This window comes from Azolla caroliniana, unplaced genomic scaffold (genome assembly GCF_043228905.1).
Source record: "Azolla caroliniana isolate FFs.n. ecotype wild unplaced genomic scaffold, voAzoCaro1.0.p SCAF_17, whole genome shotgun sequence".
In the NCBI taxonomy this organism is placed as follows: Eukaryota; Viridiplantae; Streptophyta; class Polypodiopsida; order Salviniales; family Salviniaceae; genus Azolla; species Azolla caroliniana.
In genome coordinates this window covers 4,455,926-4,528,014 of record NW_028230452.1, presented here as the reverse complement: position 1 = coordinate 4,528,014, position 72,089 = coordinate 4,455,926, and positions in this window count along the sequence as shown.

Sequence of the window (72,089 nt, the reverse complement as noted above, 5' to 3'; positions counted from 1 at the left end):
GGTCTCCGTTGGCCAAATTGTAGAGCAAAGAATGCAAGTACGATTTAATCAAAGGCGGTTGCTTCATCGAAAAAGAGGGCCGACTCATCGCTCGCGGACGAAGAGAGGGCCGGATGTTCATTCTCGACTCACACAAGATGAAATCGGCCATGTTTGCAAAGGGCATGAAAGCCGATTCCGACATAGAGTTGTGGCACAAGCGGATTGGCCATATCAACCTCCAAAAGCTCAAGGCAATGCAATCGAAAGGAGTCGTCATCGGGCTCCCGACATTCACAGAGAAAGAGATTGAAGGTGTGTGTGCCGCTTGGCAATTCGGCAAGCAATATCGGCACCCATTTCCGAAGGAGGGGAACATGAGCAAAGGCGTACTCGACCTAATTCATTCCGATGTATGGGGTCCGACTCAGACGGCTACATTCGGAGGATGCCGATACTACATGGCCTTCATCGACGACTTCTCCATGCACACTTGGATCTACCCCATGCGACAAAAGAGCGAAGTGTTCAGACGCTTCCAAAAATTTAAGAATGAAGTCGAGAAAGCCACAGGCTGACATGTACGATATCTTCGGTCGGATGGAGGCAAGGAGTACTTCTCCGACGAATTTTCGGTGTTTCCGAACGCAAGAATCGGCACATCCTCGAAGTGGCATGGGCTATGCTTAAGGAAAAGCACATGCCGAAATCGTATTGGGCGGAAGTAGCTAACACGACCGTCTATCTCATGAATCGGTGTACGACATTGGGTGTGCATGAACTTACTCCGCACGAGAAGATCTTCGGAAAGAAGTCGGACCCTTCGCATGTTCGGATATTCGGCTCCATTGCGTACATGCACATCCCCAACGAGAAGCGTCAAAAGCTCGACCTGAAGTCGGAGAAATCTATCCTCGTAGGATACTCACTGGAGCAAAAGGGGTACAAGTGCTACAACCCCTCAACTCGAAAATCTTGAGTAAGTCGAGATGTCGTTTTTGACGAGCCGCATCCTGGTACGTACCAGAGACAACTTTGACTTTGATTTTGCTCGACCTAGATTCCGCCGAAATAGAGATAGAAGCCGAAGATTGACTGACGCACATATTCAAAGAAAGCCCAATTACGACAAGGCTTAGTGGGCCACAAGAGCCCCCGAGCGATCAAAGTACATCTCGGCCGAGTTCGAAGATGGACAAAAGGAAGGCGAAAATGCTGGAGTATGAAGACGATCACTTCGACGGCAACGAATCGACTCACTCCCTCGATAGTGAGTTTGAAGGCCTTGAGATCCAAACAAATGGAGCGGAGAAAGCCATAGTATCCGCAAACGAGAAGCTCCGCCGATCCACCCGTGAAAAGAACCCCGTAAGCTGATTCGGCTACAACAATTATATGGTGTACCATTATGCTTTTATGATGAAGGTAGTGATAGTACGGGAGCCGGAAACGTTTTCCGAAGCCGCGACAAACCCCAGATGGGTTGAAGCGATGAATGAGGAGATGCAAGCACTCTCCAAGAACGAGATATGGGATCTCGTTCCCCACTCACCGCACAAGAAGGCAATTGGTTGCAGATGGATCTACAAGGTGAAGTATAATGCCGACGGCTTTGTAAACCATTACAAAGCTCGACTCGTAGCGAAAGGATACGCACAAACACATGGAATCGACTATGAAGAGACCTTTTCCCCGGTGGCAAAGATGACGACGGTCCGGACCGTGATTGCACTTGCAGCGGCAAAAGGGCGGCACCTCCACCAAATGGACGTCAAGAACGCCTTTCTTCAAGGCGAATTAGACGAGGAGGTGTACATGGTACAACCACCCGGCTTTAAATCGCGCATTCATCCAAAAGCCGTATACCAACTCAAGAAGCCTCTCTACAGCCACAAACAAGCTCCGCGTGCTTGGCATTCGAAGATTACGCAATATCTTCATCAAATCGGCTTTCGAATGTCGAAATCCGACAACTGCCTATACATATGACACGACTCTAGAAGCCTAATTATCATCATCGTATACATGGATGATCTGGTCATTGGAGGTGAAAGTCTAGTCGACATCAACAAGGTGAAGTCCCTCCTCTCCAACAAATTCGAGATGATGGACATGAAGGAGCTTCATTACTTCCTAGGCATCGAGGTAATTCAGACTCCGGCCGGCATTATGATCTCTTAACAACACTACATCCTCAACTTGTTATACAAGTTCGGGATGACTTAGTGCAAATTGGTTGCTACGGCTCTTGATCGAAACCTCAAACTAGATGTTGACTCCGGCACATAAGAGTGTGAGCTGACCCAATATCGTCAACTGATCGGGAGCCTCATCTATCTCACGATCAATTGACTCAACCTTAGCTATCCAGTTGGACTCCTTAGCCAATTCATGCAAACTCCGCGAGATATCCATTTTGATTGCGCTAAGCGAGTATTACGATACGTGAGTGGCACAATGGATTACGACGTTCACTACACATCGGCCACACCAATACGACTCGAAGGGTACATAGACGCAGACTAAGTAGGCTACAAAGCCGATCGACGATCGACCTCTGGATTTTTCTTCTCGCTCGGTAGCAGAGCAATAACTTGGAGTAGTAAGAAGCAGCCTACCGTCGCACTTTCGAGTACGGAGGCTAAATACAAGGGCGCAGCCGTAGCTGCATGTGAAGCCATATGGGTCAAGAGAATTTTGAAGGATCTGGGCATCCCCATGAAGGATCCGATTCCCATTTACTGCGACAACATGAGCAATATATATCTGGCTCGGAACCCGGTGTTCCACGCACGCACAAAGCATATCGAAGTGCACTATCACTTCATTCAAGAGCGCGTATAGGTCGGAGATGTTGACCTTCAACACATCAACACGAATCTTCTGACGATCGACATCTTCACCAAGGCCCTGGGAGCCGACAAGCTTTGACAATTCATGTTAGACGTCAGATTGACGATTCCTAACTTGCCAAGCTTGAGGGGTAGTACAAGTGAGAACCGGATATCGTCTGAACCGGGTACGAGTCGAAGCGGACATCGGAGATCGTCCGAACCGGATACCAGCCGAAGCGGACATCAATCAAAAGGAACCGACCCGAGTTGAGCTTGTGGGGCCGTGTAGAGAATCAAGCTCAACATAGTGCAATGTGTGAACACACCTTTTGAGAATCCATGAATACTCAAAGGTCAAGAGTCTTACCACTACTCTCTACACATTAACTATGTGTCATAGAATCATATTCTATGACACATAACTAATGAGTTACATATTCCCCATGACTATGAGTCTTCACATTCCCCAAGAGAGAGAGTGGTTGTTGTAAAGTTAATGAAGAGAGAGGGTGACTCTATATAAAGCACTCTCCTCATACTTCATACTAAGTCGGTTGTGACTCCTTGTAATGCTACAGTTTTGTATCTCTATTCTACTTGTGAAATATACACCTTCTTCTTGAGTATTCCTTTTTCTATCTATCTTGTGTTCTCTCATCTCTCCTCTAATTCCTCTCACACATACACATAACACACATCTCTTCCGCTACACAAGAATCACCATCAATTCTTTACAGATACAACTGAATCTATTGTAGCCACGTTGAATGCAAATGTGATCAATATTCAAAATGCTATTGCTTGTTTTGTGCTGTGGAAACCGGGCTTTGATCCCGTCGAAATGTTGAATTTGGGCCATCGTTTGACCTCGATTTCCGTGGTTTTCCCGAGAATCCCTAAGGAGTACATGGTTGTACTCCCATCAATCACAACAAGAATTGGCATGGTTCTTCCTGTTCGTGAGGAGGAATTAGAAACGAAGCTAACAAGATATCCATCAATTCAAATATTAGCTCCCTCAATCGAAAATTTACTTACTCAGGTACTGCTACCATCACTCACCAGGAAGATGATATTCATGCAAAAATTGGAGTATGTAGGTATGCATGGACAATGTTTTTATTGTAAACAGCAAAGCCATGTACTGAAAGATTGCCCCCAAAAAAAGAAGTGAGTTAGATCCCAAAATGGTAAAAATAATGTGCATTCAAATGTTAACAATGGTAACATGGATAAGAGTCAACATTCACAGCTAGTCGAGGGAATTGAGAAAGGGAAAAATGTTCAACCCTCCAAGGATGGAAAAGGGAAAAGTATTCAACCAGCCAAGGATGAGATATGGAGATCAATTGAAAAACGACAGTCAATACCCAATAAATGCAAAGAATCTATGGGTGCTCACGTAAGTATAGGTCTCTATGATGCCATGCAGGAAGTAGGTAATTCTTTGTCTCAAAATGATGTTCAGATGTGCCAAATTAGTAATGTTTCTGAACAATCTACTCCTAGTGGAGAAGAGACCGAACTAGTCAATAACCTTGCTATGGCCACTCAGAGTAAAACAAGAAAGGTACTAAGTAAACAACATTTGAACTTGAGTAAGGCATCACGGCCCGTTCGCGGGTAGCTAATGGTTTACGATGTATTTCAGAAATTTTCAGGGATAAATCCAAGGAGAGGTTTTCAATGCTACAAGAAAAGGAGAAACGGTCACGCACTTCTCTTGTTTCTCTACAACGATTACAAGAACGTTATCCACATTGCACTTGGATTGTTGAGAAAGTTGGGGCCGCAAGACAACAACTTGCTATACTATTAGAAAAACGTGCAAAATTTCAATAATATCATCATAGGGCAGCTAATTGGACCCAAATGGGTGATAAATGCACATCTGAATTTTTTCATGCCATGAGACCAAATCATAATGCGGTTTCACTCAAACAACTACAACATGAGCATGGAACTATCTCATCTAGCTCTCAAGTGATGAGAGAAATAGCCACACGATACTATTCTGACCTATTATCAGTTGTTTCCTTCTCCGATGAGGATTTAATAAGTCGGTCTTCTGTATGGAATAAATTGAGTTCAAGAATAACACAAGATATGAATGTCAGGCTCCAAGACGTTCTTACTTATGGGGAATTGAGTGAAGCACTCCAAGCTTTGCCTAAAAATTGTTGTCCCTGTATGGGTGGTTTAACCCCAACATTCTTCATTAAATATTGAAACTTGTTCAAAGCAAATTTATGTACAACATTCCAACAAATTCTTTGGGACGGTAATATACCTCCATATTTTACAAAAGGACTAATTTACCTTATCCCTAAATCAGAAGGTCCTTCATTGGACATCAAGAAATGGTGCCCGATTACATTATTGAATATGATGTATAAAATTTTAGCTAAAGCAATTAACATACGACTTAGTACTATAATGCCTAAAGTTATACATCCGTCACAAACAGTGTTACCGTACGAGATGTATGGAGAGCAAGGGTGGAAGGTTATAATGTTGTTTATGTGTATGTGTAAATGTGTAAGTGTAATTGTGAATGTGAGTAATTACGTAGGTGTACACATGCACACGTCTGTGCATGTGGACGGATACGAGGAGGTGTGAGTGAGTGATTGGTGTGAATGTCCAAGATGGCTTGCACCCCTGTGTATCTACCCTTTTGTAACTATTTAACCCCGTATGGGGAATGAATGAAAAAAGAAGGAATAGTTCTCTCTCAATCTCTCTCTCTCTTGTCCTCTCTCTCTCTCTCTCCCCTTACGTTGAACCCCTTGGGAGGGGGGTGGAACCATTCTAGGCACCATCCCCCACCCCACAATGCTTATCAATCTCGCTATCACCTCGTAATATTTGTCATCAATCTGTCATCAACACACATCTTCATTATCAATCTACCATGATTGTTAACCCTATTCCTATCATTATCATTATCATCATTTACCCTAACCCTAAAACCCACAACACTATTTTGGCGACCACTAAGGCAACCCCCCTTTGGAGATGAAGTTGAAGAATAACACGTGGCAAAGACATGGCAATGACGAATTGTGCGAGAATGGTGGAGATGATGTGCGTGAAATCAAATGGACGATGTGCGGGAAATGGTGATGGTGATTGGAAGCCGTCGAGGTCGAGGAATGCAACACGGTGATGTTGTGCGAGAGGATGTTGTTGCAAAGTTTCGCGCGTGTGTGTTATTTGGGCGGGACCACGAGAGTCTTTGACTAAGGAGTACGAAGGGATAGAGAAGACCCGAGGTTTGCTTTATGATAATACTACTTCCCGACCCCTTCCCGAGTAAGGGCTCGTTGCCCCTTTTGTAGGACCAGTGGCTTTCGTTGATCTCGACTTGTCGAGTTTTCGAGATCACCGCATGAGCCAAGTGATCAAATGGGTACAAGCAACGATGAGCACCCAATATGAACACACAAGGGGACGATAACACAAACACAAATGATCGTACGTCTTTATGAGGAGGAGAGGTGCATGGGCATGCCCGGACGCTCCCTTGTTACAAGATGTCGAACGTACAAGGAAGACATAAAACACACACACAAATGCTCGTATGCCTTTATGAGGAGGAGAGGTGCATGGGCAAGCCTGAACGCTCCGTCGTCACAAGTCGACCGAACGTACAAGGAAGACACAAACACACGCACAAATGCTCATACATATTTATGAAGAGGAGAGGTGCATGGGCACGCCCGAAACGCCCGAAACTATCCTTCTCTTGGGTCTTACATCAGTTAAAGCCCAAGTCTCCGGAAAGAGTGTGGAGGGACCTATACATTTATGTCGTTTGCCTTTTTCGTGCCGCACTTAGCCATTTCCATCTTAATGTTTCTTGAATCAACATTGATCTTTGCCTCCTTGCTGTCGTTGCGCGAATCAGCATTGACCTTTGCTTCCTCGCCGCTAGCTTCCGTCTTTTGCCGTATGTATTAGTTTCGGCCTTCGGTTCTTTGCCATCACCTCCTGTCTCTTGGGTCTTACATCGGTTCTCGGACGCAATTGCCCAAGTTTCTGGAAAGAGTGTCGAGGAAATTTGGTCGTCGTCATTGTCTGTACTATCTTTGTCCTTGTCTTCATTTTTGCCACCATCCGTCTCTCCGGTCTCACGTTGGTTCTCGGACACAAACGCCGAAGTCTCTAGACGAACAAACGTACAAGGAAGACACAAACACACAAACAAAATGTTCGTACACCTTTATGAGGAGGAGAGGTGCATGGGCACGGCCGAAACACTCCCTCGTCACAAGACAACCGAATGTACAAGGAAGACACAAACACACACACAAAATGCTCATAAGCCTTTATGAGGAGGAGAGGTGCATGGGCACGCCCGAAACTCTCCCTCGTCACAAGACGGTCGAACGTAGAAGGAAGACACAAACAAACACACAAAATGCTCGTACGCCTTTATGAGGAGGAGAGGTGCATGGGCACGCCCGAAACGCTCCCTCGTCACAAGACGACCGAACGTACAAGGAAGACACAAGGACATGCACAAATGCTCGTACGCCTTTATGAGGAGGAGTGGTGCATGGGCATGCCCGAAATGCTCCCTCGTCACAAGACGACCGAACGTACAAGGAAGACACAAACACGCACACAAATGCTCGTACGCCTTTATGAGGAAGAGAGGTGCATGGGCACGCCTGAAACGCTCCCTTGTCACAAGACGACCAAATGTACAAGGGGACGAGAACAAAGAGAGAGAGAGAGAGAGAGAGAGAGAGAGAGAGAGAGAGAGAGAGAGAGAGAGAGAGAGAGAGAAACACGAATGATATTGGCTAAAGAAATAAATATGTGTTCGATTCCAACGCAAGAGGGCCCTTTATAAAATAGGGTTTGATTACAATGTGGCAACTTCTAGTTAACCACAAGCTCAACAAAACATAAATACTAAATGCCCTTAGAGACAAAAGCAAATCCAAACACGGAGCACGAATACGACGAAGATGAACACACGAGCACCAAAAAAATGCAGGCCCCTATGAACCGCAACCACCCGAACGGGGAGCACACGGGCTCACAACGACGAACAGGGGCGTAGCAACGTCGAACCAACGAAACTCAGGCTCACGAGCACCGTAAACGAGCACTTCGAGTGCCAACACGAAGAAGAAGAGCACATGGCGATGAGGGGATGAAAGGGTATGTGATAAAGAGAAATGGTGAAGAAGAAGATGAAGAGCTTTGAAGGAAAATTGGTGATAGTATCCTCCTCCCAAAATGTCCTCCCAAATGAGCCCCAATCAACCTCCTTTTATACCAAAAAAGGGAGGGGGGGTTGCCAATTTTGTCTTCAATGCAAAAGGAATAAAATTCCTTAAATCATGCGACATTGTAAGACCGAACTTGAACCGTGCACCTTTAGCTAGTAGTCAATGTGACTATCCACTAGTCCATTAAGTCTCCTTTATATAATATATAAGTCTATATCTATAAAATCATAGCCTGTCTCCTCTCTACTTTTCGTCTCTCCTCTCTCTTACCTTTTACATGAGTTCCTATACCTCCTTTGCACCAAAACATAAATACTAAATGCCCATAGAGACAAAAGAAAATCCGAACATGGAGCACGAACACGATGAAGACGAACACATGAGCACCACAAAAATGCTGGCCCCTACGAACCGCAACCACCCGAACGATGAACGGGGGTGAAGCAACTTCGAACCAACGAAATTCGGGCTCACGAACACCGTAAACAAGCACGTGGCGATGTGGGTATGACGGGGTATGAGATAAAGAGAAATGGTGAAGAAGAAGATGAAGAGCTCCGAAGGAAAAATGAAAATAGTATCCTCCTCCCAAAACGTCCTCCCAAATGAGCCTCGATCGACCTCCTTTTATAGGAAAAAAAGGAGGGGGGGTTGCCAATTTTGTCTTTAATGCAAACGGAATAAAATTCCTTAAATCACATGGCATTGTAAGACCAGACTTGAACGGTCATGCACCTTTAACTAGGAGTCAATATGACTATCCACTAGTCCGTTAACTCTACCTTATATAATATATAAGTCTATATCTATAAAATCATAGCCTGTCTCCTCTCTACTTTTCCTCTCTCTTCTCTCTTACTTTTTACACGAGTTCCTATACCTCCTTTGCACTCTTCCTTTTTCTTTTTCTTTTACATGTGCACAATTAATTTACTTTGTGTGCACACACATTGCACATGTACATTTTGATCCCCTTTCGCCGGTTTTTCCCACACTTAAGCACGCCACATCACGACATCCACTCCCACCAAACCGCACATCTTCCAGTATGTGCCAAGAATGGCGTGTTGAAGGTAGTCAATAGTCCATTTCTTCCTCCTCTTTGACCCCGCGGCTCGTCGTTTGCTTGTCTTCATCTTTGTTAGGGTCATCTAGGTTTGGCTTACTATCGTGCCGCTTTTTGAAGATTTTGACCCGCTTCCCTGTTATTGGTACTGCTAGCTTGGTCTCATCAAGTTCAGCGAGGTGGTAGGTGCCATTATCGTTTGCACTCGTTACCACGTACAACCTGAACCATCGCTTTGTGAATTTCCGCATTGAGCTATGTTGATTGTCGAGACTGCTATCATACACAATCACGTAGTCCCCTTCTTCGATCTTTTGAGGGCGTTGTCGGTGTGTCTTGTCGAATCGGGCTTTGTTATGTAACTTAGCCGCTTCTAACCTCTCCTTCGCCAACTCCAAGTCTTCAGGTCTTCTCTCGAGTTGCCTTATCCTTGTTGCTAGAAGCTCTTCTCAACTCATCTTGTTTTGCCACGACATCGCTACCCATGATGCGATCGTGTCTTCAATGCGCATCACCGGCTTTTGTCCGTACATGAGTTCAGTTGGCATGAAACCTGTAACTGAGTTGTGAGTTATTCTGTCGGCCCACAAGGCATTAGGTAGTAACCGAGGCCATTTCCCGACTTGCCCATCGCAAACTCTTACAATGGCTTTGACGAGAGGCCTGTGTCCACGTTCTATCTTGGCATTAGCCTCTGGGTTATAAGCGGTCGTCAGAGAGAGTTTCACTCCAAGTCATTCAAAGAGCTCTGTGGCTTCATGAGCGTTCAACTCTCCTATGTCAGCCACTATCTTTCCCACACATCCATACTGGCAGATGACATCTTCGAGTAAGAATTTACACACCCCCGTCGTCGTTTCGTTTGTTAAGGCTCGCCCTTCTACCTGGTTAGTTAGGTCTTCTCTTGCTAGCACAAAATATTTCATTTGGTCCACCCCCATTGGCATTGAAACCAAATCCACCATCCATTTGAAGTGTATGGTGAGTAGGTAGGTTGGGTGCAACTCGTCCCTATGGCGTATGTTTGAGTGTATCTGGCAACTTTCACACGTTGTCGTGAAGAAAACTGGCCATAGGCGGAATCAGAGAGAAAAGCGCATGAACCGACTCTTACACGGATGGACGCGTGACTTGATATTTTGTACACGATTCATAAATGGATCGGTGGATGTAAATACTAAGTAGCACACATTTATTAGGGGATTGTGCGTATCTCTGTCAGGAGGGACAGGGAATAAAGCGAATTGACAGGAGGATGGGGGTATAAAAAGGAGAGGAGAGAGGGGAGAGGGCATCGGGCACTAGGGAGGACGAAGTGCTGCTGCAGATCTGAGTGTCGAGCTCTGTCTTCTCCTCCGGTCGTCGGTCTTTGTGGGTCGGGAGTTCGCTGCCTCTGCTTCGTGGACAGCCCGTGCGCTTCCAGCAGAGGCTCCCCCCCCCCCCCCACCCTTTTGTTTTGTTTCTAGGAGTCGAGCGAGTGTTGTCTGTGTGTGTGATAGGATCCTCGTGTCGGGTCCATCGCCACCTTGTCGGTTGTAATCGTCAGAGTTGTATTCTCTTCTCATTGTAATCTCTTGTTATTGAAATCAAGTGTTACATTCTGTATCCCTCCTTCTCCTTTCGCGTATCTACAAATCTCTCTCTTTGTCTCTCTCTCTCGCTCCTCGGTTCAAGACCCCCGTGGTCCGGCCCCCTTTCATACACACACACGTGTAACAACGCGACATATTTGGTGAACCCGGCGTGAACGGGGCGGCAAAGGAGTCGAAAGATGAGGGGATCGGAGCTAGCAGAGGCAATGGCGGTGGCCGTCGACCGGTTGGTGAGCGCTCGTGAAGGGACGGGTACCCTCGGCAGAGCCATTGAATCGATCGTCGGCTCTATAGGCCGTTTCGGAGGGAAAGACGCCACAAGTTATTTGGAGGCTTACCGGGCCGAAATGATCATGAGGGATATCCCGGTGGATAGGTGGCTGTCCGGATTCCCTCGGGTGGTGACGCCGAGCATCCACGCGGAGGTGCTCGAGGTGCTGGCCGGATGCCAGACTTGGGAGGAGTTCGAGTTGCAGCTCCTCGAGAAGTATGGGTTTGACGATTCGCTTCGGCTGTCGAGGCGGTACTTCATGGCGTGGGTGGAAAGCCCCAGAAAGGGGAGGAACACGTCGGTGCTCCTCAAGGAGTTCGAAAAAGGTTCGCGCGGCTGTCGACGTTGGACCGGACGGTGCTCGAAACAAGTCGAGTACTGCTGTTTGTCAAGTCGGTGGACACGCTCGACAAGGAAAAGGTGGGTCCCCTATTGGAAATGGACGAAGGGCTCACAACAGACTGGGCCATGGTAAAATGGGTTTGCAGCCGTTTCGACAAATGGCGCGATTGGAGCGACGGAAGCTCGTCGGGGTTGAGGCCGGTCCCGGGGAGGAGGCTCGAGGAGCTGCTATCGGTGCCGGCCGGTAGGAAGGAAGAGACCCGAATCTGGCAAGAGTCGGGGTCGGCATCGAACGACGTGGTCAGAGGTCCATCTGGAGGAGCGGCTCTAGAGGAGCTGACACAGATGGTGTGCGACCTGCAGATCGCACAGGCCTGGAGAGACAGCGGCGAACAACCTCGCGACCGGAGGCCACCAACTGGGCAGCGGTGCATGTGGTGTGACGCGATTGGTCACATTCGGAAGGATTGTGCGGATTTCGCCGACGCGCTCAGGACCAACGTGGTGTACCTCTGGAACGGGCGGGTGCACACGAGCGAGACCCGGAGAGCCCTAGAACTGAATACGGGGCGCGGCGGAATGAAGAGGTTGATGGAAGAGGCCGCGGCACGGCACGTCGAAGCCGTTAACTACTCAATGTCGGCGGGAATTCGGGTCGGGGGTGATGAGACCCGGAAGGTGAAGGACTCCGGATTCTGGCCGCTGGTGCTAGAAGGTCTCTCCGGAGTTCGGCTGAAGAAGGAAGAGGCGGACCGCGCGGAACATCGGGTCATGGAGGTCACCGGTTGGGACGATCCGGTCGAAGAGAAAACGGGCTTCGTAGAAGCCGCTTGCCAGAACTACGAGGTTCTGGTGGAGGACAAACGGGCAGGAAAGGCTAGAGGGGTTGGCCCCCCGCAGAGGTATGAGACCCGGTTCGGACTAAAACCGGCCGGTGCCGGCAACCCAGGCACGCAGGACGGAAAGAAGCAGGCGGGGTTTCAGTTGAGCACCGAGATCGAAAGGACCACAAACCTGCGAAAGGTCCTAGAGGAACGTATCCTCGACAACAAAGTGGAGCTGTCATTGCGGGAGGTGCTTGGAATCGCCAAGAGGGAGTTCCACGACTCTATCGTAAACTTGGTGAAGCGGAAGAGGCTCTCAACGGAGCCAGAGCCGGAGAAATCGGTGGATGTGCGGACCACGCACCTGGAAGACGAAGCGCTAGAAGACGAGCTGGCGGGAAGCCACTACACGAAGCCGCATTGGGCCAGGGCAACTACGGAAACCCTTGTACGGATCGGCAACGTTCTGGAACTAGTGGTGGCGTTGGTAGACCATGGATCTGAAATCAACCTGATGTCCATGGATTTCTACAAGAAGGGTAAATGGCCGATCAACACCAAGCATGGCTGGTAGATACGGGCAGCGACGCGCGCCACGGAAGAACTACATGGGGCCTGTCCGAACGTACGGGTGAAGATCAGCGATGTCGAGATCGACCAGCACTTCTTCGTACAAGAGACGTCCTCGCATCTGGTTATACTAGGAGAACTGTATATCACGGCGGCACGGATGGAGACCAAGGTGCTGGACAACAGTTCAGCCTATGCAAGAGTCAAGAGCCAGGACGGGCGTCACTCGGTCCAGTTCTTAACGGTGCGACCAAACCATGAGCGTAACCGCAAAACCCTCGTCGGCGAAACCCGAGGGGATTTTTAGAGAGGGCTATCAAGGGGTGGGGCCGCGATAGTCCGGACACCCGGAAAGAACCCCACAAATGTACAGTACGGAAGAAGACCTGTACCATAGGTAGGAAATTTTGGTTCTCTGACAACGGAGGTTGTACTATAACTGGCGTCAGCGGCTGGGAGAGGAAGCGAGCGGAGGAGCGGCTTAGGGGACGCGGAGTCCTCTTCCCCGACGAAGACATCAATGGCACCGTGGAGGCAGTCTCTTTTGATGACACCTTGAGCGAACTGCGAAAGGTGATCGGTGAGGACCTTAGAGAAGACCAGACCGTTCCGGTAGGGTCAATGGGAATGTACGAAGTCATACGGACTTCGGGGAAAGGATCGGGTCAGATCGGATGGCCTGCGTGGATACAAAGTACAAGACTGTGGACTGGAAGGTGAGGCCAGTCGCGGCACCCTTGTCGGAGGGTAGCGAGGAGCGGATGAAAGGGGTCGCGTCGGACCCAAGTTTACGGAATCCGGCTGGCATAGGGCACTGGTTCACCGACATAACGCTACGGGAGCTCAAGGTCGGTGGGGGCGGCTTTCTACTGCCGGCGGAGGAGGACCGGTTTCGGAGAATGCTCGAGAGGCACGGGAAGGCTTTCGCATTCTCACCGGAGGAGATCGGGTGCGTAGACCCGACAATTGTCGAATTGATGGTGATCTTCACGGTACCGCATGTATCGTGGAATCTCAAGCCTATTCCGGTGCCGAGAGCTCACATCCCGAAGTTGATGGAGCTCCTGAAGCAAAAGGTGGAGATGGGCATCCTCGAACCGTTGAGTGCCCCGTATTCGAATCGATGGTTTACGGTGCCAAAGAAGAACGGCACGTTGCGCTTCATTCAGGACCTGCAACCGGTCAAGAAGGTGACCATCTGTAATGCAAGAATCGGACCGACCATAGACGAGTTCGCGGAGGCCTTCGCTGGAAGGTCGATCTATTCTATTGGTGATTTGTACTCGGGGTACGATCAGTTCCAACTAGCCATGGAGAGCAGAGACATTACGACGATGCGGACTCCTCTCGGCCTAGTGCGGATGTGTACCCTGCCGCAAGGAGGGACGAACTCAGTGGCTCACATGGTGAACGCGATGAACAAAGTGCTCAGGGATTGTATCCCGGACATCACCATGCCATTCTTAAACGACATCCCGATCAGGGGATGCCCGGTGGAGAAAAGGGACGAGGCAATCGGGCCGGACGGATGTCGGAATTTCGTGGCGTCCCACATCGATGACTGCGAGAAGGTGTTGCAGAGACTAGAAGGCGCGAGGCTCACCTTCTCCGGGGAAAAGTCGGCCTTCGGGCAATCAGAGATCATGGTCGTCGGGCACCTATGCGGACCATACGGTCGGAAACCATCTCCGGCCAAGGTAGAAGCCATCTTCGCGATGAAGCATGACTGCGATTTGGTCACGGAGGTCCGCCGATTCTTGGGAGCATGCGTGTTCTACCACATCTGGATCCCACACTACGCACATGTCATGGAACCCCTCTACGGACTATTGAAAAAGGGGCGTAGCTTTGAGTGGAGGACGGAACACACGGAGTCGGTACGGAGACTAAAGGAGGCGCTTACGGTAGCGCCGGCTCTCCGTAAAGCGGTTTACGGCAAGGATGTTCCCATCTGTGTGACGGTGGACACCAGCCCGACCGAGATCGGGTGGGTAATCAGTCAGGAGGACAAGGACGGCGTATGGTTCCCGATCCGGTTCGTGGCGAAGGTATTGAGCGAGCGGCAGCGAGGATATGCCCAAGTTAAGCACGAACTTTGGGGTGTCGTTTCGGCAGTCAAGGCCGACAAGGATTATCTGATCAGGACGAAGGTGATCATCGAGACGGATTGTCTACCGATACTCGGCATGGTTTCCGGATGCGCAACGCCGGACCTAGCAATGCTCCGGTGGATAGCGTACATTAAGTCCCTGAACCCGGAGATACGGCACATCTCCGGAAAGGACAACGCCATGGCCGACATGCTTTCGAGGGCAAGGTTCAACGACAAAGACGGCATGGTTTCGGATGATGAAGAAGTCGCCGAGGACTTCTTCGGGTCGGCTAACGTAACGACGAGGAAAGGGAACACTCCGGCGCTTAACGAATTTGACGAAAGCAGGTACGACGAAATCGGGAGGTTCCTACGGACGATGACGCCAGACGCAGCATGGGCGAAAGAGGAGGCGAGCTGGGTACGAAAAAGGCGTACCGATTCTTCCTGCGGGACGGGTGCATATGGAGGCACCCAAAGAAGAGAAGCGGCATCCCACTCCGAGTAGTGGCAAAGAAAGAAGAACATGGGGAACTATTGGCCGCATTTCACGAGAGCCCCGCGGAACGTGGGCCACGTTCGAGAAGCTGAAGGAGAAGTACTGGTGGCCGGGGCTGTACCAGGACGTGCATCGGTTCGTAACGACTTGTGAAAGCTGTCAGATGCACTCCATAGTCCGACACTGGGACGAGCTACACCCGACCTACCCGCCTACGGTTCATTTCAAGTGGATGGTGGACTTGGTGACGATGCCGATGGGGGTAGGACAGATGCGATACATGATGCTTGCACGGGAAGACTTAACGAACCAGGTGGAAGGTCGTGCACTGCAAAGCAAGACAACCATGGCGGTATGCCGGTTCCTGATCGAAGAAGTAGTGTGTCGGTACGGGTGCGTCGGGAGGATTGTGGCGGACCGGGGAGAGCTGGATGCGCGGGAAGCTGAGGAGCTGTTCGACCGGCTAGGCGTCAAACTCTCCCTCACTACGGCGTACAATCCGGAGGCGAACAGAAAGGTAGAACGAGGGCACGAGCCTATCGTAAAGGTGTTGGTGCGTGCATGCGGAGGACAGGTCAGGAATCGGCCGCGGCTCCTTCCTTACGCACTATGGGCGGACCGAACTACGCACAGCTCGGTGACAGGGTTTATGCCGGCAGAGCTGATGTACGGACAGAAGCTGATCGTGCCGGTGGAATGGACGGTTTCTTCATGGGCGGCAGTAGATTGGAAGGACGAAATGAGCCGGGAGGAGTTGCTGGTGGCGCGGATTCGGCAACTCGAGCGGAGGCCGGAGGACGTGATACAGGCAAAGGTAAAGCTGTGAGCGGCAAGGGAGCGGAACAAGACCCAGTTCAACCGGACGCACTGGTTGCAACCAAAGAAGATCGAGGAAGGCGACTGGGTCTTGGTATACGACAGCAGCCTCGACAATCAGCACAAGGCGGTGCGAAAGTTCGCTAGGAGATGGTTCGGGCCCTACACGGTGATGAGCGCGAACGACAACGGCACGTACCACCTCGCGGAACTCGACGGGACACGGTTAGCGGTGCCGGTGGCCGGGAAGCGGATCAAAGCGTTCAAAAAGTGGTTCGAAGACAAGCCGGAGCCTACGAGCGGGAGCGACAACGACGATCAGTTCGGGTCCGGTGGAGAATCGGAGAGCAACGAGTGAGGCCGGTTTTCTTCGGTATCTACCCGTCTCTAGCGCATGTTGGTGGATGCGCGGTTTGTTGGGGGTGGATGTGGTGAAGAAAACCGGCCATAGGCGGAATCGGAGAGAAAAGCACATGAACCGGCTATTACACAGATGGACGCGTGACTTGATATTTTGTACACGATTCATAAATGGATCGGTGGATGTAAATACTAAGTAGCACACATTTATTAGGGGATTGTGCGTATCTCTGTCAAGAGGGATAGGGAATAAAGCGAATTGACAGGAGGATGGGGATATAAAAAGGAGAGGAGAGAGGGGAGAGGGCATCGGGCGCTAGGGAGGACGAAGTGTTGCTGCAGATCTGAGTGCCGAGCTCTCTCTTCTCCTCCGGTCATCGGTCTTTGTGGGTTGGGAGTTCGTTGCCTCTGCTTCGTGGACAACCCGTGTGCGTCCAGTAGAGGCTCTCCCCCCCCCTCCACCCTTTTGTTTTTGTTTCTGGGAGTCGAGCGAGTGTTGTCTGTGTGTGTGAGTAGGATCCCCGTGTCGGGTCCATCGCCGCCTTGTCGGTTGTAACCGTCAAAGTTGTATTCTTGTCATTGCAATCTCTTGTTATTGAAATCAAGTGTTACGTTCTGTATCCCTCCTTCTCACTTCGCGTATCTACAAATCTCTCTCTCTGTCTCTCTCTCTCTGGCTCCTCGGTTCAAGACCCCCGTGGTCCTACCCCTTTCACACGCACGCGCGTAAAAACGCGACAACGTCTCCACGAAATGGGCTATATCCTTGTACATTCCTGGCCACCAATACTTCTCCTTTAACTTCTCGAATGTTGCCCACGTTCCTCTATGGCCCAATCAAGGACTCTCGTGGAACTTAGTCACCAATGTTGTCTGGTCCTCTTCCTTTATGACCACTTGTTGTGGCATCCCTGTCCTTCTCTTCGGGTGCCTCCAGAGGAATCCCCCTCGTACGAAGTACTTGTATGCTTTCGTTCGGGCTCTTTGTGCTTCCTCCTTCAACCATGACCTATCCACTGTCATTGAGCTTAAGAACTTGCCAATGTGTAGCCACTCCCCTTCGTATTCACTTTCATTGAAGGCGTGGAGTACTCGCACATCTCGATCATCTATAGACGCTTGGGCCGTCTTAAAGAAGTCAAGAGCAACATCCTCATATTCAAACACCATGTCGCTTTCGCCCTCAAATCCGTAAACCCCGCACAAGTGTCCCACCACAAGAATCTCTGGTTGACCGAATGCCAATTTCTCACCCGAGAAGGTCAAACGTGCATCTTCAAGTCTTTGTAGAACCTTCCCGCAATCAGAGATGTGATCTACCACAAAACGTCTGCACCCATCCTTGTCCAAGGTTTCATCTTTCTCCGCTTCAGAGCACCCTTTTATGGGGATGTCATCGAGGAATAACATGGTGATGTCGGGGATGCAATCTCTCAATACCTTGTTCATTGCATTTACCATGTGGGCTACAGAGTTAGTGCCTCCTTGTGGCAAGGTACACATTCGCACTAGGCCGATAGGGGTCCAAATCGTGGTGACGTCCCTACTCTCCACGGCTAGTTGGAATAGATCATACCATGAGTATAGATCAACCATCGAATAAATAGACCTTCCAGTGAAGGCCTCGGCGAATTCGTCAACATTCGGCCTGACCCCTGCATTTCGGATTGTCACTTGATTAATAGGTTGTAGGTCCTAGATGAAGCGTAAGGTGTCGTTGTCGTGCCTTTCGGCGCCAGATCGTTGTGTGAGTCGGGTGGGAACCGCTAGGGTTTTGGACTAGGAGGAGGACGAATTTGAGACAAGTTTATAGTTATGTATAGATTATTAGAAAGAGAGATAGAAACGTGTGAATCCCACAAGTATAGATTATTAGATTTATTAATATTTAGAATCCTAATAACAATTTATCATAGATTGGAAGAGATAGATTATATAAAACTTCATGAATCCCACGATTATATTAATTGGTGTTTTAGGAAATATATCCAATTTCACAAATATTTCACACCCCTATTACATTGTGCTCCTCATCCTTATATAGTGATGAGAGAGTCTTCACAATCCATGCTTTTTCTCTAACTATGTTTTCTCTAACATGCTTTTTCTAAAGTGATCCTACTTTTTCTAACTTGATGCGTTTTTATCGACTATGGTGTTCATGCACGCTACATGTGCATGCGTAGCTTTTTCTTTTATCATGCATTTTCGTCTAACTAAAGTTTATCCTAGCGTGAACTTACCTTTCTATGTGGGACGTTTACTTTTTTTTAACACTAATGATATGTTAGTGTAATGGTAAGGCTTTACATTATAAACAGGGAGGTGCAAGGTTTGAATCTTGCCCTATGCATGTAGTATATATTTTTATACTTTCTTCTATTTACAAATATGTATCTTCATCTGGTGAGAGACTCTCATCGGCCTTCTTCATCCGGCTCTCACCAGGTCTCCTTACCGGGTTCGGTTCTTACCGGTTCCTCCTTCCGGTTCTCATCTGGTACTCCATGTCCAATCCGGAGAGACCAAAAATGCAAATTTTCATGTAGTGTGCAAATTACACTACGACACTTGCCCCCTCCGAACCCGCACATCCTCTGGTATGTGCCGAAGCTATCAGTGATTGTTAGTCTTGTCCGTCCGATCTCCGCCCGGTTGGTTTCGTCGCCGGTCGTGCTTGGTCGTCGGTCTTGCTTGATTCTCAACTCTAATCTCGCGTTAGAGTTGACAATCTTCATGTTATAGCCCTCCTTTGTCGAGATCTCATCCTTGGTAACACTCTTCAAATCCGTTTGGCCCTTGTCATCTGTGGTAGTGTGCCTGTTTGGCGTCTTGCTCGTGTTCACCGATCTCGATTGCCTCGACCTCCATTTGAGTCGGATTACCTTCTTTCCGGATTGGTCTCGTTTGATCGGTTTTTGGTTGGATCGACTTCCGATCGGATTCATATTCAGCCAAATCGGACTCGGTTGATCGGTTTCGATCGAGTCGGCCCCCGTCCGGGCCGGGTTCGATCTATCAGTTTCGGTTTCGGTTGGCTTTCTTTTCCTCGTGTTCACTGGCCTCGACCGGTTCAACCTCCGACTGAGTCAGATTAACTTCTTTCCGGATCGGTCTCGTCCAATCGGCTTTCGGCTAGGTCGGCTTCCATCCATATTCGCGTTCGGCCGAATTGGACTCGGTGGATCGGTTTTGACCGAGTCTACCCCCTTTCGGGTCGGCTTTCTTTTGGATCGGAATTCCATCCAGATCATCTTCCATCCGAACCAGCTTCCGTCTTTACTTTTCTTGCTGCCACCTCCCGTCTCTCCGGTCTCACGTTGCTTCTCAAACACAACCGCCGAAGTCTCTATGATTAGTGGGTAGGAATCCTCGGTATTATCGTTCTTCGTTGTTTCACCCATAGCCACCTTCTTGGCTATCTCTCCGTCGTATGCATCGGATTCAAACTTTGTTTTCTCTCCGCCACCTTCCATCTCTTCGGTCTCAGGTTGTCTTTCGAACGCAACTACCGAAGTCTCTAGAACTAGTGGTGGGAAAGTCTTCATACGGCCATCCGCTTCGTCCATAGCCACCTCCGATTCGATGTCATCTTTCGTGGGGACCTCCTCAATCAAGTCCGCCTTGCACTCTTTATCTCCCTCGATCATGCAAGCATCGATTATGCTTACCCCTTTTCACCCGATGTTTCGGATACTTGTATTCCGAAACCTTCTTCCATTCTTGAAGTGGTGTTCGCCACTCTCAAGTCATCAACCTTATCCTTGGCCATCGTTCTTTTGCAAGACAAGAGGGTGACTTATTCCACACTCTCTCCCGTGGTACCATCAGATTGTATTTCGGCCTTCGTATAAGCCACATCGTTCATCCTTAATTGATCATCCCTTATAGGCCATGTTGTTGCCGGCGATATTCTCATCTTCCTCTTATCGTGTCTTCGGCATACTCTTTCGACTTTAGCCCAATCCTCGGAAAGGCCATTTGCACCGTCATCATCTTCGAGTTGGATCCCAATGTCCATCCTTTCTTTTTGATCAATCGATCGATCTTACGAACATTAGGACTTTATCCTCCCCCAACAATCTTTGTTCCCACTCCAAGAGTTGAGCAAAATGATGCTCGAACTCTAGGAATGCTTGTGTTGCACTTCATTGGGTCTTCTCCGATGCCACCCATTCATCAAACTCTCGCCGATCTCGTCCCTTCGGTCTATCGTAATCATATGCCTTTGGTAAAGCTTCTTTAAAGGACCCCCATGTTGGGTTTTGTTGCTGTATCTTGTGGATTCTCTCTTGTAGCTCATCCGTGGCCACCCGACTGAAGGATATCACTTGCAATTCTTCTGGTATCCCATGTCACATCATCGCCCCCTTGTAGTCACATAGATAACGTGTCACATCCTTTCCGTTAAATTGCCCGTTTCTTTGCACAAGCCGCTCTACTTCCGATTTGATCTCCGACATCAAGCATTGTTCTTGTTGCATCCGCCCAATCATCATCATCATTATGCTCATCGCCTCTTGTTGATTCTCCATCTCCTTGCCACCCGCTTTCACGTCGGGTTCACCACTTGTGTCGTGCCTTTCAGCGCCGGATCGTTGCGTGAGTCAGGTGGGAACCGTTGGGGTTTTGGACTAGGAGGAGGAAGAATTTGAGACAATTTTATGGTTATGTATAGATTATTAGAAAGAGAGATAGAAACTTGTGAATCCCACAAGTATAGATTATTAGATTTATTAATATTTAGAATCCTAATAACAATTTATCATAGATTGGAAGAGATAGATTATATAAAACTTCATGAATCCCACGATTATATTAATTGGTGTTTTAGGAAATATATCCAATTTCACAAATATTTCACACCCCTATTACATTGTGCTCCTCATCCTTATATAGTGATGAGAGAGTCTTCACAATCCATGCATTTTCTCTAACTATGTTTTCTCTAACATGCTTTTTCTAAAGTGATCCTACTTTTTCTAACTTGATGCGTTTTATCGACTATGGTGTTCATGCACGCTACATGTGCATGCGTAGCCTTTTCTTTTATCATGCATTTTCGTCTAACTAAAGTTTATCCTAGCGTGAACTTACCTTTCTATGTGGGACGTTTCCTTTTATTTACCACTAATGATATGTTAGTGTAATGGTAAGGCTTTACATTATAAACAGGGAGGTGCAAGGTTTGAATCTTGCCCTATGCATGTAGTATATATTTTTATACTTTCTTCTATTTGCAAATATGTATCTTCATCTGTGAGAGACTCTCATCGGCCTTCTTCATCCGGTTCTCACCGGGTCTCCTTACCGGGTTCGGTTCTTACTGGTTCCTCCTTCCGTTCTCACTGGGTACTCCATGTCCTATCCGGAGAGATCGAAAATGCAATTTTTCACGTAGTGTGCGAATTACACTACGACACCATTGTCGCATTATTACGCGCATGCGTGTAGAAAGGGGCGGGACCATGGGGGTCTTGGACGAGGGAAAAGGGAATGCCAAGAAAACCGACTCCGAACACGACCCGGAGGCGACCGAACACGAGAGAGAGAGAGCGTGCGCACGACACCGACTCTTATGCATAGGGAACGGAGGGCTATGCTCCCAAAACCACTGGATACACCAACATGCACAAGCAGATACAAGCGTATATATTACAAAGGAAAAGATACAACCCCGGCTTCGAGCCGGGCTAGACTCAGAAGAAAAGACGTTAAACCTAACAAAGCTTTGTCGCCATGGCTATTGTGCCCAACTTCTCAAGAAGGAGAAGAAGAAGAAGACCACAAGACAGTTACTAACCCTAGAAATTCTTAACAAAACGACCCTCTACAAAATGGTATACCCTTACGACTCAAAAATGGGCAACCCCTTCACAAGAGACTCAAAAATGGTATACCAAGGAGAGGGATGTGTTACAATGTGGGATAAATACTCCTCCTTATTCTATACACCGTTTCCTACTATACATGTGCACATGTTGCACGCCACCGACTTGCCCATTCCACCCCAGTTTCACACTATAGTTGGAAATCTTCACGACATCCACCCCCACCAAACCGCACATCCACCGGTATGTGCCAAGAAAGGAAAGGGGTGAGAGATTTTGGCTATGGTGATCAACCGGGTTCTTCACCTTCTCGGCACCCAACCGTCTTGCCGGTTCCTTGCCGGCGCCGACCCGTCGGCTCCATCCGATCCACCACGTCCACCGCACACACCTTCTTCTTTGACCAACCCTCCCAAACACCGTTGCTGACCCGGTCTCTCTTCCTTAGCTCGTCGTGCATGTCCTCCAGTTAGACCCCCCCCGTTACTTCGATTGCTCGCTGGATGCCACATCTCGCGTACCGCGAGTGTTCCTGTTCCGGCTCGACCTTCTCCTCACCCCAAACACGTCATACCAACTCCCTTCATTCTGCGCTCACCTCCGGTAGGCTCTTTCTGGGTTTCGTCGTTGTTCTCTAAATACGTGCTTGATGTTTCCCCTTGCTTGTTGCGCTTTTTCATGGTAGAGCATGCCGTCACCCCGACCTCCATGTCGGTGCCCTTCGTGTAGCCCCTGTTGCCATCCCGTGTTGTTGCCCATCGCCTTCGTCCCCTCGCCACCACCTTCCTTCTCCTTGGTCTTACGTTGCCTCGGTGGCTTGAACTGCCAAAGTTCCGCTCTAAGGCCTCCGTGTGCCGCGCTCTTGTTCTTGGCACCGCCGTGTGCCGTCTTCCGTCGTCCTTGTTCGACCTGCCTGTGCCGAACACCGTCCAGCACTCATGCTTTGCTTTGGCCCTCGATGGCCACTCCCACACTCTTGTTCTACTCCGAGCTTACGCCTCACCGACTTCCTTCCGAAACCATAACCGGCCGGTAAGGGTTCGGCCCTCATCAACTCTGGCCTTGCCGGCTCCCGGTTTGCTCTTCTTGCATCGTTGGTTCCCGTTTCCTGCCGCCACCATCCTTCTCACTCGGTCTTGCGTTGTCATGTTGTCTTGAACTGCCGGTGTCTCCAAATTGGTGTGAGGATCTCATAGGAACGCCTTTCTTTCCTACTTTTGACCTTGCCGGAAGGTCCAGTTTTGGTTTTGTGGCCGCCTTGCTGGCCCGATACCTCCTTGCCGCTCTGCCTTCGCCCCTCCTGCTTGATCCCATTCACTTGCCGCCACCATCCTTCTCACTCGGTCTCCCGTTGCCACGTCGGCTTGAACTGCCGGTGTCTCCGGATCGGTGTGAGGATCGTCGTAGGATCGCCCATCCGCACTTCCTTCATCATCGGGTTCTGTTTCCTACCGCCACCATCCTTGTCTCTCGGTCTCATGTTGCCACGTTGGCCTGAACTGCCGGTGTCTCCGGATTGGTGTGAGGAACCCATCGGATCGGCCTTTTGTTGCCTTCCACCCTTGTCCCCTTACCGCCACCATTCGTCACTCTAGGTCTCATGCCGGCTCTCGGCCGACTGCCGGAGTCTCTAAAACCGGTATGAAGGATCCTCCTCGGGCTTGTTGTATCTCTGACCCTTATCTTGGGTCTTCCTTTTTCGCATGTCGGGAACGTGAACCGCCGAAGTCTCCGGTCAAGATGTGGTGTATCCGATTTCGTAACGTCTTCCGGTGTCGTGAAGATCCGTCATTACGCGCGGATCGTGAGGCGGAACTGCCGGGGTTCTGGACCGGAAAGACTCGAAGTTGGCGCAAGCTTTAGCGAGAAAGGAATTAAGATAGATTGAAAGAGAGAGATTGAGATAAGATAGAACGCTTGATTTTTGATTGAGAGAGAGATTAAGAACTCTTGACTTTAGATTTCAAGAACAAGGTATATCATCCAAAGGATAACAAATTTTCTTCTTAATATTAAATTCCCTCTTTTATAGATGCCCTCATGCATTTGAGGGTTCAAGACATGCATAAAATGCATGTTTGCCATTTGGCGCTCATGTATTACATGTGGTGCATGATAACCATGTTACTCATTTTAGCTCTCATGTATGAGAATTTATATGTAAATCTACAATGATAGAAATATAATTTTAACTAAATATCTTCGCTTAGTGGTAAGCCAATTGACTCCTAATTTGAGGTGCAAGGTTTGAATCCTTACTTGCCCTCCTTCTATGTATATGTATATATATTTATATATTTATTTATCTAGTCACCGGATGTCGTCGGTTACCGGTGGATGTCGTCGCCTCGCCGGTTGCCGATTGCCGTCGGATGTCGGTTCCACTGGCTCACCGTCTCTTTCTCGGCCGGATGACGGTTCCACTGGATCACCAGTTGCCGGTGTGTCACCATCGCTTTGCCGGCTGCCGCAGGATCACCGGCTCCATCGCCGGTCCGGTTTTGGTTGGCCAAAACATTTACAAGTAGCTAGGCCACCTCCACTCTTAGTTCAAGTTACCTTGAACTCTCTATGCTCCACACATAGACACAAAGATAATAACTTTTGCTCTACCTTATATATGGTGAGAGCCTTATTCGTCCTGTCTATGTGGGATATCTCATAATTTTCTCTTTTTCTTTCGCAACTTCTTACCCACATAAGTTGACACTTAGATATCCGTTTCTTATGTAGTAAAGTGCACCTCTTCAAGATCTTCGTCTTTTATACTAAGATATTAAACTTACTTAGAATTAGTATATTCACTATTATTGTTTTATATGATTGACACTTGATTTTGTATGTTTTATGTGATTTTCACACCATTGCCGAAAATCTTCACGACATCCACCCCCACCAAACCGCACGTCCTCTAGTACGTGCCAAGAAGAGAGAAAGTGAGATTTCGGCAATGGTGATCAGCATGACTCCTCCACGTCGAGCTTGTCCTTTCCTTTGCACTCGAATCATGGTTACTAGCCAATCCACCATATCATTCGTCTTTTCTTTGCTTTACCATGACTTGTTGTCATGGCCCCTTGCTCCCTTCTTGAGGATAATCGTTTAAGTCTCATAAATGTACCACCTTTGTCTCGATCGTTTCCTTGCTCAAGGCACTTGGACTCATTCACAGCAGTGTCTTTGATAGATGTTTTGATCACATCCGTCAAATCCTCATGGCTCGCTTGGCCATCGTTATCCCTTGCCATATTTTGCGCAAATTCTTCGTTGCACGCATTAGCTTTAACCCTTACTTCTTCCCCGTCACTATCCTTCTCTTGGGTCTTACATCAGTTAAAGCCCAAGTCTCCGGAAAGAGTGTGGAGGGACCTATACATTTATGTCGTTTGCCTTTTTCGTGCCGCACTTAGCCATTTCCATCTTAATGTTTCTTGAATCAACATTGATCTTTGCCTCCTTGCTGTCGTTGCGCGAATCAGCATTGACCTTTGCTTCCTCGCCGCTAGCTTCCGTCTTTTGCCGTATGTATTACTTTCGGCCTTCGGTTCTTTGCCATCACCTCCTATCTCTTGGGTCTTACATCGGTTCTCGGACGCAATTGCCCAAGTGTCTGGAAAGAGTGTCGAGGAAATTTGGTCGTCGTCATTGTCTGTACTATCTTTGTCCTTGTCTTCCTTTTTGCCACCATCCGTCTCTCCGGTCTCACGTTGGTTCTCGGACACAAACGCCGAAGTCTCTAGACGAACGAACGTACAAGGAAGACACAAACACACACACAAAATGTTCGTACACCTTTATGAGGAGGAGAGGTGCATGGGCACGGCCGAAACACTCCCTCGTCACAAGACAACCGAACGTACAAGGAAGACACAAACACACACACAAAATGTTCATACACCTTTATGAGGAGGAGAGGTGCATGGGCACGCCCGAAACGCTCCCTCGTCACAAGACAGCCGAACGTAGAAGGAAGACACAAACAAACGCACCAAATCCTCGTACGCCTTTATGAGGAGGAGAGGTGCATGGGCACGCCCAAACGCTCCCTCGTCACAAGACGACCGAATGTACAAGGAAGACACAAGCACACACACAAATGCTCGTACGCCTTTATGAGGAGGAGAGGTGCATGGGCACGCCCGAAACGTTCCCTCGTCACAAGACCACCGAACGTACAAGGAAGACACAAACACGCACACAAATGCTCGTACGTCTTTATGAGGAGAGGTGCATGGGCATGCTCGAAACGCTCCCTTGTCACAAGACGGTCGAACGTACAAGGGGACAAGAACAAAGAAAGAGAGAGAGAGAAAAAAAACACGAATGATATTGGCTAAAGAAATAAATATGTGTTCAATTCCAACGCAAGAGGGCCCTTTATAAAATATGGTTTGATTACAATGTGGCAACTTCTAGTTAACCACAAGCTCAACAAAACATAAATACTAAATGCCCTTAGAGACAAAAGCAAATCCAAACACGGAGCACGAACACGACGAAGATGAACACACGAGCACCACAAAAATGCAGGCCCCTATGAACCGCAACAACCCGAACGGTGAGCACACGGGCTCAGAACGATGAACGGGGGCGTAGCAACGTCGAACCAATGAAACTCGGGCTCACGAGCACCGTAAACGAGCACTTCGAGTACCAACACGAAGAAGACGAGCATGTGGCAATGAGGGGATGAAGGGGTATGTGATAAAGAGAAATGGTGAAGAAGAAGATGAAGAGCTTTAAAGGAAAATTGGTGATAGTATCCTCCTCCCAAAATGTCCTCCCAAATGAGCCCCAATCGACCTCCTTTTATACCAAAAAAGGGAGGGGGGGTTGCCAATTTTGTCTTCAATGCAAAAGGAGTAAAATTCCTTAAATCATGCGACATTGTAAGACCGGACTTGAAACATGCACCTTTAGTTAGTAGTCAATGTGACTATCCACTAGTCCATTAAGTCTCCCTTATATAATATATAAGTCTATATCTCTCTTACTTTTTACATGAGTTCCTATACCTCCTTTGCACCTTTCCGTTTTCCTTTTCTTTTCCATGTGCACAATTAATTTAGTTTGTATGCACACACATTGCACCTGCACATTTTGACACCCTTTTGCCGGTTTTTCCCACACTCAAGCATGCCACATCACGACAACGTCCCAGAAGGATACACAATGGATGCATGTGCAAGTGTGCAGTTAGTGACAATGTGTGTGTGGGGGAAAGCGTGGTGTGAGAGACAACAAAAAATGACAAAGACGAACAATGACATGGCCAAACAAACAGTGATAGAGAAGGGACCGATGCTAGCACGACCGGAAAGAGAAGTCCACTAGGAGACTGCGAAGGAAGAAGCAGTGTGTGGAGGGGATGCCGGCAAGAAGTACTGAGAATGCACAGGAGATCGTTCCAGAAGATGTGACGCAGAGACATCTAGAGCTGGAATCGAAACCAGAACAAGAGTTGGTTAACACAAAGGGGCCAAAGAAGACAGAGAAGGAGATGTCGACGCACCAGACATTGTCGGACCAGAAAAATAAAAGGCACAAAGAAATCAGAATGAGGCAACTGTAGAGGCACAGACAGAGACGAACCAACGAGCCAAAGGGACACAGACCAATTAAAACTACATGGTCGAAAAGCAACCGGAACGACCGCCAGACAGTGGCCCGAAGGGTTGAGAACCGGCCGGAATAGCCTTACAATGGTTGGAGTAGCTGGAGGGTCGGAGAAATGGACAAACGATCGGGACAATGGACCGGACGCACGGCTAGAAGACAACAGACAGACATCCGGACGAGCGGTGGAAATGCACAAAAGCAGCCAGATACGACGACACCGACAGAGACGAATGAGAGGCCAGTAAATTGTCGGTAAGAGAGTGATCAAAGAGCGGTGTGAGTGGCCGGATGGTGCTGGAACGAAGGAGGCTAGATCGATGGCCGGACAACGGCGGAAGTGTAACCAATGTAGTGGCTGGATAGGCGGCCGAACAACGATGGCCGGAGACGGAGCTGAAACGGATAGAGAGATGGAAACATGGACGGGAAGACAACGGTGACATCCAGATGGCAACGACGCAGGACACCGACAACCAGATGACGGCCGAAACCGTGACAAAGATGGAAGGCCAATAGAGGGAACATACAATGATGGTGACGGCCGGACGGGCCAATAGAGACGACAACAATAACGGCGATAGCCAGACAATGGCCGAAGAACAGCGGAAGAGTAACCGGATGGGCCAGACAAATGAACACAATGGCTGGATCTGACAAGCAATCGAAGAGTAGCCAAAACAGCGGCAACATGCCTATACTAACCGGAATGTCCGGAATGTCCGGAATTTCAAGAATGCAGCCAGAGTGGCCAAAATGCACATAAGTGGTTGGAATGGCCGTAGTAGCCAGACAAGCGACAGAAGTGGCCGGACAAGTGACGGTTGGAACGACAATGACGCCAAAACGACGGGACGGACAACTGGACAACAGTTGAACAGTGGCCGGACAACGTCGGCCACAACTGGAGGGCCGAAAAGACAATAACGGCCCGATGAGACAGATGGGCTGGACGGAGTCGGAGACACAGACGTGGACTTAGATGGACAGCGCTAGACAATGCCAAACCTACAAACGGAATGAACGGAGGCGATAAAGCGATGAAAACCAGACAGAGATGCCAAACAACGACATAGTAGGTTGGACAACGCTAGGAACGGCAACACCGACACCGAAAACTCAGCCAAGTTGTCTTTTGCTGGTCAGATTTAGTTGCTAATCAGGTTTTATTGGCTTCAACATGGTATTTTTGTCATGTTGGATATTCTCCAACTCATGTATTCTGAAAATACGTAGACAGATTCGTAATTTCTTGTGGTCCAATAAAACGGAAACCAATGCTCGGTCGAAAGTGAAATGGGATGTTATTACCTTACCTCATTCTAAAGGTGGATTAGGTATTATTGATCCAGTAAATCAATCAAGAGCATTGTTAAGTAAGTTTCTTGCTAGAGGATTTACACCGGGGCAAGAGATATGGAAAGTATTATTGATTGACCGGTGTTCAGATTACTCTCCTCTCTTAGGCGCCCCCTGGCCAAAGGATGTAAATTGGATATTTAGGGAACATTTCTGAGTACCTTCAGCCAATAGATGGGAAGACAAATTTATTAGGACATTATTTTCATCATGGAAACATGCATTACCTAGTTTGCTCCATAATAAACCTAATCCCAGACATTATGTTGACTATCTCACACAAAAGATAGTTTGGAACCCGTTGTTTACAACATCAGATGGTTCAGTGTCGTGGGGGAAAATGAAAAAAAGGTCCAACGAAAACAATTCAGACTTGGAAAGAATTTGTATTGCATTCATTGAAAGAGCAAAAAGAAATCCTACGTAGTATGCATGGTAGCCAAATAATGTATCAACAAATTCAGGAAGTTATGAGTAGACTTCTCATACCACCAATAATGCTAACCATAGATGGGTTGGGGTTTTTTCAAGATTGGAAGCACTCTTGGTTGTGAAGGGGTATTCAGATGATAAGACATACCGGTTGTTTGAGGTGGATGAAACAAACCAATTATCTCAGTCCCTGGAAATAGTGATAGATTGGGTCATTGGGACATACCAGTTGTTTGAGCACAAGATAAGGGTCATTGGATATGCTGACCGTAAATGGTATATTGATCCAATGATAGAGGAAATAAGGCCACATTGGAAGTTGTGGGTGTTAGTTAAAAAACCGATATTCAAATTAGATTGGGACCCAATTGATTATTAGTGGACAGATCCTTACACGGGTAACAAGTTCAATTTCTTCCAATATTCTGTATAGTTGGGAAGACATGTACTTTCAGATACACGTGATGTGTTGCCAGTTGCATCTCAATGGTCAAAATTTGGGGTTATCTTATGGGCAAGAAAACAGCCACACAAAATATTGCATGTACAATGGTTAGTTGTACAGCAGGCCTTGCCAGTAGGCACATGGTTGCATAGAATGGGAGTATCTTCTAGTTGTATTCGATTTCAATTACAAATGGAAACTCAAAAACATTGTTTATGGGAGTGCATTGAATCTCAACAGATATGGCAACGACTCCTTAGAATTTTTGCTAATTATTTTCCCCCATTGGTTTTCATTTGGGGCATGGTGGTTTGGACATTACTTGTCTGTGATACGTTCCATTATGACAATGAATCTATGGACCATGGATTTTACAGTAAATATCAAAGTGTTCATACATTACCACTGTTGTCATTACAGTTTTCGAGAGTAAGGAAGGAAGTTCAGCCAGTATGGGAGATATTGAGTAGTACCATTGTATATCACATTTGGAAGGCTTGGTGTTCTCTCGTTTTCCATCAACTTAAAACACCACCAGCTGAAGTGGTTTTGAACATTTGGTTAGACATAGTTCATACTTTGAAGGGTCAATGGGATGGTATAGTTGGAGACTCCAAGGCTAAAATTGCTCAACGGAGGGAGTTTCTTATTATCTGGATAGCTACTCCATTCATGACATCCAATTACGGCACTCTTTATAGGCATTTTCGGCCTCTGGAATGGTTGTTTCCCCCGCCAATCACATAGAGGTTAAAATCTTGTAAATTGTTTATACTAATGATAGGATATCTTTTCAAAGAAAAATAAAATTTGTTGGATAGAATTACCACTTTAGAATTATTTTAAACTCATCATAAAACTTAAATGATGGATAGTTGGAGATAATGGCCTCTTAAACTAAAAGACAATAAAGATTGCAGTGTTTTATATAGCCAAAAGCAATGCTAATTGTTTTCACATGCATTAGGTATTTAATAATTGGGCATACATTTAGTTCTAAATCTTTCTATACTCACATGCAAATGACTATCCTTCTTGTACCGTATATTATTGGTGACATATTAGGACATTAAATAGTTATTGAACATGAAGGTAGTAAGTGATCTTGATGATGTGATGTCCATTTAGAGCCTTTGACAAGCATGTTTCTCATGTGGTCTATTATAAATCATTGTTGAAGAGATCAACAAGGAAACATGTAAAGAAAAGCAACATATATAAAATGTACCTTTTTTTTCATTGAAAGATTTCTTCAGTAATATTAAAAAACATCTGAAGGCTACAACTTGAAGTTATTTGCGTAGAGGCTTACAACATAGAATGAAACATGAAAACATTACAATAGCTCTAGCAATGATGACCTACGAAAACCACAAAGGAGAATGAAAGGCGAAAAAGAATGACATTGGAAATCCTATATGTATTGAACGTGGAACGTAGTAGGGCATAATGGTTAGTCCACACTGCTTCCTCTTATGTTGTTACCCATTCGAGTGTGACCATCTCCTCTGGCTCCATAATGATAACAATTATCCTTCATTTCCTTTCACCTATTCTCCAACTCGTAACTCCAGTAATATCACGCGAGCTATGATCAACCATGTTGATGTAGAATGCGGTAGGCTGCCATGGTTACCCCACAACTATCCCATATCCCTCATGTCAAAACATCTATGCAAATCCGACCCTCTCTTGCATCTTCGTTTGAAAAGGAATAATGACTATCCGTTCAAGGGAAGATCTATCCAGAATTAGATCAACTACAACATGCCTCCTCGACCCTCAAGAATATGCTTCAAACCTCCACACCATCAACACTCATCCTTATCAAGAGATCAAAAAATATGCTTCATTTTCCACATCAACCATCTTGCCGGTACCACCAAAATCTTGTAAATAAAAAACAAAAGGAGTCTAGTTTTGTCCTCTCCTCATGAGAATATGCTTTGACCCCACACCATCATCACTCATCCTTCTCAAAAACAGAAAATATGTTTCATGAAGTCCACATCAAACATCTCACAGCATCCACCAATCATCTGCACAACCAGAACAAATAAAACTCACTCCTTTGATGGTAGATAATATGCTTCTTACCCCACACCATCTACCCTCATCCCTATTCAAAAATAAAGTAATTGCTTCACTTTCTCTACATCAACCATCTTGCGGATTTACTCCAACAGACCTCCTGGACAAGCCCAATTCCTAAGGTCCTTGTACTATAGAATTGTAAGATAGGAAAGGAAACTCAATCAAATAAAACAACCCTCAATAATATGCTTCTAACCTCCACACCATCAACACTCATCCATTATCAAGAATACAAAATTATGTTTTATTTCTGAATCAACCATCTCGCTGATTACTACCAAAATTCTGTACATACAAAAATAGAATGAATCTACTATACTCATCTCCTCAGGAAAATATGCTTCAGCCCCTAACACCATCATCACTCATCCTTATCTAAATTAGAAAATATGCTTCATTTTCCACATCAACCATCTCGCCAATTACCACCAAAACCTGTACATACAAAAACAACTTATAAAGGGGTGTTGAAATTTGATGAGGTACATTGTCGAGGTGTATTAATATTCAAGAAAGGGTCCATGGAAGTCGATAGTTCCATTGAGGCCCTTGATCTGACACTACAAAGAGGGGCGACTTTCTCCATAAGTGAAGAAGCTTCTTCCTTCTCTTGTTAACATTTTCTAGAGAACCATGCATATTATCATACTGCCCACAGACTACGACCAGTAATTTCTTCCATATCTCAAGCAAAACATGTGAGAGACCAAGTTTCATTGCATCATAAAGTCGACTACATCTATATTTCCATAATGCCCATAACGTTACTATAGCCATTTTTTTCTAGACATGGACGTATCGCACTTGCTTTCGAGGTTGCCGAAATGGACTAACTAATATCAATCTTCTTGTGTGTACTATCATTGCCTCATGAACATCATCTGCCTCATACAACATCAAGTTGGAATATAAAACTCCGCACATTGTCGCTCCCCATGAGAGCAAGCAACCAACATTGATAGTGAGAAATAAAGAAAGAACTTTATTGCATACTTGTTGTATATAAAACGTACCTTGAACATGGTGCAACATTGAAAATTAGAAGCTTTGAATATTCAATAAATGGAAAAAATGATGAAACATGGGACTAATTTATCAGACACCAAAGTCCATGGAGAAACAAGGCAAACAAAAACAAAGTGTGACCAGAGAACTAAAGAAGATCTAGTATGCATTCTTATCATTAGGTGCCAAGCTTGTTGCAACAATCAACACGGAAAATTATGAATGTGTCTGAAGTTGTGGCTCCCTTGTTAATTTTGAAAGTTATCTTCCAGGTTTTTGGCTTTCAATACGAAACCTTACCCCATTTTCCATAATTTTGGGGTGGGTCCAATTGTAGACTTTATGGACAATTAACTATATTTCAAAACTACAAATATTTGAGCAATATCCTTCCAATCCATATTGGCTATTCATGTTTTGCTTCAAACATCCCCATTATGTTTGTTATGTCCATGTGTACATGTTAAATTGATGTCCTAAATTGTGTCACCAATATTTCAAATAGTTATATTTAAACAAACATAATTTAGGTTGCAACTTTATTCCCTTTTGATATAATGGAATAATGAAATTTATGCAATATGATTCATAAAATGTAATGTTGTAATTTAAATCCAAAATCAACACGTAGCGTAATATATTCCACGTATGAGTTGAAGGGGAGATGAAAGTGTAAAACTTATGTTACAAATTAATCTAACCGTACTAAGATCAACCTTGGATCATATGATCAAAACTTAAGATTAGATATTTCATTATGAATAACTATTTACCAAAAAATTTCGTCCAAACTTTGTCAAGAGGTTGAGGTAGGACAAGTCAAATGTCAAAAAACACTAATTTCACACCCTATATTGTTGGTAATGAGGTAGTGGTCAATACTATTGATTGCACTTCAAATGTTGACACACTAGTTGATAATAGTAAAATTGTGATGCTTCTTAATTGTTTTCTCCCCTAGAAGATACAACTACACACAACTTATTTGTAAATTAATTGTAATGTTTTGCACAAGCAATACTCTTTATTGAAAGTTAGATACGAAGAAGACATTATATTGATACTTGTCTCCCCGTCATATCTCATCTTAAAAAAGACTAATATTCAAATTGGAAATTGGGCAAGGAATGCCGTTTGAAACTTTCTTAATTGTGTAACATCTAAATTATATGAAATACTCAAAAAACAAACAACAAATATTTATAACCACATTGACAATGTGTGAGCAATGTAATAGATCCAATCCTTGCCTTTGACACGGCATTGTATGTTAACGCATAATGAAATAATATTGTTACCTTTACACATGACGGAAAAGATGTTTAGATCACATCTTGATAAGTTAATGCATGTAGATTCGCTAAGGTTACCTCTTGAAATAAAAAAAATAAACGAAGATAATGGAGTTGTGGTAAAGTTGTTGCTTTCCAACATTGAGGTTGTGAAGTTAAGTCTTGAGAATAACTAAGCTTTAATGGTTTGTTTACTATAGAAACACTTCAATTTTTAGTTTGAGTTTTTTAGCGTTCCAACATATTTTTATTTGCAATTCCACATCTATATCAAGTTCCATAAATTCTTATTGGCATTGCTTACTTTTAGAACTTGATTAACAATTTACAATAACAAATTGAGAGGCCTATGTTGCTACTTAATTAATGCATGTGGACAAACAAGGACTTATTTGTGTTGCATCTAGCACCAGGGCCTGAATTTTACGGGTTACTATAAAAGTTTTTTGACATGCATTTTTTAAAGATGTATGTCATATGACACAAGAGTGCAAAAACTAACATGTCATTTGACATACAAATTTTAATAATGAAAGTTCTATATGATGCTTCACTGTTATACATTTCATTACTATAGAAAGTGTACAAAGATGCACAAATAAATATAACTACCTCACAAAGATAATGAAATACATCAAATTAATATCCTGTTAATGTTTTTACTAATAAGTATGAAAAAAAGGTTAGTAAAATTTTAATTTTAACTTAAAATTTTATGTAAGTAAAAAAATTTAGTTTTAACTTAAAACTTAAAACATTAAAATCAAACCTAGAGTTATACACTTTCGTAAAGTATGTATTTAATAAAGGTTATTGTTTAAAATTTCAATCAAATTTCAACTAATATTATTAGTAAAGAAATTAAGAATAAATATTTGAGAATATATACCATTATTACATGATAATGATATTATTTTAAACGTGTTATAAAAAACATATAATTTTTTGGAAATTTTTTTATATAGTATTAATATATTATAATACACACTTCATATCTATAATAAGTGACATATGTATATGTATATAATATATATGACATGGAAAATAGAATTTTACCATGTCATTTGACATGCATAATTTGTAGGGGCCTTTTGCATGAAAAATGGACATTTAAACTTTATATGTCACATGACAGGCATTTTTATTATGTGTATGTTTTTGACGGGAAAAATGGCCTTCGACGGGCATGACACTCGTCAAATTCATGCCCTGTCTAGCACTATCTTGATATTCAATAGAATAAGGATGGAGTACTCAGTAAATTATTACTACATAGAGTGACCAAGATGTGTGTTCGTAAGCAATGTCAATATATGTTATCCATGATACCAAGAATAAACAATGAAATGTCCAATATTACATTAACAAAATTTTCCATGTGTCCATGAGTAAACACATGATGCATGCATGCAATTGATGTATATGATATCTACAATGCATACACAAGGTGAAGGATAGTCGAGTTGCATCGAAAAGGACTCGAGGGGGTATGACCATTTCTTATTGGAGATACGATACAATAATAAGGGTGACAAACCCCTCATAATGTTGTCTAGGATGTGTTTATGATCAACGAGCTTTTTAGGACACATAGAAGAGTTACACCTTATGACTCGTAGTGCTAGCATATGATATAATCCAGGCATGTCTTTATCATATAATAACTATTGATCTCCTCTGAGATTCCTTGCAAGATAAGAATGCATTGTCAAAAATTGACAGTGAACCATATTAAATGTCGTTCTCAAATATTCAAACTTTATATTGTACTCATCTCCTTGTGAGAAACATCAATGGGTTTCTTTGATCTATTTCGGTTTACATGACACTGTTTCCTCTCGTAAGAATGACAATGTTGTTGGACAACTCCTTATGCATTCAAAACGTTTGTTGATTTTGTAATGGAATACACTCATGAAACATAATATGAATGCAAGTACTTAGAAAGAGAGAAATTGTGTGTGATAAATTGAAGGAGATAGAGGGTGATGGAAAGAGAGATTCTCTAGCTCTATACTATTGTACACTTGAAACAATAAACTTGATCACGATTCTTTCGAGATACTACATGCATGTAATATCTCTTTAGTTGTACCAACCATTTATATCTGATATATTTTCAAGAAATGATATACTTGTAACATCTTCTTTTGTTGTACCCATTACATTGACGATTATATCCATTATAGAACTCACACTTGTATTCTCATTAGGTATGTTACAATGTACAATTATAGACATCAACTCAAAAGTATCAAAGTGGAATTATTATCCGCGGCACAAAACTATCACTTATCAAGTATACCTTACGCTTGCAATTTCTCTAAAATTCCCATCAATCTCAATTCTTAATTCATATATAAGCAATGTTGTACACGATGAGTGAATAGTGATTTGCTAGTGATTAGCGGTGTATGCTACGTGAATGAAATAATTAAAAGCAAATTACAGATGTGGATGGATAGATAAGTTATGAAGCAAGCAAAGCAAACTAGCTGAACCCAGTCTCCCTCGTGTTTCGATTGTAAAAAAAAGGCTACGTTGTTGACAAGAATAGGCATTATAGCAAATAGCATGCATATATGTAGATGAAACATCTTGATGGTGCTTATTCAGCACTAAGATGACCACAGCAGTCAACATAGTTTTAAAAAAGGAAGACAATATTTTAAAGCTAGATTTCAAAGGTTGGAAATGGATATATACATATGTGGGTGTTTGTGTTGTTTAGGTTTGTTATGGGGGAACAATTTAAGGAATGGATTCTCTCTCTCTCAAAATATAATGTGTGATCTTTAACAAAGAAAAGAAAAGAAGAGTCTTTCTTTATTTGCTAGGGAGGAGGATTTTGGATTGGAATGACATGAGATATGGCATCGAAGATTTTAGAAAACGAAATTAAGAGAAATAAAAAAAAAGCAAAATAACAAAAAAAAAAATAGAGGCCAAAAAAAACAGGAAAAGGAAGGAAAAAAAATTAGAGATCGAAGAAGATGAGAAAAGAAGAAGAAAGAAAGAAAGCAAAACGGTAAAGATCTTTCTTTATGATCATTATTATTATTATTATTATTATTATTATGTTTTAAAATTTGTTTATAATTTCAAAACAAAACATATTATCTTTTCGGAGAAGTCGATGATTTACAAAAAAAAAAAACAAAACCAAAAATAGAGGGATGACGTGGCGCAATGTGATTGGTCAAGATCCCCCCCAATGTAAAGCTTTGGAGAAAAACTGAAGGACGTTTTCTTTTAAAAGCCAAAAAGAGATTTAATAATAAAAATAATAAATAGATATATTTAAACAAAAAAAGAAATAACAAGAAAATATATGTACATACATACATACTTCCATTGGATAAAAACTAACAGTAAATAAAAACATTTTTTGGAAAAACAAAAAAACAGTAAATAAATAACAAAAAAGATCTCAGAAACGATACCCGGAAAATAAAAAAAATTAATCTGAAAGAAATAAAAGAAAACATACGTATGTATGTAATGGATTTTATTTTTCAGCAATAATACGCATTATCAAATTACGTATATGCAAAAGAAACCAGTACATACGCATGCATGTATACACATACTTTGTATACATACATACATACATACATACATACATACATACATTCACATGCATACGTATATATACTATCGGCATAACACAAAATACATACATTAACATACATACATACATATATTGTATATGCAATACATACGTACATACATACATATGCAATGCATACATACACATACATATACATGCAATACATACGTACACATGCGATACATATACACATACATACATGGACTGGTTTTACGTCCAAAAGAGGATTTTGATAATATTTTCGTTTGACCATCATATATGTACATATATACTGTATGTGTATATGTATATATAATTATTGTAAATTGTAATGTTATAAAATCTTATTCGCGTGTGTGAGATTAAAGAAACAGATATATAAAAATTCTATATTTTGTTTTATTTCGCTATATAAAAAAGAAAAAAAAGAGTGAGTAATCGTACTAAAAATGATTAGACGTACTAATCAGGCGGATTAACGAACTAATCACTAAATACACACACACAAACACACGCAGAATAAAAAGAAAATGAAACTCGCCCGAAAACAAATGATCTTTCTAATCATAATCATAATCACAATCACAATCACAATAACAATCACAATCATAATAGGAATTGGAATATAATGTGTACATTCACATATGTACATACATATGCTGTTAGCGGGAGTAGTATCAATTATTTGGCTGTCATTATTATTACTATTATTATTGCCATAGATTTATAATGACCAGATGTTGATGTGTGGGGACGGACAGGAACATGTATATAGAACTATCGCCATCATCATTAACACACACACACACAATCGCATATTATTACCATAATTAACCAGACGCACATAATTAATTTATTCAAATCTTAGTATGAAATGGGCTATTACTTTTATAAGGCTATTGTTAATTAACTATTTTTTCTATTTGAAAGCACCCCTAATCTTCATTCCATTTCCATGTCCATTCAATTCAGTCTTTCTCTTTATTGTTTTACTTACACACACACACACACACACACACACTCCCAATTCGTTCTCTGATCTGTCTCTGTCTTTCTGCTTCTTCCTCCTCCGGATTTTGACAGCAAACTGCTCCCCCTTTTCTTTTCTATTTTTTCCTTCCTACCACCATTCCACATTTACGTTTCTCAATTAATTTTATCCAGCTGCACCCCCAAAATTTGTATTACCCAAACTTTTAATTTCTCAATTCCCTCTCCTAATTTCCTCACCAATCAAATATTTTGATTGTACGTCAGTAAATACAATTTTCTTCCTTAGACAGGAGCAAACCCCCATTAACTCAATATATGTATCATATACATACAATAATATCCATAATAAAACCTCAATAATATATATATTCTTCACCAATCTATAATAAATAACATCAGAAGCTAACATTAGAACCCTGTGTATACATATACATAATAACATACTAATAAGAATAAATCTTGAGGTTCCTTTTCTTTATTTTCTTGCTGGGAAGCATATTATTTATCCTTGCAAATCAATCTCTGAACACAAATGTCCTTATCGTCCTAAATTACCTCTCTGATATATATATATATATATTTATATATATGCTACAAAGAATTAAACACTGTCATAAATTAATGAATTGCTGTTATTAATTATTTTATATGATACCATGGCCAGCTAGCAGGCGCTAATGCTTCTTGGAGATCCCAACCAATACCTATATTTTACAGATCTGCAGACCTATATCTTAATCACTCACATACACAGAGATATATAGATATGTATAACGCAGTATCTAATCAAGCGATTAACGATTTATGAGTAATTAAAATGTTGGGTGATTATTGGTTCCTAAACCGATTGAGTTCGAATTAAATTCCCTGTGATCTACACTTCTTCCCAATTCATTTTAAATCGAAGTGCTTTTACTGTTCAGTAGATTTGCTGTAATTGCTATTCTATCTGATAACAATTTGACATGGATGATATATAAATTAATCGGGAGAGGCATCAATCCGCGGGCAAACCAGATTTACATGCAGAGGAAGGAAGGGATCATATCTACTGTCGTGGTGAAGATTAAAAAGAAAGGCAGCAGCAGATGAAATACAGTACGAGTGGGAGGTCGAAAGGTGGGAGCAGGAATTGTAACTCCTCTAATGGCGCTAATAATCACCACACCAGTCATAATCATAATAGTCATAATAATCATAATAATCATAATAATAGTAATATTAGGAAGAGGCCTCCTCAGAGAGGGCTGGGCGTGGCTCAGCTGGAGAAACTCAGGCGCATGGAGGAGCTTAATTACACCATTAATTACCCCAACCTCAACGTCATTAGCAGCCCTAACCTGATTAGCAGCGGCAGCAATAGCCAGATCTGCATTAATCACGTGCAGGCTCAGCTGCAGCACGTGATCCGCGCGGCCAATCACCAACACCCGATCCACCCGGGGAACCCTAATTATTCTGGGAATCACGCTAAACCTAGTCCTCCCGAAAATCAACGGGATGCTGGAAACCCTAATTCCGTGATACTGATAAACCCTATGAATTCCCAGCCTGCTCATCCTAGGCACGTGATGATCAATGGCCCCAATGCCTCCATCGCCAGACCTTTAAACCCTAATAATCCTTCGCCTGATACTTCTGCAACCCATCAGCATCATCATCTTCGCTATGATCGCGCACCAGCATTGCACAGTAGCATCATCAATCTCCAGCAGCAGCGCAGCCTCTCCGTCACTTCTGCTGCTGCCTCGATTGTGAGCCATCTCCAATCGGGCCTCCTGCCCAGGAACCCTGACAATCATAGCTATAACCCTAATCAGCATCCCAATCACGTCCACGATCGCGATCGCAGGCTATCCTCATCACGTCCATGTCTGATTAATCTGAAGACCATGGAGAAATCTGATCTTAGCCTTAGCCTGCAGCCAGGATTGATTAGTAAGGAATCCAATCAAGCGACTAATCGAATCTCTAGTCAAGAGGACAGCCATCCTCATGGGGAGCAGCAGCAGCAATTCGCAGATGGCGGGGGATTACGTACAATGGATGCTGATCAGATCGTCCGGCCGATAGTTTCAACTCAGGCACGGATTCTGCACGCTAAATTAATCACGATTATGAATGACTATACGCAGGCAAAAAGAAAAGCACGGATTTTGTTAAGCGCAGTTAGCATTCCTTCATGAATTCATTAACATGGCCAATGAGCTGTTATTTACTAATTCTCAATCTTTTAATGGTGATTAAGGACTCTGCATGCGAAATTAATCACGATTATGAATGACTATAAGCAAGCAAAAAGAAAAGCGCAGTTAGCATTCATTCATAAATTCATTAACATGGCCAATGAGATGTTATTTACTGATTCTCACTCTGTTAATGGTGATTAAGGAGGCTTCTACTCATTACATGCATGCATAATATTAGAGCCTCTGTTTTTTTTTTTTTTTTTTTTGCATGCACGTACGTGCTTTAGTAATAATGATTTTTCCTTTTTGTTTTTGTTTCATAATGTGTTAGGGCAGTGAATATTACTGCTTATTGTGGTGATTTCTTTGCAAATTTTCGTATTAAAATTCCCTGTGTAACTATAGGAATTGGGCGGAAGGATGATGATATGTCCGCCGCCAAACAATCCGGCCTGCACTAATTTGGAGGGCCGGCCAAATGTAGCAGTGGATTGGTTGGGACGCTCCTGCAGGAATTTGAACGAGACTACAACAACAACTACTACTAATACTACGATTACTACTGCTGCTACTATTAGGGTATCTGCAGAAGATTTTTGAAAATTAGTTCCCCCTTTCCTGTTCTTTCCTGACACATATATATATATATATATATATGTTTCCTGTTCTTTTTTCTGTTAAATTTTTGCCGTAATGAGCTTTCCCTTTCGATACGCTGATGTGATCTGTGTGGTAATCAGTGCGATCGTCCACAATATTCGAAGCCAATTATTTGCAGTAGTACTGATCGACGTCAATCATCTGATGCACGCGATCAGGAAGGTTTAATCAGATCCCCGCGGGCTCATTACAATTCCAGGACTCCATCGCCGCAGTCACAGGGCGCAGATTATATTCACCTGAATCTGTCTCTCGGCCTCTGCCATCAGCATGATCATGATCATAATCATAATCATAAACATAATCATCATCATGATCATAGTCATAATCATAATAATCATCTTCATGATCATAGTCATAATAATCATCACGATCATAGTCATAATCATAATCATAATCATCTTGATCATAGCGATAATCGCAATCGTAATCATCATAATCATGAGCATGGTCACAATCAACATCATCACGATGAGAATGATAATCATAATGACCACGATCATCCCATTAATTATGACGATATGAGTGGTGTACAGTACGATCCACGCCATCAAGGGGCAACTAGAGAAACAACCCAGTTTTCAATCATGGCACCTCCCATTGTAAGTATCAATTCAAATTTGGAGAGCTTCATTCAGATAATGGATCAATTAATTAATGATAGGGATAAAGTTTTCTTTTCCTAAATTATGATCGACCACACACCACATTCTGATAGGATCTCATTAACAATGTGTGTGCAAATCTTTCTCCTTTTTTTTTCCAGGTTATTTCAAGCTCTAGTAATGCTGCTACGAATTATCGAAGCCGAGACCATTATAATCTCGAAGAAGACACTACGATTAATGTCCTGCAAAACCGAAGAACCAGGAGTATCTTCGAGGCGAATTATAAGCTCCGACGGCCGAGTGTAGTGGACATAGACCTCACTCTGAAGCTCTCATTGTGAGATCATGCCTGCATTAAATCAATTATGCAAGGATTTATATATGATCACATTAATCCTGTGGTTGGACTCATATAAGTCACCATATAATGTAATTTTAATTGCTATACAGTTTCTTCCCTAATCATCTAAATCAATCATCTTGATATTATTGTATCCACATTGGGTACTCCCCACCATATTGTTATACTCATGCAAGAGCTACTCATGATCTTAGTGTTTTGTACCCTTGAGACTATTATTACCTTTTTTTTCTCCATTAATCATGGGACTTCTTCTTGCTTATAACTTAGCTCCATCTCTTAACACACCAGTATTAATATTGCCAGTCTACATTCTAGCACAAATTTGGTTTTGGGTTAATGAACAAGGCTAATTGCTACACATTCTAACACAAATATGGTTCTGGGTTAATGAATAAGGCTAATACACTACACATTGTAACACAAATTTGGTTCTGGGTTAATGAACAAGGCTAATACACTACACATTGTAACACAAATTTGGTTCTGGGTTAATGAACAAGGTTAATCGATACACATTCTAACACAAATTCGGGTTTTGGTTAATGAACAAGGCTAATTGTTTCCTTGCAAAAGCACAAGAGGATATGTAGTCAATGGCCAAGATAAAGAATCATTGAATTATGTTCAGTTTATGCAAGATCAAGGTAATGTGGAATTGGGTTTTGTGAAGAAACTCTTAATTTTGTTGAGCATCTGCAAATGGAGGGATTTATTCTTGATGTTGTCATTTATCTAAGCAACTCTCAAAGATGGTAATTGGGATGAAGGTCAAGAATTACATTTGGAGATTGCTAAAGATGGGTACGAAAGACATCTATTTCTTGTTAATGCTTTGATAGACATGTACACAAAATGTGTCTCTCTTACTCTAGCATTGGATGTAGTCGAGGATCGACCAAGTCAAGATGTGATATCGTGGAATACCCTTATTAGTGGATATGCTCGATATGGGCCAACTGAAGATGCCCTATGTTTGTTAGTTGTTAGAACAGATGGAAACGATGACATTCCCTCTTGAAGCAGTGACCTATATAAGTGTCCTAAATGCTTATGGGACTCTTTGATTGATATGTACATCAAATGTGGTATGATAATGGAATGTGATCGCATCTGGATATGCTAACTATGGGCTCGAAAAGCAAGTGTTTTATTGCCTGGAACTAATGCAAGTAGAAATTTCTCCCGACTCAACTTGATTTGTCTACTTCTTGAAAGCTTGTTTTGGAGTAGAGTCTCTAACCAAAGGAGGGGAATTACATGGTGATACTGCAAAAGAAGGATTTGAAAAAGATCCTTCTGTTGGTACCGTATATGTGAACCAATAATTGAAGCCTGAGAGCTTTTTGATGGATTATTGTTGGTTGGAGATGTGGTACAAAGGATTGCCATTCATTGGGCTATACTGAGCATGATAAGAATGAGGATGTTTTACAACTCTATCTTGAAATGCTTGTGCAAGGCCTCTTACCTACTATGATGACATTTTCTGGTATGTTGAAAGCATCTGGCAACATGGGAGATATACAAAAAGAGAAAGGGAAAAACTCCCATGTTCAAATGTCCTCACAAAACATGGAGGTCACAGAAACAAGTGCCCTTATTGATAAGTATGCTTGAAGCTTAACAAGTCTTTGCCATAAGACAAGCAAGAAGTCTTTTTGAATGGTCTAGTTTAATTTCGAGATATGCTCGAAATGTAGAAATTGTGTAGAAAACATTTAGCACAATTATGGTTTCAAATATCGTCTCATGGAATGCACTAAAAAGAGGCTATAGAGACTATGGATATGCCGAGGAGCTATTGTATTAGAACACATGCAAGACATTATATGTATATTGTTCCTTTAATTTTAATACCAATGGAGGATATTTTTTATCGGAAAAAAAACAAGGCTAATTGCTACACATTCTAACACATATTTGGCTTTGGATTAATGAACAAGGCTAATTGCTACACATTCCAACACAATTGGGTTTTTGGGTTAATGAACAAGGCTAATTGCTGAGTAAATTGTTGATTGGTCAATGTGATCTTTGTTTGGTCCCACCCTAGCTTCCCTAATAATAAATTGTAAATTTTATAAAGGCAATGTTATTCTTCTTACTGTGTTAAATGACGTTTGGGGTCAATGGAAAAGAATATGGTAAGGTAATGATGATCATTTAAGAAAAATACAAGTAGCGGTGGAGGAATTCTGCTTGGCGTCGGGGGCAAAGGTAAATTGGCATAAATCTCTTGGTCTTTGGGTATCGCCAAATCCGTTGCCTACTTGGATGCCTTCGAAAGAATTCAAATGGGTTCCATAAATTCGTTACTTGGGTTGCCAAGCGGGACTTCACGTTAATGCGGATGTGTTAATTCCTCATCTACGTTTAAAGTTAAGGATGATATTGTTGCTCTAGGATTCGGTTGACCTATCATTTGCAGGCCGTGTACTCGTAGCTTTAATCAAGTTCTTCTTGCAACTATTTGGTATATTGCTTCTACTACGTTGGTTGTTAGGTCATGTATTTTCCAAGTCCAATGTCTTATTCACAATTACATTTGGGGAGGAAAAACAGGTCAGAATAAAAGGCCTAGCTTGGGCAGTATTGATTACTCCGAGACAATGTAAGGCTTGGTGGGTTTGGGTTGGTGGATCTGACATCACAATGTCAGGCTTTGCTCTCTAAATTTGTGTGTAGAGCTATGTTGCCAATACAAGATATTTGGAGTCAGCTAATGATGCGTAGGTTGTCTACTATGTGTCTGACAATAGGCGGAGTTTGACAACCCTCATTGAGGTGGGCTTTTATCCAAAAATTTCATTTATTTAAAACATGCTTACCAGAAGATAGATTTTTTAATGGAACTCTCACAAGTTGGGTTGTTAAGAAATTTTTGGTCCAAAAAATGCCTTTGACAATGGATGATTTGTTGAGACAGCCTTTGATTTGGAATTTTCTCTTCTCTGATGCAAGAGGTTTTTTGCTTGGTAGCCGCCATAGGCTAAATTGGGCTACTTTGGATGCATCAATTGCATGTAATGTTCTTTAATAGGGATGTCATCTTATGAATCATCCGTTATGATCTTTATCGATGCATTCAGTTTGAGGAGGTGTTGTTATGTGTAATGATATGCAAGTGGCATTGAGACAACTTATGGCTTCATGGTCTCCTTGAAGTAATCAGATATGGTTTGGCTATTTTTCTCCTTTAAAAGTTACTTTAGGAGCTAAAGTAACTAATGTTATGGGTGATGCTATGTATTTTAATGTTGATGATGATGGTAGGTTGTGGCATGTATACTCTGCATCAAATGTGTGGATGTCCGCCAACACTTTGGCTATTCGAGTAGTCGCAAGATTGGGGAAAAAATGGTCTTTGGATCCAACCTTTCAAGAATGCTTGTTGTATTGCTCATTGTGGGTTTTTTTTTTAAAAAACTCTTCAAAATTTGGATTGGGATCTGGATGATTATCAATGGAAAAAACCAAGTTTTGGTGGAAATGTTAAACATTTGGAGTTTTTCGAATATTCGGTTAAGCTAGGTAGAAATTTATTGTTGCAAGCAAAGTATAAATGCCTTGCTGCCATGAAGCACTAGTCTGAGAATAATGTGCAAGAATCACAACTTGCAAATTTTGGAGATGGTTGTGGAGCATGCAGTTGCCAGAAAACGTCATTTTCTTTCGATGGTTGTTGATTCATTATGTTCTTCCTGTTGGGGACTGGTTGAGACAACATGAACAATATGCTTGTGGTTTGCATTGTGGCGCACCTACTTAATCGATTTTGCATGTGTTTTGGTTATGTCCCAAGATCAAGAAATTTTGGAGTAAGTTGTTTTTATTGTTGAGACAACACTACTCTCGTTCAATTTCTCTTGGGGTGCAATATTGTGGGGTGTCCTTCATGGAGAGGTTAGCAGGTATGAAAGTATGCATGCTTCTCATGTTTTTTCGTTTTTCTTATGGACACCTCTCTCTCACCTCGTTTCCTTCTTCTATTCCACATTTCAAAATTAAAAATCTAGTCATTTGGCGTACTATTACGTCATTGGCTTTTTGGATAATATGGAAAACGAGATGTGATTCTGTTTTTAACAATGTCCACATACAGCTCAACACTATGCTTATTGAATTTTGGAGGTTGTTTGTTCACACACTACATGGTCAATATGATGATCTGCAGGGTTCGGATGATGTTTTGTGGCAACGGCAAGTGGCCTTTCAGAACCGATGGCAAGGACTCCAGTTATTTTTAGAGACAACTGTTGGTCCAAAGTGGAATTATGCCATACCTTCTTTTATGTTGGATAATGGATAGTAAATATTGCTCTACTTGGTCATATATGACATCATTTGTTTGATCAGATGTACTAGCTTTTGCATCTTACAAAAAGAAGTGAGATGAAATGTTTCTTGTTTTTCCTATGTAGAACTTTTCAAGTAAAGTACTAAGGTGCATCTTCCTTTAAAAAAAGAAAAAAGAGAAAAAAGAGAAAAAAGAAGAACAATATGGTACATGTTACCAAATTATGTATGAAAATCCACCATGGTCGAATATCTCACGATTATCGTTATTGTCCTCATCTGTGTATAACATGGGCAATCTACACTAATCAACTTACATTGTTTCTTCATAATTGGTCTCATTAGTATGAATAGTGCACATGAATATCAAATATTCTCAATTTTAATGTGCTATATTTATCACAAATTTGCCACGAATTCACTAAATCTTCACTAATTTTTCAATGGTTTCAGATCATGTAGAGTGATGTCTAGTTTGAAGAATGTACTCTAATATGTATCTCCAATATTCATCGTAATCATGAGCCTCCCATCTACCTATACCAAGATCCTAACCCCTTAAGTGACATAACTTTTATATATGCCAAAGAGATTCACTTTGTCTAAGCCAAGTAGCAAAGTCTACAAGGAATACCTTATTGTTGCAATGTTAGTGTTGCGAGTATCCGACTTATAGTTATTTGATTTGTTAATATGTGATATATAGAATTTTGTGGTTAGACATAAAGCACCCATATATTGGAAGGATTGCATTGAGTGTCCCATGATCATGAAGGAAATTATATTTTGAAACACAGGTTTGAACAACTAAGACATTATGATAATGCCATTTATATTTTTGATATCAATACTACTATTGGTTGCAACTTGCTAATATTATTGATGTCTTACGTAAATATTGGTAATTATGCTAAATTAACTTAAATCTAGAAATATCAACGATACTTACCAAGTACCAATATTGCATTCAATTACTGTAGAAAACTTGCAATACCATTGAAAAAATTTCGTTAGAAATTTGGCCGTTGGGTTTTTTACAAAACTTGTTTTTTTTTTTTTTTTTTCCAAAAACAAAATATCCCTCTATTAGATATATAGAAAGGTCATAACGGTTCAACATACAAAGTATTTTTTCCCAAGCCTGTCTTGTGTAATATAATGGCCGAGGAAACAAATCTATGTACTCCAACATAGAGAAAACAATCCAGTAATTACAAAACTTGTTTGTTGATGATTGGTGAAAGATATTTTGCGATTGTTTTATCAATATTGCGAACGATTATTGGTGAAATGCTTTCTTGACGAGGTAATATTAATTAGGGAAAATGTTGGTAGTAAAACATTATATATACCTGCAAGTGTTTTTTGTGCAAAATATAGACATCATGCCATGTATATGTGATTATATTAATGAACCTTACGAATATACTAGGTATGATGCATTGCCATGACTCGACAATGATGAGTTGATACCTCCCAAAATAATGAAGGAATTTTCTATCTTCCAAAGACAACTTTTTCTTTTTCTTTTTCCAAAATCCAAAGGCAACTTCTTTAAGAATGTTGCATGAAGGATGAAGGATGATGTACTCATATATCCATCACCTTCTTGATCTAATGCACTTCTTTAACAATGTTGCATGTGTGGTTTATGAGCATATAATGGAGAAATATGGTAGAAGAGGTGTTCAAGAAGACTTGCAAGCTATAAAATACACGATGCAAGAGTTATGAGTTGGTGATGGTGGAATAATGCATGATTTGCACTCTTAAATTTTACCAATGCTATATAAGACCAAAGAACGTAGTTGATCGCCTTTAAAGCCGAGATGCACAAGTTGAAGAAGTATTGAATGGTTCATAACTATGACTTGAGAGGGTTTGTTTCTGAATAGAGCTACTTTAGTTGTTGCCTATGGATATAGATACCTTGCAATGTTTCTAGGGAATACATTGTAATTGTTGGACTGTTTTCTCTATATTGGAGTACATAGATTTGTTTCCTCAACTGTTGTCTACACAAGACGGGTTTGGGAAAAAATACTTTGTATGATGTAACCGTTATGACCTTTCTTTTTTAAAGAAGGTTCACCTTGGTATTAATGGAAAGATGTCGAAAGGCTACAACAAATTCGTACAATATATTTCAACCCTCATATCCACATCAACCAACTTGTTAAGTATCAAAAGCCCTCATTTAGGGTTGTTCCAAGACCGACGAGGGGGGGGGGGGGGGGGGGGGGGAGGGTGGAGGGTTTGGAAAAAGCCATCTTGGTGGAGCATATCTCCACTTTATTCTTTCCCCAAAAGAGGTGAAGACCTCTGCATTTTTCCAAATTTCTCGAAACTGTTGTTGTTTAGGAATCACAACCTCTAGCTCACCAGTTATTGCATCATATTGACCTCTTAAAGTATGTAAGAGCATTAACCATACCTCTTTGACTAACTCAACCGCATTCTATTTAACTTTCTAAAATACACATTTACATCTAACCTTCCACAATACCCAAATTACTAGAGAAGATATCGTAGACCAGACCATATCCTCTTCCAAACAACTTATTGTTATAGTATCAAAGACCTCCAATACATGTCTTCCATCGGAGACGAGAAGAAAATCACCATACTCCTTTTCATAGTTCTGAATTTCTTTAGCCAATCTTCCCCATCTTACAAAACCCCATGTGTACACCTGCCTACCATAAATAGGATATAACATTCTCAAATTCTTTTCCAAACTACTCTAGCAATAAGACATATCCATAAAGCATAGTAAACCGATTCAATGGGGGAGCCACAACTGTCACATTTTAAATCCTGGCAATGTCCATGCATCCATGACTTCACAGGAATGGCATAATGTGTCAACAACCGTTACGACCTTTCTTTATAACTAATGGAAGGATCATTTGTTTTGAAAATAAAGACTTGGATGAAAGATACCATTTCCAATTTAATACGCAAATGGGTACGATCCATTAACTCAAGGCATATTCAAGAGGGATAAAGAGCTAGCAACCATGAAGTAAAATCATTGGCACAAAATGATAAAGTTTACATTGTCTATCTCAATTTCGCCCACATATATAATATAATATAATATAATGTGTGTGTGTGTGTGTGTGTGTGCGCGCGCGCTTGTAGCAAATTTGGTGGTGTGGATTTTTTAGTAAAGAGGATGATCAAGCTTCAAATATTTGTGACGGTATGAAAAATGCATTCAAGTGTGTTACACTTATTGAGGATCATTTCCCAACCAAAATATTGAACATATGGAACTCATTCAACGATGCATCTTGTGGAATGACATTGAGATGGATGGACAATACATATTAAGGGGATCTAGCTCTAATAGTTTGTGAACACACTACAAGGATTTGTAAGACAAAAGGCTCTTTCAAAAGCAAGCTAATTAGCGCAAAGTGGATAATGATATGCATGTGCATAAATGATTCATTATCCACTAAATTATGAACTGTAAAACAAGATTATAGAATCTTTGGCCCAACATATATCCCAAGGGTGAAGTGTATGTCGTGAGGTCATGTTTGAAGATATATTCCACAAAATGGTGAGGTTTTATTCCTTTGTGAATTGAAGAGGAGACGCTAATATCACTAGTGGAATATTACATATACCAATATAGAAGAATGATCAATGCTTGGGTAGAATGGTAAAAAGATCATCCCAAATAACTCATAATGTCTCTAGAGGCTATACAAACAATCAATCTATGTAAATGACACTAGTTTGGCTTCTTGTATTCTCTTATAAGGATGGGAGTAAGAGTAAGCAATGACTCGGGTCAAGCGAGAATCAAGTTGTTATTAAACCGTTTTTAAATTGTTTAGTGGTTTGGAGGTTCGGTTTGGCTTGATTGAGGCTTGAGCTTCCATAAATGGTTTGAGCTCATTTTAGTTTGGCGTGAGCCCAGCCAAACTAATTTGGCTTAACTTCTTTGGCCTTCGATTGGACAAGACCAAACCAATGGACAACCAAAACCGAACCATTGTCAATTCCTTGATGGGAGCTTATCAATGAGATTGAACAAGAGTTTGCAAAACCAAACCATTGTTGATTCCTAGATGGGAGCCTATCAATGAGATTGAATGGGAATTTGCATGATTTTGTGATTACTATTACGTCATTATGGCCTCATAATATGCATTTTTGTGTTTCCTACATTGGTCAATGTTCGACAATGGAGTAAATTATGAATAATGTAGTATAATAAATGTATTCTTGTTTAGTATACCCTCAATCATAATGGTCCACTAATTTGTGGATATTGATATTGTATAACTAATTACCAGTCATTCTTGGTGTTTGTTTTGGATATGAGGTGGTTCATGGTGATTTGTTTTGGATAGAATGGTGGTTCATGGTGATTTGTTTTGAATCATAGTAATGGTTCTTTTTTGTACTTAGAATTGGACAAACTTGAAGTAAACATATGTGTTTTCCTCTTGACAATGTGATTGAACTGGTGACAAAAAGCATAAATAACTCTACGATCACACCAATTATAGCTAGCCAAACGATAGATTTTGAAGTACAAAGTTGATATAATGTCCTTATAGTGTCTCCAAGATGACATGTTGAATTGGTTAGCTAGTTGTGCACTCTATGGCAGAACTCCTTAGGGTACACATTGTCATGTGTCCATGATCCTTAGGTTTTCTCAAATCTTTGGGTATATGACTCCCATTTATCCTACCTTGAAATCCATTAACAATAGCTTCTAAACTTGGTTCCCCAAGCTATGTCCATATTGGTTGTTAAGAGGGTTTCACGAATAACACTTCTTCGAAATTGTGATGCCTATAATGTTGTTGAGTTACAAATTAGATCACATAGAAAATAAGTTCAATTACATTATAATAGTCGATGAGAGTGATAATGTCAAAAATGGAGACGAGGAAATTAAGAAGAAAATGATCAAGAAGAGAGTGTTATCTTATGGGGTGTGGTGGGGGTTTCACGTAATGATGAAACTAGTAATGTAATACTCAATAGAAGGGAGAATTCAATGCATAAATCAACCTAAGAGTTGAGACACTCTCCACATTATCATTGTGATGAGTCAAACCGAAAATGTCCCGAAAATGTGGTTCATTAGAATGAGTAACACTTAGAGCAATCACAGAGTAATAAGCATAGAAGAAATACTTAATTAGGATATAAGAACGAAAGAAAGAAAGAAATATTAACTTCTTCTAAGACCAAAATTGGCCCATGAAGTACCCAAGAATAGTAACTGTAAATTCGTATTTAATTAGGATATAAGGAACATAAATAACTATAAATTTTGATTAATGGAATAGTATAGCATACAATAACATGATTGGAGAGTATAAAAGGGCTCTCATTAACTAAATTCATATTTTAACATATAGTTGACTTGACAAAAACTCCAACTTAAGTGATAAACCACTTGGTACAATGCTAGTAACATGGGCATACCAAAATACATAGCTCAAAAGTCAAGTTGCCTCAACCATTAGGTGGGTGAACCTGAAAACCCAAAATGGGCAAAAAGGAAAATCATTGTAAAAACTTGCCTCATGAGACCTTCATGGTCTTAGTTGAGTTAATTTTGGTGGATTGGATGTCATTGTTGCATCTTGCTTGAGAGGCTTTCCTCCATTGAGGGGTTGAGACAAATCATGGTTGAATGTTCTTTGTGGATGGATTCACTATGTCCACTTTTTCTCTTACTTGACTACTTCCATCTTCAGTGATCTTTTGTGCACTATTGATCAGGTCGTTTCATGTTGTTTTGACTTTTCCTCGTGCTAGCACAAGCCTGGTAAAAATCTTGAGCATTCTCAAAAAATATGTGCTTTTGTGTCCTTTAAAATAAATAGGACTCATATGGTTGATAGGAATCCCACATCATGGAAAGCATAAGCTATATCCCTTTCATGTTTGTTAATGTATATGATGTTGATTGATTGTGCCTCCTTGCATTCTGGAAGGTTTCTAAAGGACTGTTTTTTTTTGTGTGCGATGGAATGTGGCTCCAAGATAGCTGGTTAATTGTTATCATGTCTTCTTTTTTCTTTTCTCGCCTTGGATTATTCCACGATAGAATGTTGGAGTGTGAGAAGACCATTGAAGTTACTAAGCAACCGTATTTAAGCATAAGCCTTAAAATGTGTGCCCATGTATTCAAAGATGGGTGAGGATATGTTATAAATGTCAAAGGTACAACATGGTGCCATATTAGAATGTAAATGGGAAGGTTTCAAGAAAGTCACTTTCTCATATAAAAAAAGATGTGTTTCAATTGGTGTTCAGGAATTACTCGCAAAGATGATGTGTCTGGTTGGGCTAACACTACAACCAATTATTTGATTTTTGAGATGTGGCTGAGACTAAGAGTCTTGCCCAATCATCTCCTTCAAATCAATTTAATTCTTTACATGTGGAAGTGTGCATTAAACAAGGCAACACTACCCAGAATAATGATATTGTCGACCAAGTGCATGATTCCAAACACTTGATACAATAGTTCTTTTAGTCCTTTGACCTTGAAACATTGTAGAACCTGTAGAAATTGATCCTGTAGAACCTGACCCTCCTCTTTTGGAGTAGTTAGTGAAGCAAGTTGCCAGTGAGCCTCCATCTACGAATGAATGCGAAGTGAAGGTCTTGCTCTACATTCATGATGAGGTCATGAAAACGAAATTGTTGGAGAATAATGTTTCTTGCCACTACTTTGGTTCATATGTATGTTACCTATGGTACGCTTCAGAAAGCAAGAAAAGTACTTGAATACCTTCATCTTCGATATGTGTTTGCTTGATCAGCCCTTATAGCTAGCTATGCTCAACAAATCGGCTATGATGAGAGTACAAGGGAATCGGTTGGTATATTTGTTTATCCAACACAACTTTTGTATTTCTTATGATTTCATAATACCAAGGCGTATCTTTTAAGGAAAAAAAAAGTTTCCACTGAGCCTCTAGTGGAGGAGGAGATAATGGATATGTTGTCAGAGGAATTGACACTTGTGCAATGGGTCAAAAAAGGCCAGAGAAAATGGGAATTGTATAGAAAAAGACAAAAGGAGGGTCTGACCATTGGAGAAAAGACCAATTACTCAGTCAATAGGCTATAATTACACTTATTTAGTGGATTTTCTTTTTTATAATTTATATCATGCTATGTGTTTGTACAAGTAAAACTCATACTGGTGTCGTGTTGTTCTGCTTTCATGTAGGAAATAAGGCGGGACCGCGGGGGCCCTGAACCGAGGAGCAAGAGAAAGAGAAGGAGGTGGAGCGGGAGAAGAGTGCAAGCGTAGGCCGGTTAGGCCCGTTTGCAACTAGCAGCGCTTGCCGGCTAAATGATCCACTATGCGTATCGGAACAAGACGCACATTCACGTAAAAGAGAGACTCATAGAAACACACACACACACACACACACACACACACACACAGAGAAACAAGAGATTCGATTACAATAATAGTAAAGATTTCACTGTTTGCAAGATTACACCCGGATAGCCGGCGACAGACCCAACCCAGACAATCACACACCCATGCACACATAGTAGAGCCTTGCCGGAAGGCACACTACTTTCCTGGAAGCAGAGGCAACCAACTCAGAAATCCTACAGAGAACAACGATAGAGGAGGAGAGAGCTCAGTTCCCAGTCCGGTAGCACCTCCTCCTAGCCAAAAACATGATACCCTTCTCAGTCTTCTTCCCTTCCCTTTTATAGGCCGTCGAGGAGGGACTGTTACACCCTGGTCACATCACTTTTATTCTTTGTCCCTTCGGACATATATCCGCTTCGATTCACTAGCCTATTAATATAATCTTCCTAGGATATTCTCATCAACCTACCTATTCCTAATTATGTACTCCCTATCAATGCTTGTGCCCGCGCATAAGGGCCGGTTCTTGTGCCTTTTTCACCAATTCTGCCTAAGGCCGGTTTTCTTCACGACATCCACCCCCACCAAACTGCGCATCCACCTGCATGCGCGAGAGAGGGACAAATGCTGGAGAAAACCGGCTCGCGTTACCCTTCGCGCTCCGAAACTTCATCCGCTCTGAGCCAGTTGTCATCGTCGCCCTCGCTTCTCGAGTCCGGCTCGTCTTGTGCCACTTCTTGAAAGCCTTGATCCTCTTCCCAGTTACCGGCACCGCTATCCGCGTCCGCTCGAGCTCCACAAAGTGGTAAGTACCGTTGTCGTTTGCAGTTGTTACAGTGTAGGGTCCGAACCACCTCCTCGCAAACTTCCACGTCGCCTTGTGGTGATTGTCGAGGCTGATGTCATAAACCAGCACCCCGTTGCCTTCCTCGATCTTCTCCGGCCGTAGCCGGTATGTTCGGTCAAACTGTCCTTTGTTCCTTTGCCTTGCCGTATGCAGCTTCGCCTTTGCCCGCTCCACGTCCTCCGGTCTTTACTCGAGCTGTCAAATCTGCGCCACCAATAGCTCTTCCCGACTCATCTCGTCTCTCCAGTTGATCGCGGCCCATGAGGAGATCGTCCGTTCAATCGGCATGACCGGCTTCTACTCGTACATCAGCTCCGCCGGCATGAACCTGGTTACCAAAATATGCGTAGTTCGGTCTGCCCATAACGCATAAGGCAGAAGCCGCGGCCAATTCCCGACTTGTCCTCTGCATGCATGCACCAACGCTTTTACGATCGGTCTGTGCCCGCGCTTCACCTTCCTGTTAGGCTACGAGTTGTATGCCGTAGTGAGGGAGAGCTTAACCCCTAGTCGTCCAAACAACTCTTTTGCTTCCTGTAGATCTAGCTCTCCCTAGTTAGCCATGATCTTCCCTACACACCCATACCGGCATACTGTCAAGATTCGAACTGTTGACACGACCATGTTATAATCTAGTATCATGGGTTAACCAATTATATATCTAGTACACAGTTATGTATGTAATTGGTGCTTATTTTTTTGCTAGCATCATGTGCATAGTTGCTCCCTTGTAGTATTTACACTTGGCACATGCATGCATACCTACATGCTCTATTGTAGATTCACATGCGTGCAACAATTATGCATGCCATGTACTACTCATCCATTTGTCTATCTTCTTTCTTGTCTCTTGAGCTTATGATCCATCCATGACAGTTTGTTCACCTTCCCATCCTCATAGCTCTCCCTCTCATAAGCCATAGCTATGTCCGACTCAACTAGTGAGTTAGGCCAAATAATGGTAGCCTTACGACAACTCCAACTTGAAAATGAAGCTCTTCGAAATTCTTTACAAGAACTTCAAGTCGGTGCCTCCCTATCCTCACAACCCCCGAAGCCTAGTCTTCCACAGCAATCTAGCCTAGAGCCCGATCTTCTACCAACATCTAGCCTAGCTTCGTCTCATTTTCTTGAGCCTAAGGTTAGCCTCCCAGAAAAATTTGATGGAACGAGGTCGCGTTTCCGAGGGTTCATCAACCAAGTTTGACTTATCATTCGGCTACAACCTCAACGTTATGGAGATGGTCTTCGACAAGTCGGCCTGGTGGGCACCCTTCTCTCTGGTCCGGCCCAAGCTTGGTTTGCACCATTGGTAGAAACCTCTTCACCTCTATTGGAGGACTTCCCTGCCTTCCTCGCCGAGTTAGAGGCCACATTTGGAGAGACGGACCGACGACGTACAACTCTTAACAAGATTTATGCACTTGAACAAGGTTCGCATCCAACTTCGGTCTATGCTTCAGAATTTCGACAACTAGCATGCGACGTCAATTGGGATGATCAAGCTTTAGTTTATCACTTTCGGCGTGACCTTCGAAGCAATGTCAAGAATCTTCTCTTAAACTTTTTGGAGCCCACCTCGTTATCCCAAGCGATTTCACAAGCAGTCCATTTTGGCAATCGTCTTTTCGAATTTTGCCAGGAAGAGCGCCGAACTTGGGTTCCACCTCATTCACTTCCATAACATGCCCCGGTCATACAACCCCAACCATCCCCCCCACAGACTACATCACACTCCCCTACTTTGGGAGATGCTCCTGTCCCCATGGAAATTGATCAAGCCCGATTTCGGCCATTACCTGATGCCGAACGACAATTTTGGCAGGCTAATGGCTTGTGCATGACATATTGTGGCGCCTCCGGTCATGTTATTCGCCATTGTCCTAGGAGTAATCGCCCACAATTCCATCGAGCTAATGGACCCCAACATCTGGAAAACGACATCATTCGGTTGTAGTAGGAGCCATGCAACTGGACATCTCCCCTCGCCCACATTCTCTTGGTTCCATTGCCGGACGATCAGGCAATTTCACATTGGAGGTATGGCTTTCATTTAACTCTAGTTCCATTAAGTATGTTGCTTTACTTGATTCTGGGGCATCTTCTTGCTTCATCGACATCGCATTTGCCCAAGCACATGGCGTACCTGTCGTTGGCCTCTCAAAACCCATTCCCGTTGAAGCCATCGACGGGTGCGTCCTCACGTCAGGTGCAATTACTCAAGCTACAATCGCATTAGGGCTTTGTGTGGGCTCACACCAGGAGGAGCAATGTCAAGATTCGAACTCTTGACACGACCATGTTATTGTTGAGAGACAAGCTCAACATCGACCGGATCGGATGAAGAAGCCGAGGACCGGATCGGTTGGGACCGATCGGTTAGGCCGAGTGCGTACACCGGGAGGCCGTTAGGAGAGATATTCCGTGAGGAATATATTTGGGAGTTAGTGTAGGAGCTCTTGATGAGCATTGAAGTACTGTCAGTACTTCGGTCAGTCCTTTTAGGACTTGTATAAAAGTGCTCACTGAGCACGTCTTATGTACACAGAGATTGAGTATTATTGTGAAATATAGTTTTTGTGTTTCTCTCTCTGTCTCTCCCACGTATACCATGTAAGCCTAAGCTCTCCATTGAACCTGAGTTTCCTTCCTCTGTTCTGTCTTCATACCTGCTTCCGCACGCTATTCTTTTCATGGTATCAGAGCGCGAGGGTTGAGAACCTCTCTGCAGCCGACACAACTTGACGAAGAAGAACAAGAAGAACGATGGATAGAGGCATGGCGATCTCGCTTCCAACAGAGAAGCTCGACAGAACCAACTACGCGTCTTGGTCCTACAAGATGCACCAGTACCTGCTCGGCCACAGCTATTGGAGTTATGTCGAAGGAGCTAATGACGCGGCACCCGAATCGACACACAGAGACTTCCCGTCGTGGGAGCAATCAGCGAGCAGGGTACTATACTGCTTCGCGTCGTGTGTGGGCGAACAACTATTGAGCTATGTTCGGGATGCAAAGACGCCGAAGGGTGCGTGGGAAAATCTGAAGAAGATTTTCGCCGCGAGCACCACAGCCAGGAAGCTTCAGCTCCGACAGCAGTTGAGCAACCTACGACAACGCGACTTGTCGGTGGCGGACTATACCTCGAAGATCAAGGATATCTGCGACTCCCTCCCCTCCATAGAGGTGAACATCGAGGAGAGTGAGATGGTCCAGATCTGTCTCGGAGGTTTGGCGTCGAAGTTCGGAGCGTTCCGAACGGCTGTGTGTACCCGGGAGAATACGCCGTCCTTTTTTGACTTATAGTCGATGCTCCTGGTAGAGGAGAACCACGCGGGTGCGTCTACAAGCACGCACACCGACAGCAGAATGTTGGACACAGAGGGAGATAGGCCCCGTGGACGTGGAGGACGAGGTGAGTCGGCACGCAATGGAGCCGGCCGACGAGATCAAGAAAGAAGGCACCGAAGTGATGCCGACAGCAACTCCGGACCCTCCGGAAACAGGGGGAGTCGAAGCGATGAGAACCGGCAAGGGAAGTCCATCGCGGAGTGCTGGTACTGTGGCAAGAAAGGCCACAGGGAAAGTGAGTGCTGGAAGAAGCACGCCGATTCGGAGAGAATTGGTTCCGGGAACGGCTCCAGACATACCGACAAGGGAAATCGGCAACGATCGCACTACGCTGAAGACTCCGGGAGAGCCGGAGAAGGGTCTGTCTTCGTGACGAGACACGAAGCAAACTCAATGAAAGAGAGCACCCCGAAATCGGACGAGGTGTGGTACGTAGACTCCGGCACGTCAAACCACATGACGAGCCATAAGGAGTGGTTCTCGTACCTTGAAAAACCGATACAACCGGGAGTAGTCGCAATAGGAGACGACACTCCGCATCCGATCGCGAATGTCGGAGAAGTTCCCCTTAGCCATGTCGGGCAGAAAGGGAAACTCAAGAACGTGCTGCACGTTCCGACAATCACGAAGAAGTTGGTCTCGGTCGGACAGATCGTCGACCAAGGGATGGAGGTTCGGTTTACACACCTCGGGTGCTTCATTGAGGAAGAAGGCCGTGTGATTGCGCAAGGGCGCAAAGACGGGAGGATGTTCATCCTCGACTCCACTGACGGCGGCACCGCAATGTTCGCGAAGGGACAAAAGACCGAGTCGGACATCGACTTGTGGCACAAGCGGATAGGCCATGTCAACTACCAGCGGCTTCAAGATCTGCAAACAAAACAGGTAGTGTTCGGATTGCCCAAATTTAGTGGCCGAAAGGCACAAATTTGTGAAGCCTGCCAGCTCAGGAAGCAACACCGACTTCCTTTCCCCAACGAGCGAAACCGGAGCCGGAACAAGCTCGACCTTATACACTCGGATGTGTGGGGGCCAGCACAAAACGTTAGTCTTGGCGGGAGCCGATATTTCGTCTCCTTCATCGACAACCACACGCGGCACATGTGGATCTACCTCATTGAGAGGAAGAGCGAAGTCTTCGACTGTTTCCGGGACCTCAAGGAGTTCGTGGAAACGGAAACGGGACGAAAGATCAAGTGCCTGCGGTCGGATGGCAGGAAAGAGTACTTTTCCGGTCAATTCAACGGTTACCTACAACAAATGGGAATTCGCCGCGAATTCAGTTGTAGATACACGCCAGAGCAGAACGGCGTGGCCGAGAGAAAGAATCGGTTGATTGTGGAAGCGGCACGGGCAATGCTGGAGGAGAAGAGCTTGCCCAAGTTCTACTGGGCCGAGGCGGTAAGGACCGCGGTATACATCCAGAACCGGATTGGAGACAAAGTGTCGGCGCACGAGCTATATTTCGGAACGAAGCCGAACTTGCGACACTTGAGGGTGTTCGGTAGCATTGCGTATGTGCATGTACCGAAGGAGAAAAGGAGGAAGCTGGACGCAAAGGCCGAGAAGTGCATCTTGGTCGGTTACTCGGACGAGCAGAAGGGTTATAAGTGCAATAACCCTCGCACCAAACAAGCGCGTGTCAGCCGCGACGTTGTGTTTGACGAGTCCGCGTCCTGGTACCTGCCCTCGCCTCGGAACCCCGACTCCAATACAAGACCTGACGATGAGGTCAGCGAGGCCGAGATGCCTCCGGATGAGCCCGAAATCGAGACCCGCGAAGAGAGTCCGATTTCACTCCGGTTAAGTGGACCGATTGGACAACTGAGTCGGTACGACCAGTCCGATGAAGAGTTGGCGAGTAGTGGAGACTCGGCCGTGCATTCCCCGCGCAGGAAGCCAAGGAGACGGCTTACGCGCAAAGAGAAAGGGAAGAAGAAGGTGTCGGATTCCGGCACGGATAGGAATGAGTCAGACCGACGCGAGTCCAACTCCGAGGAAACCAATGACAAGTCTTCAAAGATAAAGACCGCGTCGACCGAGAAGGCCTCGACATCGGCTAATGTGAGATTACGCCGATCTACCCGCCAGAAGAACCCAGTTGTGCGGTTCGGTTACAACGAGTACATGGCGCATCATTATGCGTACATGACCCGTGTAGCGGAAGTGTGTGAGCCGGAGAGCTACGCAGAAGCGGCTAAAGACGCGAATTGGCGTGCCGCGATGGAGGAAGAGATGCACGCATTGGTGGAGAACGAGACCTGGGACCTGGTTGACGCACCGAAGGGTGTGAAGCCGATCGGGTGTAAGTGGGTGTACAAGGTCAAGTACAACACTGATGGCTCGGTCAACCGGTACAAGGCTCGGCTAGTGGCAAAGGGCTACGCGCAGAAACACGGCATCGACTACGATGAGACGTTTGCGTTGGTCGCGAAAATGACGACCGTCCGTGTTTTGCTGGCAGTAGCTGCGGCGAAGGGGTGGCACTTACATCAGATGGATGTAAAGAATGCGTTCCTGCAAGGTGACCTTGAGGAAAAGGTGTACATGGTACAGCCCCCGGATTTCACTTCGGAACAAACTCCTCGGCCATATGCCGACTGAAGAAGTCCCTTTACGGACTAAAGCAAGCCCCGCGTGCCTGGAACGCGAAGATCACGCAACAACTGTGTCAGATGGGCTTCGTCACGTCAAAATCGGACTCTTCCCTGTTCATCCGGAAAGGTCGACTCGGACCGGTTAGTATTTTACTGTATGTTGATGACTTGGTCATCACCGGCGCCGACCTAGGTGAAATCGACCGCGTGAAGCTCCAGCTTGCGGCATCGTTTGACTCGGTTGACTCGTTTGTTGACTCGGTTGAAGATGGATCGGCTGAAGAAGCCGAGGGCGACATCGGATCGACTGAAGAAGCCGAGGGTGGACCCACGGAAAAGTTCGGAAGCAGACAGAAGGGGAGCAGCCGACGGAGAGAGCCGAAGCCAACCACGCATGAGGAGGATGACGCCATCGAGGGCGAGAAGACCGAAGACGAGTTGGAGACAGCCAACTCGGACGAGAGCGAAAACCGATCGGAGGTAGCCGAGTCGGTTCGGATGTTTGATTCAGACAGGCTGAATCAACCGAGGCCCAAGCGAAAGAAAAGGCAGCAGAAGAAGCGTCAACACCGCAACAACAGAAGAGCTGATGAGGGCCACATGAGCAGACAAGCCGACCGGAAGGGTCGAAGCGCACGGAGTCGAACAGGTCGAGGAGCGCGAGCGAGGCGTGAAGCCAGGAGGAACCGGTGCTGTGAAGATCCCGAAGAGCCTCAAGTTGAGCTTGAGGGGGAGTGTGGAGAGACAAGCTCAACATCGGCCGGATCGGCTGAAGAAGCCGAGGATCGGATCTGTTGGGACCGATCGGTTAGGCCGAGTGCGTACACCGGGAGGCCGTTAGGAAAGATATTCCGTGAGGAATATATTTGGGAGTTAGTGTTGGAGCTCTTGATGAGCATTGAAGTACTGTCAGTACTTCGGTCAGTCCTTTTAGGACTTGTATAAAAGTGCTCACTGAGCACGTCTTATGTACACAGAGATTGAGTATTATTGTGAAATATAGTTTTTGTGTTTCTCTCTCTGTCTCTCCCACGTATACCATGTAAGCCTAAGCTCTCCATTGCACCTGAGTTTCCTTCCTCTGTTCTGTCTTCATACCTGCTTCCGCATGCTATTCTTTTCAGGACATAAATATGTTGGCTGGGGTGGAGGATGCAGAATTGGAGGCGTACCTCGACGAACACCCTCGGATTATTCCGCTGTTCGAAATAGATGTCATAGCAACCGCAGAAGAATATGCCACGGCCATTATTTCCCACGATTAGCCTTACGAACCAAACCCAGAGTCCATCTTGGAACTCAGCAGAGCACGGGCGGCATTCGAAAGGGAAATGGAGATTTCATGAAGAGTCACCACTTCCGCTCTTGAGGAAGTAAATGTGGGTACGGAATCGGAGCCCCGGTTCCTCTCCATCGCAAAGGAATTAAGGCCGGACCAGAGAATCACGATGATCGCACTACTCACGGAATATAAAGATGTGTTCGCTTGGGCTCACGAGGACATGAAGGGGTTAGATCCCAAGTTCTATCAGCATAAGATCAATTTAGCAACTGATGCGAAACCCGTCCAGCAGCGCCGCTACCGCATGAACCCCAATTATGCGACCCAGGTGAAAGAAGAAATTGACAAGCTCCTGAAGGCGGGGTTCATACGACCAATTAAACAAGTGACATGGCTAAGCCCGATAGTGGTCGTTCCAAAGAAAAACGGCAAAATACGGGTATGCGTAGATTACCGAAAATTAAACGTCGTAACCATTACGGACGCATTTCCCTTACCCTTCACCGATAGCATGCTGGACCCCGTCGCAGGCCATGAGATGTACAGTTTCTTAGATGGCTTCAGTGGCTATAACCAGGTACGCATGCACCCCGAGGACCAGGAGAAGACGACGTTTGTCACGAACTGGGGAGTCTATGTGGTAGTAGTCATGATGCTCGGGCTAAAGACAGCGCCGGCAACATTTCAACGAACGATTACGGAGATCTCTGGGGAATACATTCCGGCGTTCATGCAAGTTTTTCTAGACGACTTTGCGGTATATGGGGAAACAATAGACCATTTTACGCACTTACGACTGTGCCTGGAACGTTGCCGCACCGCATGCTTAAGCTTGAATCCCGCGAAATGTGCTTTCGGCGTGACCAGCGGGACTCTCCTAGGCCACATAGTCAGCAAAGAGGGAAAAGCGGTCGACCCAAACCAAAACTCCGACAAACGCCAAATCGCTTAGCCGGTTTTTAGGACAAATACGGTGGCATAGTCGGATGATACGGTATTTGGCGGACTTCGCCACGCCGCTACACGCTGCCGTACATCAGACTCCTTTCCAATGAACTGCAACGGAGGATAAGGCCTATGAGGCACTTAAGATAATGCTCACACAGGCTCCCGTCGTACAACCACTAGTTTGGGCAAAGCCATTCCATGTGTTCGTCGACGCCTCGGACATAGCAATAGGAAGCGCACGAATGCAACTCACCGAACCAAAATGGTACAGGCCAGTATACTACGCGAGTCATAAATTGTTAACAGCAGAGCGTAACTATTCCACAACTGAGCGGGAGGCGCTAGGGATGATATATAGCATCAATAAATTCCGACACTATTTATTAGTAAGGAAATTCACGTTCCACGTGGATCATTCGGCATTATTGTATTTGGTAGAGAAACAAGCCATGACAGGGAAATTGGTGTGGTGGATGCTGCTACTCTAGGAATTCGATTTCGTAATTCAACACCGACAAGGAATGCAACACGCAGTGGCGGAGTTTTTGAGCAGACTCGAGAATGGAAAAACAGTACAGAAAGACGACGACGATTTTCCGGACGCCGACATCTTGCGAGTAGCGACATTCGCAGAAAAAACGGAATCCACCTTTCCGGACCGATGGCTTATGGAAATGACGTGCTTTTTAACTACAGGATTGCCTCCCCCACAATTACGCACGGACGAGAAGAAACGACTAGTCGTCCGAAGCCGTCACTTCTGCCTCGTCGAAGGCATTTTATATCATAAAGGAAGTGACAACATTTGGCAACGTGGGGTCCATTAGGATGAGAAGGAAGCAGTTTTACAGGAGGCACACTGCGGCACGGCAGGCGGCCATTACGCGAGCGACGTGACAGCCCGGAAAGTATGGCAGGCGGGCTTATGGTGGCCAACAATGCAGAAGGACGCATTCAAGTATTGTAGAAAGTGTGATTTGTGTCAGCGGATGGGTCAGCCCGCGGAGGACGCAAGGATGCCACACCAGCCCGTATTATCGCTAGATCCCTTCCAAAAGTGGGGATTGGATTTTGTAGGTCCCTTCACACCAGCGGCGGTCCGTACGGGCAACAAATACATATTGGTAGCCACGGATTACTACACCAAATGGGTAGATGCAAAGGCACTACGTGAAAATACGGCGGCCATCACAGCCAAATTCCTTTACGAGCACATTTGGTGCCGGTTCGGCTGTCCGATTGAGCTCATCAGTGACCAGGGGAGTCACTTTCTCAATACGGTGGTTCGGGAACTAACACATCATTACGTCGTAGTCCACAAGAAGAGCACGCCATATTATCCATAGGCGAATGGATTAGCAGAATCCACGAACAAGACATTACAGACCATTTTGAAGAAAACCGTCAATGAAAATAGAACGGATTGGGATACCAAACTACAGAATGCGTTATGGGAGTACAGAACTAGTTACAAAACAAGCATACAATCAACACCGTTCCGACTAGCGTTTGGACTGGAGGTTGTGATGCCGGTCAAATTTCAGGTACCGAGTTTGCGCATTCAGGTACGGAACCGATTATCAGAAGCCAAGTCGGAGGAGGTACGGCTCTACCAACTCCTCGAACTAGGGGAAAAACGCGTCCACAGCATGGTTGTGTTGGAACAGGAACAACGACGGTGTAAAGCGTTTGTGGATCGACATCAGAACACAAGGGAAAAGGAGTTCGTCGTGGGCCGAGCGGTGCTAGTTTTTCAAACGCGCATGGGCCATATGCCGGGGAAGTTATGTTTTTGCTGGACCGGCCCATACTGGATAATTGGAGCAGAACAAGGCACGTTCCAACTAGGAACGCTGGCTGGGGAAGAATTACGGCAAAAGGTGAATGGATTTCGGCTCAAACCTTACCTGGGCCATACGCCACCTAACCCATTCACCCCCGAACGGGACAGAGCCGGGGAACCCGCAGCGTAACATGGACAACCCCATTTGTACTATAATGTAAAAATAGGTGGTAAATAACCGTTACAAAAAAAAACGAAAAAAGAAAGAAAAAAAAAGAAAGAGAAGATAGTGACTATTAAAACGACTAAAGGCATGCACAAACTCCTAGTTCAAGAACACGCGGCACCACGATGCCTCACCGCCCAATGAACCCTAAGCCACAAAAAGAAGGAAACAGAAGATTTTCTGCACAAAGCAGAAACCCATCTTCTAGCTATCATCGCTCCAATCGCTCCTCCTCCTCACCTTCTTCCCCATCCTATCTCAGAGCTCCAACTCACCACAACCAACCGTCTCCTCCCCACGAACCTACTCTGGCGATGTCGATCTTCATCTCTACTGCCCTACACCAATGGCTCGTGGAGAAACGCCAGGATGGTTACATCCGGGTTGCAGAAGCACCTCCGCACCCGGATGCCGTGGACATCACCAGGAGGCTTAACATCGACATAGTCACCAACTCTTCCATCCGGAAGAAGTTGGACCTATCCTCACTAGGCGAAAGACATTTCGAAATACCTCTTGTAGAGGCGTTGCAGCGGTATTTTGGGCCATATTCCTCCTCCGCCAAGGCCTATAGAACAAAACAAATTCCAGATCCTTTCTTCCGTGAAGTTGCCAAGTTCCTACTAGAAGCCGGTTGCGTACATGTCAACGCATATGGGATGCCTAAGCAGAAAGCGGGCATCATCATCGATACCTTTGAAGGGCGTGCCGTCGACTGGGGGGTTATCACAGGGCCAGCGTTAAGGGAAGGCTTGCATGCGTACCAAGCAGGCAAAAACCTCAGGCCAATCATCCAACAATACCTTACGATACTATTTCCACCCCGAGGCCTACCAGCACCGCAGCCCAGCCAACCCACGGCCCCGCCCCGATCCGCGAAACACAGGTTAGCAGAGTTATCGGCCCCAAAGTGGGAAGAGGAACCCCAACCGGCCCATCCAGACCCAAGGACAACACCTCCTACCGACCAGCCGGACACACGGACAACGCAGGAGGAACAGCCAAGACGCTCCAAGGAAGCAGCCCCAGAACCAGACACCGAAACACAGTGGGAAAGCCCCAGACCAAAACGGCGCAGATTGGACAGGAAAGATGGGCGGGGGTTGGTAAAAAACGCCCCCACGGCAACGGAGACACCGACCGAAGGCGAAGGCGCCGCAGCAGCGGAACCGAATACCACCTTCGAAATCATCCGGGAGCCACGGCCGATTATTACGACTCGGTCCCAACGAGGGAAAGCCGTATTGACGGCAGAAAGCGAGGTTTTGGCATATCCGGATATCCCGGATACGGCCCACGAGTTCAGCGCCCTCTTGCATTTCGGTACTTCTTTTGAGCTCATGGAGTTCCTGGCAACACAACAGGTCAAAGCCGCCCAACGAATGGCCGAGGAGCATGCGGAACGCCAGATGATCGAGCGCGCCCTAACACAAACAACGGAGAGCGACGATGAGGACCGGCTAGCTAGGGTCGGCAGACAAAGGAACGTCGGGGTACGGGGAGTGGGGATAGAGATATTGCCCTTAAACATGGCCCTAGTCGAAGTCCATCGGGAACTGGCAAAGGTCAGCACGGGCGCCAAGGAGATGGCCATAAAAAATAAGAATGTCTGGAAGAAGGTTAAACTGACCGAAGCCGAACTGCAAAAAGCCAACGCACGCATCGCTGAGTTGGAAGCTCACGCGACTACGGCGCAACACGCAACCCCGCCACCGAACCATGTCATCGACGCTCTAAAAGAAGAAATCGAGGCTCAGACCGTCATCGCCTCAAAAGCAAAAAGGGTTGTGCACTAGCAGAATCCGAAATTGACCGTCTTCGCGCAGAACTACACCAATCCTCAGACAGAGAAAAGGAGATACGGGCTAACGGACGGAAGGCAATAAAAACTTTTGAAGAAAAACTAGCTACAGAGGTAGCTCAGCACATCTTGACAAAGGACGACAGCGCACAATTACGAGAGGACGCGAAGAAATCGGAGGCGGCAATAGCAGGACTTCGGGCCTTATTAGAAAAAAAGAAGGTATGGTTCGATGAGCAGTTGGTGGTTGAACAAGACAGAAGGCATCAGCTCGAAATTCGCCTAAACAACGAGATGGGAAAATTAGAAGAACGGCATGCAAAGGAATCCCAGCTGTGGGCGGGCCTGAAGGCCACGTATGAGGAAGCGGCAGCCGTTAAACAGCAGGAAATCGCAAATCTCCAAAACTCGATGGAAGACGCACGCAACCGTTGCCAGGCCATCACAGATAACGTGCGGATCCTTCTCCAAAAAAATCGGGAGACGTTCACAGCACAATTGAAAACGGCGTTGGACAAAGGATGGATGGCGTGGGCAACCCAAGCAGCGGAATTGCACGTGTATCGTGCGGACTGGGAGAACCGGCGAAAAGACGATCGAGGTTTCTATAAACTAAATGAGGAGAGCATTGCGACCGTACGGGAGGACCTAGCACAAGACTATCGTGCGCTAGCAGACCAACACTCCAAAGAACTCGCACAGCTCTTAGATGATTTTGGTGAAAGTCAGGAGGAGTTATTTCACTAGATCACGCAGGCCGACAACATGCGCACAAACGAGGAATCCAGCACGTCACCAATTCCGGCCCCAACCGAAGAAGAGGAACCTCAGGCCTGATCACCAGAGATGACAACGAGGGAGAATAGCGGGGACCGACGAGCGGAGTTCCCCACGGGACCAAACAGCAAAACCACCACCCAACAAGAGGTTCAGCCGCACAAGCCCACACTATCATCAGACCACGCGGAGAACGGTGCGGACCAGGCGGAATCTCCGCCCCACTCCCAGGAATGTACAAAAACGGCCAACACCATGGAGGACGTAACAATGGAGGCAGAGTCGCAGCCGACTGCAAGCACGACAACGGTGGAGCCCAACCCACTAACTCAAGCAGAGCCCACCATACCCGGACCACCCACACACGGCGACGACGACTCCGGGAGAAACCAGCCCGACCAAACAGAGGAGCCACACCACGATGCACCTACGGGCCGGGCCCTACATCACCTCCGGACGAGGACACCACAACAGAGCCGAACATCTGGGCCTTTTTGGAAGAAGATTAAGGGATGGGTCCGACGTGCAAAGGCACTGTCCCACAAGCGTGCCAAGTGTTGTCCGCCGGAATAGTAACCGATGGACAAAAGCGTAGGAGTAAGAAATTATATAAGAGTATAACGCATGTAACGGTTCACGCAGGAAGCGTGAACGGCTAATTAGACCCTGCATATATAAAGGGCAGAAAACCTCTGATAGAGGTGCGTGTAATTTTGGGGAATGTAAAGAAATGCCTTATAATAGAATACTATCTTCTCTGATTTTCTGTGTATAGCTACGACTAGTTCAGAGTGGGTGTCTTGATTACTTAAGTGTTGTTGTACGTAAGTGTAACCCTGAATAGGGATTCGGTTGTAGCCGTCTTCCCTTATACGCTGATAGGTTACAGGGGTTCTACCCTTACGCAATACGCTTATACACCTGTTCGTTGTTCCACACCCACTTGAGGTCTAGGTCGAAGGACTGACCGCGGACCGTGTTCCTAAACGGCAATAGTTGCTTCGTGGACAGCCCATGTGCTTCCGACAAAGGCTCCACAGTGCAGTCAGGCTGTGTGCGTGCGTGAGCATCGTGTGTGTGTGTATTCGCCTGAGTTGGGTCTGTTGCCGGCTTGCCGGTTGTAATCGTTATTGATTTTGTAATTAAGGCCTTGTTCTCTCTCTCTTCCTCCCTCTGTGTTTCTACAAGCTGCTCTCTCTCTCTTCTTTCTCACGCTCCTTGGTTCAAGGCCCCCGCGGTCCCGGTGTCAGTACTGGCTAGGAAGGAAGAAACTCGGAGTTGGCTTGAGACGGGCTCAGCCCCGAGCAGAGTGGTCAAAGGTCCCTCCGGAGGCGCAGCTCTAGAAGAGCTATCCTAGATGGTGCAAGATCTCCAAATCGCATAGGCCCGGAGGGACATCGGCGAACAGTCTTGTGATCGAAGGCCGCCAGCGAGGCAATGGTGCATGTGGTGCGACGCAGTCGGCCACATCCGGAAAGAATGCACTGATTTCGCCGAGGCACTCAGGACCAACGTGGTGTACCTCTGGAACGGGCGAGTGCACGCGAGCAAGACCCGAAAACCCCTAGAGTTGAATACGGGGCACGGCGGAATGTAGCGGTTGATGGAAGAGGCCACGACACCACATGCAGAGGCCCTTAACAACTCAGCATCGGCGGGAATCCGGGTCAGGGGCGATGAGGCCCAGAAAGTGAAGGACTCTGGATTCTGGCCATTGGTGCTAGAGGGTCTCTCCGGAGTACGACTAAAGAAGGAAGAGGCGGACCGTGTGGAACGGCAGATACGGGAGGTTACCCGATGGGACGACCTGGTGGAAGAAAAGATTGGCTTCGTGGTAGCCGCATGCCAGAACCACGAGGTTCTGGTAGAAGACAAGCGTGCGGGAAAGGCCGGAGGGGGCGGCCCCTCGCAGAGGTACGAAACTCGGTTCGGACTGAAGCCGAATGAGGCCGCCAACGCCGGCACACCAGAGAAGAAGAAGCAGGCCGGTTTCTGGCTAAGCGCCGAAATCGAATCAACAACGGATCTGCAGAAGGTCTTGGAAGAGAGAATTCTCGACAACGAGGTCGAACTGTCATTACGGGAGGTGCTGGGAATCGCCAAGAAGGAGTTCCACGACTCCATCGTGGACTTGGTGAAGCGGAAGAGGCTCTCCGTAGAGCCAGAACCGGAGAGGTCAGTGGAAGTGTGGACAGCGCACTTAGAAGACACGGCCCTAGAGGACGAGTTGGCGGAAAGCCACTACGCGAAGCCGTATTGGGCCAGGGCCATTACGGAAACCCTTGTTCGGATCGGCGACGTCCAGGAGCCGGTGGTGGCATTGGTAGATCACGGTTCGGAGATCAACCTGATTTCCATGGACTTCTATCAAAAGGGGAAATGGCCGATCAACACCAAGCACGAGTGGAAGATACGTGCGGCAACGCGCGCTACAGAGGAGTTGCATGGTGCGTGCCCGAACGTACGCATGAAGATCGGCGACATCGAGATAGATCAGCATTTCTTCGTGCAGGAGACTTCCTCGCACCCGATAATTCTTGGCGAACTGTACATTACAGCAGCACGCATGGAGACGAAAGTACTGGACAACGGTTCGGCGTATGCGCGCGTCAAGAGCCAAGACGTTCGGCATTCCGTCCAATTCATGACAGTACGACCCAACCACAAGCGAAATTGCGAGACCCTCGGCGGCGACAGCCAAGGGGATTTTTAGAGAGGGCTATCAAGGCGTGGGGCCGCGATAGTCCAGACACCCCGAAAAAAGCACACAGATGTACTATAGGCAAAAACACTTGTACCATAGGTAGAAAATTTTGGTTCTCCGATAGCGGTGGTTGTACGATAGACGGCGTAGTTGGCCTGGAAAAGAAGCTGGCGGAGGAGCGACTTTGGGCATGCGGAGTCCTCGGCCCTGAAGAGGAAATCAACAGAGTCGTGGAGGCAGTCTCTTTCGACGACACCTTGGGGAAGTTACGGGAGGTGTTCGGAGAAGGCCTTAATGAGGACTGGACGATTCCGGTATGTTCGGAAAAGATGTACGAAGTCATCGCCAACTTCGGTAGCGGACTCGAGTCGGATCGGACGGCCCGAGTGGCTACGAAGATCAAGACTGTGGACCGGAAGGTGAGGGTTGTCGTGGCACCCTTGCCGGAGGGCAGTGAGTTACGGATAAAGGGAGTCGCGTCTGACCGTGTTCCTAAACGGCAACAGTTGCCTCTGCTTCGTGGACAGCCCGTGTGCTTCTGGCAAAGGCTCCACAGTGTAGTCAGGCTGTGTGCGTGTGTGAGCATCGTGTGTAGGGAATAGTCGCTCTGATTCACCTTCTTCACCCGGCCACAACCGAGTAATCGCGGATCAATGGAGCAGAAAATAGGAACCAAAGAGACAAATACACGAGTACACAGTGATTAACGTGGAAAACCCTAGATGGGAAAAACCACGGGAGTACAAGACTCCAAACAACACTATACAAAGAGAAGTATACAATGACGAGCTCCAAGGCGACGACCTTGAGCTCGCTGTCCTCGCCACAGGCGGCGGAAATACACAGAGGCGTCTACCTCTTCCTCTCTCGCGCTCTATCTCTCTCTCTCTCTCTCTCTCTCACGGCTGCTTTCTCTCTTCACTCCTCTAAAGTGGAAAAACAGAAAAAAGATCAGCAACTCAAAACTGTTTGCCCTAAGTCATATTTATACTTATATGACTTTGGGCTATTTACAACTGTAGCCTCAGGGGCCCATAGCGAACATATTTACGGATATGTCCCTGCATCCGGATCGCTCTCCGGGTACATTCGTCATCCGGTGCCGAAACCGGGGTCTTCGTC